The sequence below is a fragment of the Platalea leucorodia genome, assembly GCF_965183815.1.
Source record: "Platalea leucorodia genome assembly, chromosome: 2".
Lineage (NCBI taxonomy): Eukaryota > Metazoa > Chordata > Aves > Pelecaniformes > Threskiornithidae > Platalea > Platalea leucorodia.
In genome coordinates, this window is record NC_138824.1 from 74,528,018 (window position 1) to 74,600,106 (window position 72,089).

General features: G+C 44.7%; 1 protein-coding gene across 2 annotated transcripts; it reads left to right on the forward strand.

The window, feature by feature from the left end:
- Positions 1-25,832: 25,832 nt before the first annotated feature.
- On the forward strand, positions 25,833-35,729 carry SHOX (SHOX homeobox; the record flags this gene model as incomplete). 2 transcript variants are annotated; one of them, XM_082330967.1, is made up of 5 exons in its annotated part: positions 25,833-26,106; positions 29,419-29,627; positions 33,870-33,927; positions 34,016-34,107; positions 35,484-35,729. In XM_082330967.1, the coding sequence occupies 5 exons, from the start codon at positions 25,833-25,835 to the stop codon at positions 35,727-35,729; spliced, it is 879 nt and encodes a 292-aa protein (XP_082187093.1). The 2 variants fall into 2 exon arrangements, with proteins under 2 accessions (XP_082187093.1, XP_082187094.1); XM_082330968.1 differs by having other exon boundaries at positions 34,016-34,104.
- Positions 35,730-72,089: the final 36,360 nt, after the last annotated feature.

Sequence of the window (72,089 nt, forward strand, 5' to 3'; positions counted from 1 at the left end):
GGGTCATAGGTCAAATCCCAGACCTTATTACAAATCTAGGGAAAATTACTTTTTCACTGACCTATAGTACGACCTAATAGTCTAGGAGGAGTTAAAGGCCAATTGTTCATTCAGCATCGCCAAATAATATATATATAAGTGTATATATATATTTAATAACACTGATGCAATGAAAACTTACTGCTGTAGATATGGATTTACAGCACGTCCACAGGGATTTCTCATGCAGATCTCAAGATGTCAAAAAACAACATAACAGCAACACTCTGAAGTGCATGTTTGAAATGAATGATGACAGACCTTGGTGTGTGGGGTAGGGTTTTATTGTTTCTCCAGTGATTTGCCGTAGCCCCAGATAGTGCATCTTTAACAACTCTAGATGACAAGCCTTTCTCACACTTTTAAGGATGTGGGTTAATTGCAGCTACTTTTGCTGCCTGCAAGGAGACGAGGTGTTAGAGGGTGTCATTCCACACGGCAGCGCCGCTGGTGCCAAAGCCTTTCCAGGAGATGCCAGCCCTCCCTTGCTGCGGTTTCAGCTGGTGCCGCAGTGTGTGGGGATGGGCTGCGAAACTGAGCCAGGGAAATGATCCAGGTCCTTAGAAAAGCCCTTGGAAAGGGGCATCTGGGGTTGTGGGGATTTTTTCATTCTCGGCTCTACAGCACAGCCCCTCACACGACTGCACTGGGAGGGAAGGATGGGTGACCCACGTGGTGCGCAGGATCAGGACCAGAGAGCAGGGCTGTGGGAGCAACATAGCGACTGAGGACCTTGTAACATCTCAAAATTGCGCCCTAAAAGGTTACATCAGCCAAAGGTGCTGGCACTCCTAAGAGAGCAGTTTTAATCTGAGGAGGAGGCTGCTGCCTTTTCTGTGGCTGAAGATATTGTCCAGCACCAGTTATTATTCAGCCTTTCATAAGAGCCTCATGCAGTCAGAATGGGGGAGCCTTAAATAATCACACATGTTTTCCACATTCATATGCTCCCTTCTTTCAAGGCTCAGCCACACTCTCAGCACACAGGTCATTCACACGCGTCTTTCTCGGCAAACTTTTCTCCCGACTCCCTTCCAGCCTGCTGCACAATAACATCTCCCATGTTTCCTTCAATGGCTGTGTTGAACAGGATCCTGTGCATTTGAGCCTGCCTTGATTTGCAGGTCTGCTGCCCTATAATGACTGACAAACAGGCCACAGATTACTTCCATTTTATGACTTGAGTTTAGGGAAATTGAGCATCCTAATTAAGCACAGATGTAAGGTTAAAGTGTAGAACAATCTGGACTGGTTTTCATTTAAGTCCCTTTCTGATTCATTTGGTTCCATAAGAGAGTCACAATTAGAAAAAAATATTTTGTCAATGTTGAAAGACATGTGATGTAGAACTGATTGGATTAAATCTGAGTTCATGTGAATTTTGGCAAATTCAATTAGGAGAGGCCCTTGCAAGTACTCTGTGGAAAACCTCCAATGGCTTTGCAAACTGTATTTGGATTTTCCAGTCCGTAACACTGCATGTGTTGACAGCGCACCATCCCTACGTAATGGGCGAGCATTACAAACAAGTTTCTTCGCTTTGCGGGAACCGTAAGGTCAGGCGTAGAGTGAAACTGCAAACCTGGGCTCATCTGGAGATTCCCAGAGTGTACAAAAGACCAGGTGAGCATGGGTTAAGGGGCAACGTGAGGAAAGACCTCAGTGAACGGGTTCGAACTGCTTGTGGTGGTACAGGAGTTGTAGGCTAGGTGGGAGAGCCTTCTGAAGCAGGGGTGGATTTTTGTGCAATTATTTGTCTCATGGCTGGGACAAAAGGACCCTGATTTCTGGCTGCAATGTCTACGTGCCACCACCATGAAAAAGTTTTAATACCTGATATTAAAATACCTTATGAAATGCATTTCTGGGTCTGAAGATGGTGGGTCCGATCCTGCTATTTTTTGACACTTATCTGGTTGCTGCCAGCTTTGGTTCATAACCTTTTTGTGGGGAAAATATTTGCAGAATTACCTGTGTCAAGCCGGATCTGCTTTGTAGGGGGGGAAGACTGACTGAGTTTTGTCCAAACCAAACCTTGCTCCCCCCAACTTCTCTTTCCCAAGCAGACAGAAAGAAATACCTCCCTGTTAGAGGTGATAAGAGTGAAACAGTTTGCTTTTATCTTCTGACTTTGTTAAAGATAAAATCCAGCTCCTGGCTTCCCCTACGCTACACAGGAATGTGCATCAATTTTAATACTGGTAACATATGTCGTCAGTTTATATTATTTTTAATAATCCTTTGTTCTGTCTGCACTGGCAAAACACGATCACCAGGACTCCTTTGGCTTGATAACCGTTCTGTACGAACCAACAGACAAAAAGGCACAGCCTTGTTTTTAAAAAGCAGTTGTTTTCCTTCCCTTAGAAATGTGATGTTTTGTTATTGATGCAAAATGGATTTGCCTTTCTCGAGCCTCTCTCTCTCTTCTCCAGTCAGGCACTGGATAGCACTGCAAATAAAAAACAAAACAAAACAATAAAACCAGCACGTTAAAATGGACCCCTGCAATACAGTCAAAATAGAAAGCAAGGAGAAGGCTTGGTGAAAGAACCACGAAACTCGTTGGACGTTTCCCATCTCTCCCCGTGGTGGGGGACTGTCACATGTGCCTGATGGGGGTAAAGTCCCCTTTTGCTGTGGCTTTCTAAGAAGCCTCTAGCTGTGTTAGCTTTGTCTAAGTGCTTGAACTGATTTCAGAAGCTTTAGAAATACTCGTTGCTTTTTGATTCAATTTACAGAGCTCCTTCTTTTCTTTTTCATTTGTAAAATATGGGGGGGGGAAGTAACTTCATGCTTTTCCTGGAAACAAAGAAGGCAAAACTCCCCTCCATGAAAACCGCTGAAATGAGCAGCCAAAGATATCCCTGTTGTGACGGAGCAGCTATTTGGGCTGGAGCAGCTGCGGCTGCAGATCTGGCTCCTCTGTGTCAAACACAAGTTTCAGCCATGCCCAGATCAATGGCTGAGGCTACCGAGCAGGCTGGGTCCCTTCGCAATGTTACCTTGCAGCTCCTTCAGTGCTGTCAGCTGACAATAAGGACAAGCTTATGCCTTGCCTTCACCCAGAGTCCCCCAAATCAAAGCTGTTTCTGTTTTCACCTTTTATCAAAATTTTGTATTTGGTGATTCTGCCAGCAGCAAGAGTTGTTTACGTTGACCCTTTCCACTGCAGCTCCCTTCTTCTGTGCATCTACCAGTATTGGCTCATGGCACTCAAGTTTGTACTAAAACATGGCAATTCAGCTTGCTGATGTATCTCGGACTCCTGCTTTTTATTGACAGTTCTCCCTTGCAGCACAATTTTCCCTCCTGGAGTAAACTCTGGGCTCCACTTAGTCAGTGGGAATTTTGCCTGTTCCTTTCATCAGGCCAAGATTCCCTCTGTCATCTTCAGATACCATCGTGAATTTTCTCCCCCTTTTATCATATCTGCCTGCTCTGAAACTTGCTTCCTATGCTCCTTAAGCACTCTGTTTCTGTTTCTTCCAATATCCTTCCCCTTAAATGCTGTACTGTGGTCAAAAGTCCTTGTAGGGAAGCCCGGGGAAATTTTCTCTGGAGAACCTTAAAATAATACATGCAATCTTCTGCAATCTGGTATACCACAAGGCAGAAGAGGAAATTACACTCAGATCTTTTGTACCATTAGAATTGACATAGAGATTAATCCTTCAGACTTAGGTGGAATCTGAGCTGGCTCTTCCACCTCTCTAAGTTTTGAACGTGTAATTATGTCTCTGTGGGGAGAACATGGACAGATTTTGTATGACACAATTATTCTTCCCCTTGTCTGGCCATCACGAACAATGAGGCCAACTTTCTTGATACTTCTTTGGAAGGGTGCATGCAAATCCCATTAACAAATTAAATGCTATGAGGAAAATCTTCTTGAAGCCTTGCTGTAGTTGTTGGGAAGCCAAGATGGGTCATATTGCAAACTTCAAAAGAAAATGACTGAGCTAGTGATCTCTGTTTTGGAAACTTTTCCTTGGAGGTGCTCTGGAGGCATGTGGGAGTATTTATTTGGCTGGTATATGTGAATTATTTGGTTACATCTTACTGAACTGTGGATTATTAAGTTCTTTTTTATTGAGGTACTTTTTCAAATCCTCTATAGCCAAACCAGTTCATACTTACATGGTCTTAGTATATTATTGTTAAAATAGTGCACAAAATGCTGCACAATGTTATTTTTTTTCTTTTTCTATAGTGCTATTGTGGGATTTTGTAGAATTAGCAAATGTGAAGCCACCACTTGTCTCTTACGATTCAAGGAGATATAGATTTTTGAAGTTGCTTGCCTAAAATGGCAGCAATGCTACAGGTTCGACCAAAATCAGTTCCTTCATCAGTTGCCTGGGTTTTATGAACCTAATTTTTATTGAGTTGGTGGATTGTAAGACATCACTTCTGAAGCAGGGCTGAGTCATTCAGGGGTACTGACAACATCTACTTTTCAGCACCAAGTTAAATGTGTAACTTTAAAACTTAGCATCATATGGGGACCACTGGCAGGCAGGAGGAGCCCGTGAAGCACAGGTCTGTTAAGCAGTATGTGGGATCATACCTAACTTAAGAACATTTCCTCCCTCCCTATGAGCTATAACATGCTACTGTCTAAATATCTTTTATCTGGCTGTGTCTTCCTTCACTGTACAGAACGTGGTTTCTGAAGAATGTGCCGTTCAGAGACAGAGACAGATATTCATCCAGCTTGCATTGGTTTTGCATGGGTATGAAGTCCACAAGCAAAATTTGTCCAGGAGGATGTGATTTCAATTCTGTTTGGAAATGGCAAAGGAAACAAAATAACCACTTTTATTATCATAAACACACAAAACCTGTGCCACAGCTGACATGGCAACAGATTTCAACACATTCAGTGTTGAATCCTTGTTTATTGGGCTTATTCACTTACTCACGCACAGAATCCAGCTCCTAGTCACGCATTTCCCAGCCTGTAGTGCTACTTGGTGCAATTCAACTATACTAATTTCAAACTCATTAGGAAAAAACCCAAGTGTCATATTACGCTGTGCATTGCATATGTACATGGAGGCAGCTAATAAAGTCCATGCTCATGCCAGGCAGGAAGGGGAATTTTGCAGCCTTGTTAACACTTTTGAAATGAGAAGGAGAAAAATCTCAACTGGACATGCAGATGTGTCTTCATACCACAACAAGATGGATTCTACTTTGTGCCTTTGCAGCCATGCAAAGAAGCAGGACCAAAAGCCCTCCTAAAAATGGCTTGGATTAACTAGTTTGGAGATGCGCCAACCTTGTCATTACCAGGGAACTGGTTAGAAATTTTCCATCTAAATCAGAAATGACCTGAATGGAAAGAAGATGTTGCCAAACTGTTAGTAAATTATTCATGCCCACCCTCTGTTTTCCTATAGCTGTCCTTTGGCCTGACTCATCTCCTCCTGGAATCACTGGCCATACCCCCCCTGGATTTGTTGGAAGCTTATCTGGTCCTTTGCTTTTTATATAGAATTTCTGAGAAATTTGTGTACAATTTTGCGAGTTAATGTAAAAGGAAACATTTATTGTATGAAGAATAAATACTGAAAAGCAATACTGTTTTATGTAAAAGTCATTCTGCTGTGGACACTGCACACACGATCTAATGAAACTCCTAGGAACACATAAGAGAAAGGTGGGGTCCTTCACTTTGGGGTGAATTTCACATGTAAGACCTTAGCTACACTGAGATCACACTATGAAACAACCTATTGTATACATCTTCCATTGAAAACAAAAGGTAAAACTTCATTGAAATAATCATAAAACTATTTTTCCTATACTAACTACAGCTGTGGGGCATGTTTCTATGGAAACAGTTTTCCTTATGTGCTTCTCTATAGCTAAAGGTCTCAAATGGACCTTCTGTCTACTCATTGCCTGTATAAACTGCAGATTCTGTACAATAATATCTAACACAGATCAGCTGAATCTCCTGATATGTGTCAGAAAACATTATCAGGAGGCAAACACCAGTTATTGCAGGTTCCCATAAATTTATAGATAATCAGGTCCTTAGTGGCAAGTTGGCATCTTAAGTGTAAGGACTGTGTTGAGGAGTTTTGATTAGAGGTCATTGTCCTATCCAAAGCTGTAACACACAGCGATGAATTCTACAGCTTCACCTTTGCTGTACAAAGATTTATGTTGCTTTGATTTGAATAATTTATGCTGCGTACTGCATTCTAGATACCAGACGCTAAAAACAATTTGTTCTTTGTTGACATAAGTAAAACACTTGCAAAATCGCTGGTTAAATGAGCCACGCACCTTTAGTATTTTCCTTATTGTAAACCATCACTGTAGAAAAAGAAGGCATAAGTAAAGCTGATATTCAGTCAGTGATACCTGGCAGTACAAGCTAGTTGGTAGATAAAGCCACATAGACAGTGAAACAGCTGTTATTTAAAAACACAAGACAAATTACCTACCTTTTTAGATATCCTTAGATTATAAGCCACTAGTCCATACTGTGCAAGCTGCCTTTATATTATTCACATTCAGAGACACTTAAATGTAAAGTTATACAAATACAATCATTTTTTTTTATATGCTTATGTACACATAGTAATCTGCATATGAATAATGCAGAAGCATTTAGAGGTATAGAGACTGGTATGTACATGAGTGGGTCTTAGTTGGTTCAGTAGAAGGCAATAAGTACATTTACAATTATTATAATAACTGAAAGGGTTTGTTTTCAAATTGTGGGACGTTATCATTGGTAGAGCATGGGCCACAGCCATGCACATGGTTACCAGAATAAAATTGTGTTATAGCAACTCCTAATAAATTATGAAGATGGCAGGCAATAACTTTTGGGTCCATGGTATTGCATAGGAGGGTAAGACTCATCATACCCTGCTTTAGAGTTAAACATGACTCTGAGAGAGCTACTTGTGATTCTTCTGGAGTTGGCAAAGAAGGACCTTCAGAAAGTGAAAGTGAGCTGTCCCTCTGGGGCATGCAGCATGGGCTGAGACGGGTGAGATAAATGAAACAGGACAAATTCCCCCATAGGGGTGATAGACTCTTTATGCAGTATAGGAGAGGAAGCTCACACCACCAGCTTTAACTGGACACCTAACTTTTAGATAAGTAAATTTAAGTGACATGAATGCAGTTGTACTTCTCATTACCCAATGCCTTCAATGTTACATTTTAAAATGTGATTCATTTATGCATTTAATTTAAAATCAACTTCACTTTTCATCAGCTACATTCTCAGTTTACTATTTATACTTCACTCAGTTCAGGCAAAATAAACAGACAAGTCTGATATTTTATGTAATAATTTCCTCTTTCTGCTTCCGTTCAGTGGCACAGTGTTCCTTGGGCTTTTTTTAATGGGAGAATTTTACAGTTTATACTTTACATATTGTACATAGCTGATAAATGTACATCCTATGTGAGTAAGCGTACTTGGGTTAACCTGCCTGGGCAGGCACACTGAATTCAGGTAATGGGTGGCAGACAGCAGTGAGCAAGGAGAAGGGCACTGAGTGCTCAAACGCAGCTCTGCCATGTTCAGGGAACACCTGGGGATTGAGAACAACACCCTGGTTTAATATTGCAGGGAAATCGTGTGTGCGGTCCATGCACTCAGTCCCTATTGCCGCCACTGGATGTTATCAATCAGCTGTGTGTCAGGAGGAAAAGTCCACACTATAAAAAAAGCTACAGATTTCCTGCATTCCTGTATTTCACTATTATTATGACTGTTTATACCAGGGTGGCATGTGCCCAGAATAACCGGGGGTTACTCTAACCGTTTTGGGATCAGGTTGTGACCTCCTAAAGGAGTCTGTATGTGGGGTAATTCCATTTATTCCTATGGAATTTCATTACATCTTTTCCTGGGTACTCAAAAGAGGAATTTTGCTTGTTTATTTGTCACACCTCTCTTTCTTACATAAATTTAACTCCATGGCTTTTGCTATTGTTTGAATAGCTAGGGGTTTTATTTCCCCCAGATGAGCAGTTGGAACCCGGAAAGCCTTGTAAAAACACATTCAACATGGGTAAACGCTGCAGAGTGAATAAGGGGCAGTGGAGGACATTGAACCAAATAAGAGGAAACCTGTGGAAAAAGGGGACCCTGCCAAAGATGAGTTTTGTCAGAAGGACAGAAGGGACTTAAATGAATAGACAATTAAAAAAAAAAAAAAAATTCCTTTTGTCTTGTTTATGCTTTTGAATCACTACCAGACACTTTTCAACCGGTTTATTTATATCAGCCACCTGAGAATACCTCATACCTCAATGAAACATCTCAGAACCACGTTACAGGCAAGCTTTACTGAAATTTTAAATACTTTTTTAATTAAGAATTACTTTCTGATGAGATACAAGTGCAGAAAGATTACAGACAATCATTAAAAATATACATACTTATTCCATTGTTGGGTCTCACTTGTTTCACTCTCAGGCTCAGTACTCCAATACTTTTATCTGCAGACTGCTTTCAGTAACTTTTGTAAAAGATAATTATTAAGGACATATGGCCTAACACTAAAAAATTTGCTGTTGTGCATTTTTTGCAACTTCTTTCTTTTTTCCTTTTTGTTAACATATGCATGTATAGCCAAGCATATTGAAGCTGTAGTTAAGCCCCGTGCACCTGCTTGAGCTTACTTCCCTTCTCCCAATAGTCAAAACAAATCTCTGTTAAGGTTAAACGCAAAGAAAATGAATAAGCAAGGAAACCTGCATTAAAAAGAAGGCTCTCTGGAGTGGAGTAGAGCAGTGGGAGCTAGAAACAGCTCTGGGCCATAGCCGCCTTTGTCCCTGACAGAGGCCAATTGTGCAGAAAAAGCTTCCAAATCTAAATGCCAGCATCTGCAGGTCCCTGAGCACTGAGTGCTCACTCCTGGCCCTGGACACTCTGGTTGCCTGAACTCACACCGATGGTCTGAAGCCTCCTCAGCTATTGAGGTAAGTCTCTTCTGGTTCCCGTCACCTTTACCTCCAGTGTTTCACTAGCTAGTTATGGTTCTGCATTTTCCACTCCAGTGAAGAGCCTCTCTGTTGAAATGGTTTGTTTTCATCATTTATAAATGCTCCTTTCCACTAGTGCTTTAGCATGCTCTGTGTCAGTGTGCATTTAAGCTATCAACACCTGTATCTCAACTTACCCTTTGAATTATGTAAGAGTTGTAAGGGCTGCCTATCGTAATGTCATCTTCATTAATCAGCCTTTTAATTTTGAGGTATACTGCTGCTAGGGCTGAAGAAATGCCTGATTTGGGTTTGGCTTTCACCATAGCTATTTGCTGCCATACTTCAGTCAGTATTTTCTGTGTGATGCAGGAACCTGAATAAACTTCCCTTTAAAACCCCTATGTCAAATTATGGTCTACTTTTTCCTCTCTCCATTAATTAAGGTAGTATACTGTTACAGCCTTGCAGCAACAATGTAGCAGAGCTCAGGATGAGACCTTACAGGAAGGGAAGGTGATTTTATTTTACAGCAGAACTGGTCTGTCTGGCTCATGCCCTCACACCAACAAGCCCCCAAGTCTTGGGTCCACACAGCCCAGCTGGCATCCCTGGATTACCGATTCCCTGACAGGCAGAACAAGAGGCACAGCCTGGTAACTCCTCTTTACATCTCTTGGGGTTTTAGACTGGTGGTTGTGTTCTGGTTTTGGATGTACCCCCTTTGAGGAGTTGTCAGCGATTCTCTTCTTTCCTCTCTTTTTCCTTCCTATCCCACCTCTGGCATTATTAGGATTTATTCTCTCTCCTTTGCCTCTTTTTCTGGGTGCTTTGAGGCTCCAGTCCCATTCTGCTCCCCCCTTTTTCTGCTCTACCTTGTTTTCCAGAACTGAGAAGCTGCACGTAGATCTAGCGTGACTTTGATGACCTGCTAGTCTAGGTGCCAAAAACATATATCCCTTCTACGTTTTCTTTCATCTGGTGCTCCCACACTCAATCATCTCCATTCATTCTCCATTCAGACAGATTTTAATATTTCTGTTACAGATTTCTACACATTCAGGACAATAGATAACTGTAGGAGACCTTGGTGGTCCCCATGAGGGATTTCTAAAGTTCTCTAGAGACCTATTCCTTCTTTGATCCTTTTACTTGAGCTCTGAGCTTTGCATCACTCTCACAGAAATCTCTGCTCAGTTGTGCTGGGAGCAGTTATCTGACACTGGGTAAATCTACTCCAGTCCATCTGTTTTTTCCTTTGCACCCACTCCGACTGCTGAAGGCTTTTGGATGTGGGTTTGCAGCTCTATCAATAACAAGGCTGGTAAATCTATTGGCTTATTTTCACTTGGTTCCACTCAGGCTGCATGTCCTTGATGGTCTCTTCTTCTGTCTGTACAAAAGGAGATCTCAATATAACAAGTATTTGGCATCAGTGGAAGAGCTGTGTGTTTGGCCTAGAAGGTCTGCTTGCAATATCTTTTATTTACTCTTCTCCACGGTCCCACCACCTTGATCCTATCAAGGAAAGAGCAATTATTAGTGTAACTGCCACTTTAGTGTGGATGTTACATTGGCAACCGGTATGTATAATTAATTTATTTTCATTTAAATGCTTCTCAGTCAGCTGTTCCCATGTTTAGTATCTCTCCACAGGCTTTAGTTGCTCACTCTTAAGGAGTTCAAAGTTACACTGCACCTTGCTTTGGGGTAAGGAAACTTTGCTCCTGATTGGCATCATCTATGTACTTTATATAGCGGAGCACTAGTTAGTTTTTACACAATGTATGGCTACTGGGCGTCTTCAGTTGCCTTTAGTACGAGGCATCATTGGTCATTGGATTCACTGAAAGGCATGGCAAGTACAGTTACAGAGAGCACAATGTCTGAATAAACAAAGATATTCCTACAGTATTTCAGTATATATATCTCAGTATATATATATATATATATCTCAGTATATATATCTCAGTATATATTCCAGAGGTAGCAGATCCAGTATTCAGTACTTTATGCAGAAACTCTGAGGAGTCATCACATCTCTATCTGCTGCCAAGGACACAACAGAGGTAGCTGCACTAGCACAACAGGGGGGTGTATCCTGGCTACGTCTACATTAGCAAGTAGCCCATCCCAGGAGGAGCTGATCTCTAGAGCAAAATGGTGCTGGGGACGCAACACCCATGCCATCTGCATTTTAGGGGGGGTTACTTTGATCTATATCTAGTCAGGTCCTGAGGACTGAGCTCCCACTACTGATCGGTGTGCACAAAGTCAAATCCTGGTGCACAGCTTCCAGCGGTGGCCAATGGTCATCAGATTCACATGACGAGCACACTCCTGGTCTGAGCCGAAAGGCTGGTGTGGACACATGGTTGTGTATGGGCTGGCTGCAGCATCCTTTTCTTTGGGAGCAGAGAGGAGAAGGGGAGAGGAATTATGAGTGGGTAGAGAGGAGCTGTTTCTATGGGCTATAATAGATACTTAGTTTAAGTACTGATGTTAGGAAGCTGATAGCTATAGGCTTTCTGCATGAAGGTATTCTTTGTTAGGTGGAGATTCAGAAAAAAGACACTAAATTAGATGCTTTGAATAGACCCCTTGAGAGACTTGCCCCTACCCGTGGGTAAAGCATTGAGACTAGCCTCACAAATGAAAAATGTAAGCGTAGTTGTACACTCAGCAGCGTGGATGCCCATCTAGGCTCTGAGCTTGGACACCTAAATGTAAACGGAGAGACTGTCATGTGAACCCACGTGAAAATTAATTCCCAAGGTCAGGCCTTTGAAATCATTTACTAAAGCAGGCAGGCAATTATGAAGTATTTCAGGTGTGGCAATGCACTTCAATTCATTTCCTATTGACAAGTGTTGGGCAGTTCCACCATGAATATCTCACTCAGGGATGGAGTATAATCTGCAGCTCTGGTGTGGGGGAGGTGGTCATACTGGTGGCTTTCAAATTTTACATCAAGGGTTTATGGCCTGCATGTGCATCAGAAGCATGGTTAATTGTGAGCTGTGATTTTTAGGATCATAGGATAATTCAGGTAGAAAAGGACCTCAGCAGGTCACCTAGTCCAGCTATAAATGGGGTCAGCTCCACAGCTGACCTGTATGCATTTACAGCTGTGTATGTCATGTAAGCCTTTATTTTTGCTTCTTTTGAAGAACATGGTTATGGAGACTATATGTGTGTTTTCCTAGTGAGTGTTGATTTTTTTTTACCCCTGTACGCTACACTTTGTTAAATACTAAGTGTAGGTGTATATTAGGGAGTCTATATTACTTATTATTTTTTTACAAATAATAATCTGTAATTTTAACAAACTGAGAAAGCATTGCTAATATTCTATAAATAGTTTTGCTTGGCAAGCAAATTTCAGAATTTTTGAAAATCATTTTGGAAAGTCATTACTTTTTATCATTCTTTACATTGAAAATAGCTTCCAGTAGCAGACCTAACTCTGACGTCTTCTGTTCAACTTGGCAAGCAGGAGAACCACATGAAGTCACCTGGTTTGCATCACACATCTAGCTTGGAGACAGAAAAAAATGGTTACTGTTGAGCCTTGTTACTGATCAATTGCCTAATAAAAAAACAAAAACAAAGCAATGTTAAGAAACGCCTGTTCAACCACCCCTGCCAAAAATCTTTCTTAAACTACAATTTAGTATTAGCAAACATATTCATACAATTTTTCTCCCAATGGGCCTGTTTTATTTTAAAATCACTTTAGAAGTAATAGAAATTTGAAGCATGCACAATTTACATTTGACATTTCCTCCAATCTATCTATTATATAAGGATGATGTATCTGAATATGAAGGATCTTGAGGCATAGCAAGGTTGCCTGGTAATGCACAAATAGACCGCAAAGGGAGTTCTCTTTTCTCTCATTCACATTATGATTCTCTGAAGGACAGTATCATTTCTGTATCTCCTCCCTCAAGCAGCACGAAGTCTGTGTCCACAGAGCCTGAATATTTGCCATGGGAAAACAAAACAACAAAGAGAAAAAAATTAATATGAAAAATCTTAGAAAGTAAGGGATAAAAACACAACCATGTTTAGCAGTTGTTACTAGTAAGTTATTTTTAAAATTAGTTGCATCTGTGTGCTTCTGGAAAAACAATCATAAGAGCTATTACATGAAAATCTAAATAAGGAAAATTATTCGGAACACTCCAATGCATTTTACTTGCATATTCTTAAAAAGTAGGAACTAATCAGTCCCAAATATTTATGTATGCATTTGACTGTCCAAACTATGAATATAGTACTACTTACTCCCTGCGTGCCATGTTACATAGGCACACAAAGTGAAAGCAAGTCTGAGCTAAGGTGCTGGCCTGTGCATTTCAGCGGCCGAAGTCTATGCTCACTCCACTCTGTCTGCGGGTGGGAGAAGGAGGTAACCTCTGTCAGAGGAACAGCAATAAACAGCTGGTGATGGTAACTTCTTAAACTGTTCCAGCTAGGTCTGCCAAATTTAATCTGATCATACCCCTCTTTTGCTGTAACGGAAAAAAAAAAAAAACCCAATTCATAATTACTTAAACGTACCCTCTCGAATGCACTCTCTAATTTGAGGTGCCTCACCTTTTGATGGTTTAGGAGATATGCGGGACATGACTTTTTGAAGAGCGCAGTATTTAACAACTTATAAGGGTTGAAGACAACAGGAACTGACAACACATGCCACGGTTTTAAATCTGGACATCTTGTCTCAAATTACAGATGGAATAGAGACACATAAATGACCGGCCACTTTTAAAGCCTGGGCTCTGCTCTTCCCAGCCACCCCACTAAAGGATTTGGGCATCTTCATTGTGCAAGCGTGAGGTCTACACCCTGCTTAGGTCCTCTCTTTCCATGAATCATCCCTTTAAAAATCATGGAAACCACTTCGCTGTTTAGTGTTTCCATCTTAAGAAGAACAGTTATTTTGGGGTCACTGGTGGTTCGGACCAGTCTGTCAAACAGAACAGATGAGATGGGTCAGTTTGGCAGACAGCAGTGATTATTAATTATTATTTCCTTGTAATCTGGTAAGACCTTGTTCAGTGAAGGGCAGAGACCCCACAGAGATGCTGTGAAGATACTTTCCTGCATTTGGCTCATGAGAACAAGATGTGATGAGCTCTGTGGCCAAAGGCAGAAAAAGAAGAGAGAACCTGTTAAACTTATTATCTGTGTTATGGAAAATGCCTAAGGGTCCCAAGGAACATGAAACTGCCAAGCAGTAGACACAACAAAAATGGAAGAAATGCCCTAAACTTTATAGACTGCATAGATAAGGCAGACAAATGAAGAGAAGACAAAATGTTCTGTTTAATTCCCATCTTGCAGGTGGGAAACTGAGGCAGAGAAAGACTAAAAAGTGATTCACTCAACAGCACATGGGAAATCCCTGGCAAAGTCACAGATTGCCAACCCCAGAAATTCCATGCTTTCAGCAGCATCATCACCAAACCCTCTTTTGTAGCCAAACTCTTCTCCTTCTGGCTTTCACTGGTGGGTTTTATCTGCACCAAGGCTTTCACGTTACTGCAGAGCTGGCCTCCTGATTTCCTTTTTTCTGTACGAAAGCTTTTTTATATATAACTATATATTGCGCTTGATGCCACACCTTAGATCAAAGTGTGCCTCCTTTCAAAGGCAAGTAGTTAAACTTCAGGCAGGTTGAGCTGACCTTTCTCCTTCCTCAGCATGACCCTCGTGAATACTTGATCGAGTCATGGGAAGGACAGTGATGGCTCGGAGAAAAGCCGCAATGACCTCTGCTAATACTAACAAGTTTCACTCCCCATGAACGCAGCAAGGATTCATTAGCGCAGGGAGGATCCAAAAATATACAGGATGAAGAAAATTAGGCAAATTAAAGATGCACTCAATTTTGCCTCCTCTAAAATGGATTCCCAGAGGAGTGCAGTCAGTTTAACTGGTTTTAAAAGCTGCGGTGTCTAGAGGCGATGTACTTAACTGTTCCCTTCCTCCTTGCGTTTTTAGCACCCAGCTCCTTGTTTTTTTCTAGTTGTCAGAAGGGTTTATGCAGTTTTTGGTGGTTTTTTTCCCTTACAGCCCAACACAGGCTCTTTGCACATTTTCCCGAGACCTTTGGCCCTTGTCCCCAGGCTTGCCTCCACGAGCGGCCGGCCAGCCCTCACCAACCCGTGGCAACACAGCTGCGGCAAGCTGCTTTCTGGGTTACCCGAGCCTGCAAAGGCATTCAGGGTCTCCGAAGCCTTTCATATCCCTCCAGTTGCTCCTTAATGCGGAAAGCAGGAGTGTCCCGCCATAGTAATCAATTGACGTTCTCCTTAAGCGTGGTCCATATGAGGATTTCCTTGGAACCTCCCTGCAGCAGTCAGGCGAACCACCGAGAGCTGATAATCTTCTAATTAATAACACGGAGTTAGTGAATAACTCATGCTTTACAAATAAGTCAGCACATGGAGGTCTCAAGACCCCAGTGTATCCAAAGGAAGCCCGAGAGAAACTAATTGACATCTGTGGGGGCTACAAGGTCTGTTGGCTAGCCTTGCAGCTCTCCACAGCTGCTCACACATACCCAGAGGAACTAAGGGGAGGCTGCAGGCGGCCAATTTTTAAACAAATCCAGAAACCCCCACAGCCTCGTCAACGGGTGGATATTCACGCGTGTGGACACGCAGTGAGGGGTGTAAACAGGAGCGCGTGGTGAGATTTGGGTGCACGGCAGCCTAAGTCCTGCTTATTTAGCAACATCGAGGACAGAATTCCCCTCTTTAAGGAAAAATAAATGAATAAACACTCTTGTCTCTGACAGTGACTCCAGTCCCCTGCCCCAAAAGGAGCAGCATTACTATGCCATTAAACCGTTTTCTTCCCACAGCTTTTCCTCACTCAGCATTAAATGAGGACACAGTGCAGCAGAGGGACCTGCAGATGTCAGCCCTGGGCCTCCATTTCCTTGGGGCTGATATCAGGAGACCCAACTATTTCTGAAGGCCACGTCTTTACTGCCAAGCAGCTGAGCCTGCGTGAGCGAACCCTGGGCAAACCACTGGCGGGGGACTTCTTGCTGCAGAGGTGACAGAAAAGTGCAATGAAGGAAAAAAGAGCATCTGCTGGGAAAATAAGCCCCCAAACCCCCTCCAGTTCAGGGAAAGGCGGGAAAATATTTCACTTTGCTGCTTCTGGTGCCAGCAGCCCCAGCAGCATCACCCTTCCCACTGGTGCAGCAGCCCCACTGGTGCTGAAGGGTGGCCCTGCGACTTCCCAGGTGTCCCAGGACCATCGCCTCTGGGGGCTCTTTGGAGGCCAGCACAGCCCCAGGACCCTCTGCGTCCTGCAGGCTCTGGGGGTGATGGCTCCCCTAGGCCAAGCAAAGGCTGTGCGTAACCTGCAGCCCTGAGCCCGTACCTGCGCTGTTGCTCTCCTCGCAGCGCAAGCAGCAGCAGGGCAGCTTAAATCGGTCATTTCAAAAGTTGGAGATTTCACATGGCAAGGGCGGGGAACCTTTGAAATGGCAGTAAAACACATGGCAGAGTTTCAGTTTTCCCTGTGTTTCTAAGTCTAGTCAAGTCTAGTCTTCAAGCATTTCTAAATCCAATTCATCTACAGAAAGCCTGTGCGCTTGCGGGTAATTAGCTTGGAAGATCTCTTTGTTGCCTCAGCCTGGCTCTGTATAATACGCTCTGGTGAGTCGGAGAATTTAGTTCACTTAGAATGGGGTCATGTTAAGAAACAAGCTTGCAATCCTCAAATTGCCTCTGTCATTGGAAAAAATAAACCTCGCTCTTTCAAATCCTATTTACAGAGGCACAACGCAAGCCCCCGTCAGCAGAAGTGTCGTGACCCGCCATGCGTGGTGGGTGCTCCACAGGGCTGTGTCCTGTCCCGTCCACAGGCAGTTCCCGGCATTAAGTGAAGCCAAGGGTGAAGCACAGGCACAATATAATGGAAAACCACAAAGACGGGATGTTCCAGGAGTAATGAAACCCCAGGGAAATTAGGAGTGGGATGCATGTATCTGAGAGAGGTTTCAATGAGCAATTCAAGGGCTGAGTGTATGAACTGAAGTTTGTTGTATCACTTATCCCACTGGTTTTCCTCTGCCACAGCATGGCTTTCTGATTACTTCCACTCTTCTGTTTTTGTGCTAGACACGGGGCTGTGTTGCGGTGAAGGGCAGCCTGGCTCAGGCAAAGCTGAGGGTGTCTCATTTGGGTAAACATCCCTCCCGCCGGCGGCTTCGCTGATGTCGTTTCCCTTCGTAGAAAGTTGAGGATGTTTGGGGGGGGAAGGCAGCCTTGCTGTGGGGCTGGTAGCCCAGGGAACACTGCTGGCTGCGTCCCCCAGGCTGCCTCCCAGGGGGCTACCCCACGAGGGGGTATACCCAGCATACAGTAGGGAATTAGGAGCCGTTTCAGGCTGATGCTCAGAAGGTAGAAAGCCCTTAACCCCTTCTTCCCCAAAAAGGGGAAGGAAGAGAGGGCAGGGGAAGGAGGAGAAGGCAAGCTGCTTCTTGTACCACCTTGCAGACCCCCCCCTCATGTTATTCCCACCACGGACCCCTTAGAGCCTCATTTGGCAAGGGGCTTAAAAGCACACCGTGCTGCTGTCGTATAACTTCGTTGCACCACTCACTCGCTTCTACCTAGAGCTACTGTTCCCGGGCTTCCCACCTCCCCGAGTCTCACCTACAATAATCCCTATCATAAGCACCTCTGCAAACCCCCCTCTGTACAAGACGGGGGGAAGCCCTGCCTGCTGCCGGCGGTAGAATGTCTCCATTGTGGCCCCGTGCAGGCGCTGTATATAATCTTTCTCTGCCAATATATGTCTTCGTGAGCTGCCCCCCGCTCCCCCTCCCGAAAATAAAACGACTATTCTTTTCTGTTTTAAGTAGATTTCGTGCAATAAAAAACATTTTATTGCTTCCAGTAATTGGTATTTAATTTGCAGGCCTTTACAACTTGCAAAGAACAGACTGCTTTAGCTGGAGAGCTGGTATGTGTGTGCACTTTGTGGATTTTATTCCACTGGCACTTGCTTAGTTGACCGGTGTAAAATGATACAATTATGGTTTTGCAATCAGAAAGGCTGCAGATAAAGACCTGGAGAGACGTTATAAGGTCCTGGGTCCAATTTGAAGCAGCAGGCAAGACAATATAATTTTAGGGGGCGCTGCCAGCCTCAGACATCAAAACTTGACTCCTGTTAAGTGTTTTCCATTTTACTGTCAAAAAATCAAAGGCTGTTATTTAAACCCGGAGTCTCTTAAAGTTGATTTTCTTTCTCTCTCCTTCTCCCCCACCTCTTTTTTTCCCTTTAACTACCCTGATAAACGCGAGGCGAGGTAACCTGTGAAATGTTAGCCCCCTCGCTCCCCGCCTCGCCGTGCAGAGGCATTGAAACCCGCCGCAGCCCTGAATGCCTTTTTGGGGTGAAGTCTCGCTCCGGCCGGCCCCATCCCTTCCGACGGCGGCCGGGCGGGGGCGGCGGGGCCGGGGGGGGTCTGTGCCCGTCGAGGGCCGCGGCTGCAGGGGTGGCAGCCGGGGCCGGGGCCAGCTCAGCGGGGAGCGGGGGGGACGCGGCCCGACCCTTCCGCGGGGGAGAGGCCGCTGCGGCAGCCGCCTCCCGGACCTGCGGGTGGGGGGAGTCCGATTTGCCCCCCGGGGGGTCGGAGCAGAGCTCAGCAGCAGGGACGGGCCGGCGCACCTCGCCCACCCGCAGCCTACATGAGTGGGGACCGGGGACGGGTGGGGGGGAGTCCGCCCTGCGCCTCTCCGGGGCACGGCTGCAGATCTGCCGTTAAGACGCTGCCACGACGGGCGGCCCCGGGCAGGGCAGCATCCCGCCCCGTCGGACGCGGGGGCAGCGGGGCCGGCGGAGGCGGGGGCGGGGGGCGTCCCGCCGCTGCCGCTCAGCCCTGCCAGATCGCGGAGCGCGGGGTCGCAGGGCTTGTGTCTGTCTGTGTGTCTGTGTGTCCCCGTGCCTGTGCACGCATGCCTGTGTGCACGGATGTGTGTGTGTGTGTGTGTGTGTGTGTGTGAGCGCGTGAGCGTCCACGCGTGTGCGTCCTCCCCAGGTTTGCGGGGACTTAAGGACCTACCGCCGGACGAGGCCAGCACCACCTCGGAAAGACCTTCGAAAAACACGCGTGTCGTTTCCAACTCGCTTTACCGGCGCGGTCACGGCGGGGCTGACGCCGCGGCGGCGGAGCGGGGGTCAGCCGGGGTGCCCGCACGCCGCCCCGCACGCCGCCCCGCAGGCTGCCCCGCAGGCTGCCCCGCACGCCGCCCCGCACGCCGCCCCGCAGGATGCCCCGCACGCCGCACGCCCCCGCCGGCAGCCTCCGCGCCTCCCCTCTGCCCTGGGCAGCCACATAGGCAAGCCGTGCCTCTTTCTTATATAAAAATATAGGTAAATCCACGGGCTTCTGCTTGTAATAAACTCGCAAATGAACTATTCCTTCCCTTGAGTATTAAACCATTATCTGATTTAAGTTTACTCTAATGTTTCAACAATTTCGTTCCGGTAAGGGAAAAGGATGGGGGCGGGGGGAAGAGATCGTTGCGCCCTTGACAGAATAAATAAATAAATAAATGTAACCCTAAATAGTCTTCTGTAGGAAAGAAGTTAATATACTCAATTATTTTCTGAAAAAGATCATAACATCTGGAAATTGATATCAAATGGTGTACAATCCCTGAGAGACGATAAACTTCCACTGTATAATATTTCCACTAGAAATCTTAATAATCCCATAAATCTTCCCTGTGAATTGGGAAAATGTAACAGTTCATTGAAATACTCGTTGGGAAATAATTGAAAAAATGTAATAGTTCACTGAAATATTCTTGGGGTTTTTTCTTTCTTTGGTGCTGTTGCTAACTCTCTGCATGTGTGTAAATATTCCTACTTCGTTTTAAAGACATACGCGGAATATTCCCTTGAGCGCTGCATACCATAAAAGAAAAATATGCCCTTTTGACTTATTAATCATTATTACAGAGTTCAAAATTGCAGCGTCCCTCGCACATTACTGAAGGAGGCAAACAATTCTCTCTGTGTCTATTTTGTGTTGCTAAAATCACTACAAACTTCACAGCTCGGAACTTTTTTTTTTTTCCCCTCTTTTTCTGCGGTTTTTCTGATAGACTCTTCCATTGCTGCTCGAGTTACCCAGGGCGACTGAAACCAAGGGGGCTACTCGCCCGTTCTGCTCGCCCACTAAATTGTAATTAATTACACACAAAAGCAATCGCTTGTTGTAATTCACCACGTGAATGTTTAATTTTACAGAAGTAAAAGTAGATGAGGATTTGAACGCGCCTTGGCTCCCTGTAATGACTGTAAGGGTAATTAATGTCGCCGGCAAGACGCAGCTTTTTTTTAGAAAATAATTGCGATAGAGAAGAGACGCTGTGTGTGTGTGTGTCAGCGTGTGTGTTTGCATGTGCCCCCGTGCAGGAGAGAGGAGAGCATTTGTGTGGGTTTGTATTGAATTAATGTATCCCTTTGGTTACGTCGCTAGAAGTCGGAATAAAGACAATTAAGCCCTTAGCATTTCTGTCACACTCCATTAATTACTGCAGCGGCTCCTGTCCCGACCGCTCCGCAACGTGTTCCTCAGGTACGAAGCCCGTCCAGCAGCCTCAGCCGGGGAAGTAGGCTATTGTTACTTTAAACTACAGCCTTTCAAAGGTTCTTTATTTGACTTTTCATCCAAGATTGTTTTCCTCTCCTTTAAAAATGTTTTTCTAAAAATAAAACTCAACATAAATGTTTTAAGATTAGATTTGCGGGGAAACAGTTTAATTTTCACCATATGTTGCCCCGGCGGCTTGTAGATTTAAAAAAAAAAAAAAATCTTTCCACTGAAGCTACCCCCAAAAAAAAAAAAATCTAATATAAAAATGTATTCTTCCCAATGCGTTTCCCTCCTGTGGGCCATTTTACGGCCCCCAAATAAATCTTTAAGGTTGCAAGGAGGGGAAAAAAAAAGTGCCCCGATGACGGAAAAGCAAGTCCTGCCATGATAATGTCCTTTATTAATATTATAGATGTGTAGTGTGCTGGATGGATCAATCATATCCATTCACAATCAGGATTAAGAGAGCCTATTTTAATGAAAATCTATTAGTCTCTCATTTGAGACACGGATGTTGCTTAAATCAATAAACAGCATAAAAGAGAATACGACACAGGTTTCTAAATTAAAAAAAATCCCATCTATGAAATGTGTTAAGACGTCTGTAAAATCCTGAAACCCTCGATCGATACTTATAAATATTTAATGTTTTTTTTTTTAAAACACAAATTGAAAACCATTAACACTGCATCCATTCTTATTATTAAAACAAATTGTCCTTGGAATTATGTGCTGTGGAAATGGAGCCAGATTGAAAGGGCATCCTCTGAAATATGTTTACTCGCTTTCATGTAAACCAATAAAAATCTGCAGGAGTCTGTAGCGTGAGCAGAAAGGTTTGATGTACAATGTCCATGATTACAGTCTCTGAATTAATCACGAGAGAGAGAGAGGGAGGGAGGGAGGGAGATGGAGAGAGAGGACTCGGTTATCTACTCAACAAAATCTTGCTCTTCGGGTCAGAGCTTATTAAAGCGTGGATTAAAACGATGATTTTTCTGTTGCTTATTTGCCCCATTTCGACCAAAATAAGCTGGGGGGGGGGGGGGGGGGGAGGAAATCTGTTTGGCCCTACGTCATACCATGAGTCAATGTACAAATGTAAATTCCTCTTATAAATATGAAATCCAATACTTTGCCTTGGAAATGCTTAAAGCTGATGCAACGCTTAAACTCATTCATAATTATTCCTCTCGTTTAACTCTGAGAAAAACCCCGGTGGTCAAGAGCTCCCTTCGGAAGCCGAGTGGAAGGGACCACGCGTACCGACACCACGCTGAACAAACGCGCTCCTGCGGCACCGGTCGGGGGCCGTTCCCGGGCAGGGCGAGGCTCCCGGCTCCCAAACGTCCCCCCGCCCGCCTGCCCCGCTCGCTCCCGGCCGGGCTTGAGCACCCGGGGCCGGGCACCGGGAGGCGGCGGCCCCCGGGCGGGCTCGGGTCTGCGGAGGGGACTCAGCCCCGTAGGGCCGCGGTGGGGCAAGTGAGGAGAGGGGAAAGGCGGGGGGGGAGGGTGCAATGAGTGGACACCCCCCCTCCCTTTTTTTGCCCAGTTAGGACGCCCAGCAGGGCGGAGGGCTCCTGTCCGGTGCCCCGGGGCGGCGAGGAGGGAGGAGGAGGATTTGGGGGCACAGTGCCCCGGGGGTGACCCGGGAGGCCGTGCTGCCAGGGGAGCCCTCAGCACGCTGCTGATGCCCGGTCCTGCAAGGGACTGGGGGGAGCGGGGGGCGTCAGGGAGAGAGGGGTGCCGCGGCAAAGGGGTACCCGGCGTGCCGAGCTGAACCGGGGTCCGGGGGCAGCTCTGAGGGGCGCTGGTGACTTCTTAGTTTTGCGACAGGGTCCCAGGAGCTCCGTGCCTGCAAGGGAACGGGGTTTGGACGGCAGCTCCTTCCCTCCCTCCCTCTCTCCATCTCTCCCTCCCTCCCTCTCTCCATCCCTCCATCCCTCCTCCCCAGCCCGTTGTCAGGAGCAGCAATAAGCTTAATTCCCCTCTGAACCCGCTGCCAAAGTTTGCAGCGGGGTCAAAAGTGCCCCCCACCTTCGCCCACACCCGCACCACCTTGCCCTAGGTGCCCGCACGGCCGCAGGCTGCGGTGGGGGAGGGCGGGGGACGCTCCCCGCCTCCCCCCGCTCCCCGCCGCCCCGTTGGGCCGGGCCGGGCCGGGCCGGGCCCGCCACCCCTCCCAAAGCTCCGCGCTGCGCGGAGGGTGCCGTGAGGCCGTGCGCGCCCGCGGAGCTGCCCGCACCCCCGCGCCCTCCGCCGCCTGCCCCCGTGGGGGTCCGCGGCGTGGGGCGGCGGCCGGATCCCCGGGGAGGCTGCGACTTGCACCACTTTTTTTTTTTTTTTTTTTATTATTTCCCCCTTTTTTTCCCCTTTCCCTTTCCGGTGCTTTGTTTCGCTTTTCGCTTTCGGAGCGAGTCTGAGGCAAGTTCGCCCCCGTCTTGCAGGGCTCCCCCCCGGCGGCCTCCCCGCTGCCGTCGGGGGCGGCGAGCGGCGGTGGGACGCGGGTTGCCGCGGCATTTGCGCGCCCGGTGGCTGCCCCGGGCCGAGCTGCGCCCCGCGGGCTGCGGGAGCCGGGGGGCACCCGGCTTTCCCGGCGGGCACACCCGCGCTGCCGGGAAGCGGGGAGGGAGGGCAGGATGGGGATGAGGCGGGGGGGGGGGGGGGCGGGAGGCAACAGGGCTTTTTTTCCTCTCTGTTGTAGGGCGCTTGGGTTTGCCCCTGTCCTCGGGGCCCGGCGGTGGCAGCAGGGGCCCGGGGGGGTCTCCGGGAGAAGCGCGGCCCCGCTCCCGCGTGGGCGGCAGGCGTGGGGCTGGGCGCAGGGGGGGGGGCGGCGGGGAGGAGAGCGGGACGGGGGCGAGGGGGAGGAAAAGGGGGGGATGCGGAGGAGGGGGTGCGAGCTCCGGCCGCTCGGGGAAGCCGAAGCGCAGGGTGCCCGGCGGGGCTGGGGAAGGGGGCTCGGAAATATTTATCCTCCTTCGCCGTTGGCTGCGAGGGAGGCAGAGGGAGGCCGGGCGCGGCGCGGCGCGGCGCGGGGGGGGACCGGCGCCGGGCGAGCCGAGGGCTGGGGAAAGTTTTCCCTCTCCCCGCGGGCGCGGGTGCCCGCGTCCCGCGTGTGCGTGTGCCCGGGGCACCCTCGCCTCACGCGCCGCGAGCCCGTACACGCGCGGAGTGCGGGGGAGAGGCACCGGCAGCAGCGCGTCGTGCCGGGGTCTTTCCCTACCATACGTTCCTTCCACGTCTGTCCTTCGCCTTTATTATTTATGTGGTGCCGTGTGATATACATTAGAGCCTCGGATTTGATTGGCGTTTGCGATGACAAGACCTGTTTGTTAAGTCGCAAGGCTTCCTCGGCTCCCTCACTTGTGAAATGAACTCTGGAGGAAGGATGCCACCGAGACACCACAATATAATAAATGTCAGGGATAGCCGCAGTGCCGAGATCAAATGATCAATCCTTGTCCCCTAGATAATAATTTTAAATTCGCACAGGGAGGGATTGATTTTTCTTTAAAGCCCCTTATTAATTGCTTCCTCGATTATTATTTTTTCCCCTCCTCCTGTGGAGGTGTTAACTCTGGTGCTGGGGGCACCTTTGGATTAATTAAACGTATTTTTAGTGTTTTAATGTTCTGCTAATTTTCAGAGCAGTCCCGCGCTCCCCCGGTACAGAAACAATGGCCCCTTGCTCCGGCAAGGAGCCTCCTTCGGTTGCGATTCAGAGCGGAGGGTGGCGTGATGATGGGCTCTGATTATCTCAAACTCGAGGCGAGGGAATGAGAAGGACGTAAAAAGCCAAACGACCAGAAGACAAAATTCCTCCAAACACCAAATAACCCTTCGCCTTAAAGCCCGAGGAGAGGAGATAGATAGAAATAAATAGCTGGCAAGTCGGCTCCGCTTGCGGATCGAAGGGTGCGGAGAGGGGCTAGAAATGCCGGCGCTGTTATCTGGAGCTGAATCTCAGGCAGCTATTCAAGTGCACAGAATAATAATTATTCCGGGAGTACAACAAAAATAACAGCAGCCTACCAAGAACAAGGTGGGGAAATTATTGCTAGTCCTATCTTAAATCCGGCAGGATATGTTTCGTTAAAAAAAAAAAAAAAAAGACGATTTAATGCTCTATTTGTCGTGTGCAAACTCTCGTGTTAACAAATTACCCCATCCACTGCACGCAGCAGGGTAGCTCTACATCCAAAGAAACATTTTAGATTTTAATTTTCCGCAACAGTATCTTCAGACGGCATAATAACAGTAAACAAGAAAACAGCCCCTGCAATGTTTACACGCACCTGGAGAGCCCCCCACCTACAGATACCCCCCCCCAGCCGAGCAGCCCCCCCCAAATCCTCCGAACGCACCGACACGGGTCTCCGAGACACCTCGCAACTTGTTTAAGTGCAGCACACGTCCCCCTCCGCGCACCCACCCGCCCGCCACAACCGGCAACACTTTCAAAGCAGCATTTTTGGTTCGCTGACTATTTTGACCATTTAATTAAGCGAAATTAGCTAAATAGCAAATCAGGTAGAATTTCCAATGATTACAACAAATGCACATCTCCGGCTTTTTATTCATTACCTTTTTTATTGAACACTCAGTTTCTTTTCCTCTTGACAGCGATACATTTAATTGCAGGAGCACAGTTATTTGATTAGCTGTGGGTCCGTTTTTACTCACGGTGTTGCCACGCACAGGATGTCCTTACAATCAATTAAGTCTTCCTCGACTTTCATTTCTGCAACCCATTTACAGAATGCAGATACCTATTTTCATCTTTTCCTCTCCCCCCCCCCCGCTTTATTCCTCTCTCTCCCTCTCTCTCTCCCCCTCTTTTTCGCTTTTGCCTCTTTGCCTCCCTAAATCAAGGTGCAAAGATGCCAAAGAGTGATGAAATGAAAAGAAAGCCAATTGCTGGACTGAGGTGGGGGAGATAGCTGCTAGGAGTCCGCCTGCGACTATGGAGCAGTCAGTAATTGCTGGAGACAGGGAGAGCTGGGGGTTGGGCTGAGGTAGCCATGTATAAATAGTGTGATCTCAAATTGAAAGGCATAAATAACAGCAGGAGTGATCTAACCCTATACAGCCCATCTTCTACGTGCAAAAACAGCGTGCGGAGGACGGCCACATCTCCGACTGAAAACAAGTGGATCTCTGTGGATAAGATCACCGGGCAGCCATGGAAGAACTTACGGCTTTTGTATCCAAATCTTTTGACCAGAAAAGCAAAGAGAGCAGCAGCGGCAGTGGCAGCAGCAACAAGAAGGAGACGATCACGTACAGGGAAGTTTTGGAGAGTGGGTTGGCTCGCTCTAGGGAGCTTGGAAACTCTGACTCTAACCTGCAGGACATGACCGAGAGCAGCAATCATTGCCCGGTGCATCTTTTCAAAGACCACGTAGAGAGCGACAAGGACAAACTGAAGGAGTTCAGCACGGGCAGGACGGCGGAAGGTAAGAGCGGGGCTGGCCGCCCTCCGCCCCGCGCCCCTCGCCGGCGGCCCCGGCCCCCTCCCGGCCTGCCCCCGGCGCTCCGCAGCGGGGGCGAGCCGGCCGCCCCGGCCCCGGCCACCCCGGCCGCCCCGGCCCCGGCCGCCCCGGCCCCGGCCACCCCGGCCACCCCGGCCCCGGCCACCCCGGCCCCGGCGGGGCGAGCGGCTCGCCTCCCGCCGCCTGCCTCCCTCCTCCGGCCGCCTCCCTCCCGCAGCGGCGGGAACAGGCGCTGAGAAACAGCCATGCCTGCCTGCATAACCTGAGCGGAGCCCTGAAAAATAAGTGGCAACTTCGGTCCTTCCCCCCCCCCGCCCCTCACCCCCGCCAGCCCCCGTTCACATCCGAAATCGATCCGGTGCGTTAGGCGCTCGCTCGCCCGGGGGAAGGGGGCAGCGCAGGACGTCAGACATTTTTGTCTATCTGTGTATTTTTGTACGAGAAAACCTGGTCCGGGGAGTTTTAATGCCTCCGAAGACCTGTTCTTCCTGCTTCCGGGCCCTCAGGATGCTGCTGCTTCTCCTGGGAGAGAGCGGGATGTGGAGAGGGCTCTCCCTGGACATTTTGCCTTGTGTCGGTCAGCCTGTCCTATCCAGAGGCTGCGGCCGGCGAGGAGGAGGAGGAGGAGGAGGAGAGGGGCCTGGCTGGGGGGGAGCTGCCCGGGCCCGGGTGAGACGGAGCATCCCTGCGGAGAGAGGCACCGGCCGGCCCTGCCGCCTGGTCCCTCGGTCCCCTGCCCGCCCTTCTCACCGGGGCCCGGGCAGCACCGCGTCCCGCCGGGGTGCGGGGACCGCCGGCCGAGGGGTAAAACGCCTGTTCCTTCGCTTAGCGGAAAGAAATTCAAATTTAAAATCATTTTTAAACCGAGCCGGCTAAAAGTCAGGTACGGGCTGGCAGGGGAAGGAGAGAATAAAAAGGGCGGGGGGATTAGAAAGTTGAGAAAGTGTCTCTAGGCAAGTTGGACAGGTGGACCTGCCTGGGGAGCTACTGGCTAGCTTGGGGCAATAAAAAACGGTTAATAGGTTGGGGAACAACAACCAGTCTTTCAGCTGTTTCCTACTGTTTGATCTTGTTTAATATAACATTGGGCGAAAGGCAATTTAATTTACAGCCCAAACGCTTATTTAATATCCTCCTCTCTTCCACCCCCTCCCCAAACAGAAGGACGGGGTATAATCACGTATTCGGGTACCCGTATTTCTGCACAAGCCCGTACCACTCAGCACTGCTGATTTTTCTTCTCTGGTCGAGAGATTGCAAAGCGAAAGGATTCAGTTTAGAGGAAGCATTCGCGCAGGAGGTGGTTTTAAAAAATGAAAGCAGGGCATGCTTCAGGAAAAAAAAAAAAATTAAAAAAAATGATAATGCGAACGAACGAAAAAATAATCTCTCTGCTACTCCCCCTTTTCCCTGTGTATCGAAATTCTGGCTTGTATGTTTAGCTAATCTAATCTATGGAGAGGGGCTGGGGGTGGGGATGGAAGGGAGGAGTTGGAAAGAGCTGAGATGCTTGTGACAGTTTAAATTCATGCCAGGTTTCAGTCTAATTTCAACTGATTCCGGCGTGTGATTTCAGTCCCACCGATACGTTAGTTAATATTTTATACCGATCATGGACATGCTGTAGCCTCGGATCTCCGAAAGGAGACAGAGCTTTTGAACGCGCCTAATTTTCCCTAGGCATTTGCTGGGTTAGCACCCTCGTCTTTTCACAGGCGTTCCCCTTACAGGAGAAATGCGAACAAAATGCCATTAAAACCAACCAGCCAACACCCCTCTGCGGAGGCCAGACCCTTCCCAAAGTTTTATGGAGCCGATATCCAGCCCGGAGTCGGAGCCGGGGAGCCCGGAGGAGCGATTACGGCCAGGGACAGTTTTCATTTCGGAAGTGAAAACGAGCACTTCGGCTTGGGTCCCCGCCTCGCTTGAGCACAGAGGCAGTTCAGGACGTTTTATTACGTTCAATTAACTTACGATTTGCAGTTCGTCATTTGCATTTTGGGATGCCCCTAAGTATATAGGGCAATATATATGTGCACGCGCACATTTGTGTGTGTGCATACATATATATATATATATAAAATACGTGTGTATTTGATGAGGGAAAACGGATTTAATTCGGGATCATCTGCAGCTGTGGCTTCCTCCCCAGCCCCACACCGCCCCGGAGGTGAAGCAGGACAAAGGAGGCGGCCGGGGCCGGCTCGTCCTGGGGCTCCGCGCTGGAGGCGCACCCCGGCGGGCGCCCCGGGCCGGCAGGGCATCCCGGGGAACCGGTTCAGTCTCCAGAGGTGCCCCCTGCTCCCGCACCTCCTCTCTTTTCGTTAGCCGGATTTAAAAGCTTTAGGTGCTTTAGGCCGCCTGGCATTGGGGGGGGTGGGAAAGAGGAAAGACAGCTGTAAAGCCAAAACACGAAATTCCCCCCAAGACAAAAAAGGGCAACTGGTTTCTCCCGCTAGACAGCGGGAGACCCCCAGCCCTGCTCCCCTCTGCCCAGGACAAGGGTGCACAGCGGCTGCCTCCGGCCGCAGGCTCGCCCCCAGCCCTGTCCGGCTCCGTGAGGGCTGTGGGGGGCGTGTCAGCTGTTTTGGAGGTGCTGGGGGGCACCCACGGTCCTTGAGTCCGTGCAGGCCCGCCGCCCCGGCGGTTTCAACCCGCCGGCAGGTATTTTGGGGGAAGGAGAGGTGATAAGGAGGAAAGGGACGGACCGTCTCAGTCTCAGGCCCATGGAAAGTTTCTTTTACGAAGCAAATATTTTCACCATGACAGCGGTGGGGAGCTTCTTGCATAACCCGCTTTACTTCGGGAGAAAACGGCGACGGAGAAACCCCCTTCCCCCGCCTCTTCCCGCCGCCTGGAGGTACCGGGGGGCCGGCGGTTTCCCTACCAGCCCCTTCCCTGAACTGCCCGTGCCAACCGGCGGCACGGCTTCCTCCTCACCTTGGAAAGAAAATAAAATTATATTTATATGTATAATTTTTCTGATGGGGCATCAGCCAGGCAAGGCAGCGCGGCTCCCTCCCTCCCTTCCTCGGCCCGGAGCTGGCAGCGGGGCTCAGCCCGACCCGGTGCCCCCCGGCCCGGCCCCCAGCCCCGCTCGCCCCGCCGGGTCCGGCCCGGGGACCCCCCTCCCGCCCGCTGGTTGCCCCCGCAGGGTTGCGCTGAGTTTGGGGACGAAGAGAGGGGAGGGGGGTGACCCCCGTGTGCTGCGGAGAGAAACTTCGGAGAGGTACGAGGGGAGGCTCAGTGTCGTTTTCCCCTTCCCCCTCCCGGCAGGGATCTACGAGTGCAAAGAGAAGCGGGAAGATGTGAAGTCAGAAGATGAAGATGGACAGACCAAGCTCAAACAAAGGAGAAGCAGAACCAATTTCACACTAGAGCAGCTGAATGAGCTGGAAAGACTTTTTGATGAGACTCACTATCCGGATGCCTTCATGAGGGAGGAACTAAGCCAGAGGCTGGGACTGTCTGAAGCTAGGGTTCAGGTAAGAGAAAGGCTCTGTTCCTGGAAACGTCCTCACCTCACTTCCTAACTGCCAGCGGATCCTAGCACAGTGCCCCGCTTCATCCCAAGCGGGGAGGTGAAGGCAGAGACGACACGTGTGATGGGGAAGCTGTATGCAACTCCGCTCTACCTGTCCTGCCAAACAGTAATTCTGCTCTGGGAATATCTGCCCGTGCCTTGCGTTTCCTAGGAAGGCGGTTTAATATTTTATTATTATTATTTTGGGGGGTGGGGTGGTGATAGCGGTGACAAGTCTCTAATAACTGAGCAGTTCGCTGGTTTTTTAATTGTTGTATTTTTCCTTGCAAACGTGCCATTAACTCTCCCTTAATCCTCACTTTCTTCCCCCACCCTCCTTCTTTCATGGGGCCGTTATAAAAAAAAAAAAAAAAAAAAAAAAGCCCAGAAAACAATCGCCGTGAATAAGGCTAGACGGTTTGGGTGCTGAGGGACGGGATTAGGCAGAGCCGGGGGAAAGGTGCCCGCTCTGATTCGCGCAGCAAGCGTATGAATGCATGGCACCCCATCTGGCCGAGTCTCCCCCCGTCCCTCCCATCCCGCTTCAGATACAGCTAAATACCAATTAGCCTTCGAAAACCTTGAAAACAGGCCCGGGCTGCTGTAGTTCTGGGGCCATCAGAGCCGTCTGTCTGGGTGGCTCCACATCGATTATTTTAAAATTCGATTTTCGGTTTGATGCAGGGGAAAAATACATCCCCCACCCCTTAAGCCAACTAGGGAATGCATCCCCAAAACAAATGTCGCGTTAAAAAAGAAAACCCTAGAAATAATTAATAGATCAACCTGTGGCTCCCTGAGCAGGCCTAGAGCAGGAGAAACCTGGAGGAAATCCCTTCTTAGGTTATAACTCTGTGCTTGGCCTAACAGACCCAAACCAAACCAAAACCCAAGAAGAAAAAGTCACCAAGCCAACACCCCCCCGCCCCAGCAAAACGCCTTCACGCCCTGGAAGACGCGAGATGCGCGTGCATACGTATCCCCGTCTATACGTCTCTGCGCGGGGTAGGCGTAGGTGCGGGCGCGGCTGTGCGGGCAGAGGCGGAGGTCCCGGTGCCTGTCCCCATCCCAGGGCAGAGCGGGGGGACAAGGAACCCAGCCCCGAGCTGGAGCGGGCAGAGGGGTGGCCTCGTCCCCCTCCTTAGACTGGGCGGCAGGCTCAGCCAGCCCGCGCCCGGGTGAGCCGCTCTCCTGCTTTAAACAACGGCCTCCTGGAGGCATTTCCCGAAAGAAATAGGGTAGCCAGGTTGTTTTCTGTCTTGTTTTGTTTTTTTAAAGGCTCTCTTCTCCCCTCGGCTCCTGCCTCTCTCACTACAAACGGAGCTGGGCGAGGGATGGTGCCGGGCACATGCCTTAGGAAGGGCGGCTCGCAGGGGATATTGCAGGGGTTCAGAGTGCTGCTGGCCTACTTTCTCCTGGAAGATTGATCTAACCACACCATATAAATTAATGAAAAGATTAAACTTTTGCTGAAGGGGACATCAACTCTTATGTCATCTTCCCAGATCTTCTTACTTGGGCTCTGTAATATCTTTCCAAGGCCTTGATGTACTGTTTCTATAAAAATAAATTACTTGTAATTGAATTCTGCACTCTTTCTTTCAAGTACTTTATTACTGAGCAGCACCTTAACAGGATGTTCATAGTTACAGGAAAATTGCTGCTCCAAGTGCTTAGAGATCCTAAAACAGCACAAAAAAAAAAAAAAAAAAAAAAAAAGTGATTCAGGCAGAGATTATGAGAGGTAAAAAAAATCTAACAATCTCACAAAAGAGTTTTGAATGAAAATAAAGCTAGAAATAAAAGAAATATCAAGAGGGGAAAGAGGAGAAATAGCTAATTAATTAGGAAATAAGCAGAGCGCTTGATATCCATCAAGAAATGGAAGCAGAAAAAAAGGAGGAGAAAGGGGGAAAGGGTTTTTTTTTTAATACTTTCAGAATTGTTCTCTAATTCCTATCTGAACCGCTTGTCCCTTGCTGTTAAAGGATATAGTTTCAATTTAGTGTGGAAATTTGCTGTAAATAAATTGAAGCTCCTATGGTAGCTAGTCCTTATTAACCTTTTATTTTTAGTGTTGTACTGGAAACTCATATCACCCAGCTGTCAGGGTTATAATTGAAAGTTATGAGACCATAGTGAGGAGCAGGCAGTAATTCAATTACAACAAATATCTTTGGGTTTATGGTGCAGGGCTAAATTAAATGTCATTATTCACTGTCTCTAATGGAAATCAAAAGGAAATCAGATTAGAGCATTTGTGAAAGAAATCACTGAGTGATCCTTAATGAAGAAATAACTGTCTAAAACAGTGTACTGTGCTTTACTTAGCATATTCATGACTAATTGGAATTGATCGTGAATCACACCAAGCCTGATTTATTATCGCTTAACGCAGTGGCTAATTCATCACTTTTATTCCTCATAACCTTATTTTTTCATAGCTAAAGGGAAAGGGCACTTCGTTTTCCAGATTCAAATATAATTTCTGTTTGAAAGATGTTTTGATTTGCAAGAGAAGTTGTTTAAACGCTGCTTAAATTCCTCCTGACAATTTATACTCCTTTGGAGGGGTGGGGGGGGCGTGGGGAACGCACGCAAGGAGATTTCCTGCAAGGATTTACAACCGTAAAAAATGTATTATTGTCGCTACAGCACGATGATATTTCGCATGCCCATATTAAAAAAAAAAATATGTAAATCCCTAACGGCCCGGTTAACAGGAGAAGCGTTGCACGTTGTTAATATTTGCGTGTTGCTCGTACGGAAAAGCAGGCTTGTGCCGTGCTGTGCGTTTCGAGGCGGCAGCGACGCCCGGTTAGCGCTAGCGACCAGCCGGCGGGGGCCGGGGAGCGGCAGCGGTCGGTCGGTCGGTCGGTCCGTCCGTCCGTCCGTCGGTCTGTCCGTACCCGCAGCCGCCCGCCGAGCGCTCTCCCCCGGCCACCCTAGGCAGGAAAAATGGTGCTCCAAATCAGGGAAGGCCAATTCCTACTTAAGAAAATCACTGAGGTACCCGAGGTAATTAATGCCTTTGGAAGCCTTTCTTTGCACTAATTACTCCGTTGTAAATGACCATCATTAAGGCAATTGAAGAAAGCTTGAAGGGAAAATTTGATGTAGGAAGTGCAGTTAGTATTAATTAACCGTATGATCTCTTGGCAAGTGCAAGAACATCAAAGGTTGTAGGTGTTTACTTAGCTACAAGATTTTATCAGCGGTGAAAGTCAATGTTTGTCCATATTCGGGAGGTTTTGGTGTCGGCATAAGGGTCCACAAAACGTTTTGGTCCGTGCCCCTGACGATCCTTTGGGGAGAGCTGCTAAACCAAGCACCTCGGAAGGGGGGGAGTAGTGAGGGTCTGAAATGCCCCTGGAAGGGAGGCAGGGGAGGCGCGGCGGCAAGTTCTGCGCTCGTTTGAGTCGGAACGGCTGGAATTAGGGCAGGATTATTGGATTACGGGCATTTCTCGGGCAGGGGCATAAGCACTTCTTTACACCCCAGCCTGCAAAGATGTTGCTCTTGTCTGTCCAGAAGCGGGTTTTGTTTTCTTTTAACGTTTGGGGAACGGGGAATGATTCAGCCCCTCTCGTGCAAGTTCAGTATCTCGCATCTTCTTTGAGATCTTCATTCGCATCTTCATCGTTTCCAAGCCCAGCGCGGGAGAGAGCAGTCGGTCCGGTGGCTCAGGGGCCGGGCCCCGGGGGCTGAGCTGGCCCACGCTGGCTGTCCCCGGGGTGTTTGAGGCGTGCCTGGAAAGGGGTCGAGGGTCCCACCCGGCCTGCCCGTGGGCTTAGTTTAAGCGTTTGTGGGGGCGGCCCCTGTCCCCAGACGGGTGGCACAAGGACGGCCACTGCCCGCCCGGGGGACAGGGGGACCTCGGTGCCAAGCGGCCAACTCCCGGCCTCCCCGGCTGCGAGGGCGCTTCTGGTCGCCTAGGGTCAGCTCCCGCTGGGAAGCCACACCGAAGAGCAGGGCCCCCCCAAGCAGCCCCCCCGCAGCACACAGAGGGGCTCACTCCGCCCGGGGCTGAGGTCTCCCCCTCGGCTGCTCCCGAGGAGAGACCGCAGCAAAGTTGTGCGGAGCCCCTCGCCTCTCCCCGCCATCCCTATCCCCGGAGATAATCCTCTCTTAGCAGCTGCTGTCTACCTCTATTTTTGTTGTTGTTTTTGTTTGTTTGTTTTTTGTTTGCGTTTTCTTTTCACAGGTCTGGTTCCAGAACAGGAGAGCAAAGTGCCGAAAGCAGGAAAACCAGATGCACAAAGGTGGGTACGGGGTGCGGGCCGGCCGGGGGGGCGGCCGCGGAGCCCTGGGCCGCCTTCGCCGCTCACCCGGCCCTGTCTCTCCCCGCAGGTGTGATCCTGGGAACCGCCAGCCATTTAGACGCCTGCAGAGTGGCCCCCTATGTGAATATGGGAGCCCTGAGGATGCCTTTCCAACAGGTAGTTAGCTCCGGTTTTATTTTCCTTTCCCCCGGCAAGCTCTGACCCCCTTTCGTTTGCACGGGAGGAAGCCGGACACGTTTGCAAGTGCCATTTATATAGAAGTTGGCACGTATTAAAAACAGGCTGTAAAACTTCGCGAAGGAGCCCCCGCCCGGCTGCCGGCAGCTCAGCGCCCCTCGGGCCCGGGGAGGGGGCCGAGCGGGGGGTCCCGCCGCCCCGGGAGGCGCCGCCGGTGCTCCGGCCCCCCCGCCGCCCCGCCGCGGGCTGGCAGAGGGCCCCGGGGCCGCCCGCAGACGTGGCAAAGGCGGCCCGGCCTCCCCGGGGTGCCGCGCCTTCCCGGGGCGGGGAGGGCCGGGGGGTGCCCGGGCAAGGCCCCCCTGCGCCCCGCGGGGACGGAGCGGCCCGGCCCCGAGGGCTTCGGTCTCCGCCGGGCGCCGGAGAGCGCTGCGGGAGGGTCCCACGCCGCGGCCGAAACCACAAGGGGGGAAAAAGCCGTGCGGACCCTCGCCCTGGCGTCCTGCTCCCCCTGCTTCCCGGGCGGGCTGTCGAGGCCGGGCCTTTTCCGACGGAGGCGGCCGCCCTGGGGGCGGGAGGCTTCTCCCCGGTGCGCTGCCGCCGGGCCGGGAGCGGGGCCCGGGTCCTGGCCCCAGCGAGGCGCAGCCCCCCGGGGGAAGGCCGCGGGGGGAGACCGGGACGAGGGGGATGAAATTCCGTCCCGCTTCCAGCCACCCCTCGTAACTCCCCCCCCCCCCTTTTTTTTTTTTGGTCAATTAATCGGGGAATCGATTTTTCCCAGCCCAAAGGGATCCTCCACCAACTTCCACGTCTCAGAGACACGTGGAGCTGACAGATTAATTGTATTGATTTTTAAAAAGACATATTTGGACCAAAATAATTAAATGCATAAATAAACTCTCCCCCACCCCTCCCCGAACCTACCCGGAGCTGAAATCTCTCAGTCAACCCAACGTGTTTGTGTAGGTCGAGAAAGCTCCAAAGCAAACACCGACCCGGTATATAAGGGACCCGTGGCCAGAGAGTTTTTAGCAAGGTATAAATAAACATCCCTGAAGAAAAAAAAAAAAAAAAAAAGCTATGTAGCACTTGTTGGCGCCCGTGCGTTGGGCCGCATATATTTTTTTTTTTTTAATTTTATTTATTTTTTTTCTAAGTACGAGGAGGGTTAAGTGTGCCTCTGGCTGGGCGCGGAGCGGGGCGGCACGGGGCGCGGCGGGCGCCGGCGGCAGGCTGCCCTCTCGGCTGCCGGGAGGGCGGGGGCCGGTCCGGTCCGGTCCGGTCCGGGGGATGCGGGGGGCGCGGGGGGTCCGGTTCCGCGGCCGCGGGGCTGACGCCGTGTCTCTGCCGCCGCCGCCCAGGTCCAGGCGCAGCTGCAGCTGGAGGGCGTGGCCCACGCGCACCCGCACCTGCACCCGCACCTGGCGGCCCACGCGCCCTACCTGATGTTCCCGCCGCCGCCCTTCGGGCTGCCCATCGCCTCCCTGGCGGAGTCCGCCTCCGCCGCCGCCGTGGTGGCCGCCGCCGCCAAGAGCAACAGCAAGAACTCCAGCATCGCCGACCTGCGGCTGAAGGCCCGAAAGCACGCCGAGGCCCTGGGGCTCTGACACGCTTCGGCCGAGCCCCCCCCGCCCCCGCAACCCCGCCCCGGGTGCCCGCGGCCGGCGTGTGTGTGACCCGCAGGGACCGCCGCTCTGCCCCCCCGCTCCTCCTCCTCCTCCTCCCCGGCCGCAGGGCGAGCAGCGGGCGCTCCGGGCCGCCCTGCCGCCTTCTCTCGTTTTTGTGCTTTATTTTTTTGTTTTGTTTTGTTTTTTATTTCCTTCCCCTTTCCCAAGGTCTGCGAGCGCTCGGCGGCGGCCTCCTCTCCGCCGCTTTCCTCGCCCTCTCGCCCCCAGAGACTCGGCGGCCGGGCGAAGAGGGAGGCCCCGGCGGCCGTTGGAGGCCGTTGGTGGCCGTTGGTGCTGCGTGGCACGGTGGGGACGCTCCGCCCGCCGCGGGGCGAGGGCGCCCGGCTCCCGCATCGGGCACAGGCACGCACAGGCACACACGCACCAAACACGCACCCACGAGTCAGAGACTCCGCGGAGGATAAAGTAGGTGGGAGGAGAGAGACAGGAGAGTTAAAAAAAAAAAAAACAAAAAAACACAAAAAGAAAAAAAAAAAGAAAGGAAACGATCTCTAAATTATGTTAATCTGTGAACATTTGGGGACACTTTGGATTTTGACCCTGGCAAAAGTGATCGCTCCAGCATAACGTCATCTGCTGCTGTCAGTTTTGCTACCTTGTGCATGTGTCTAACTAAACAGGTTTTGAAGATCAGAAATATATTAGAATGAAACTAAACAAAACAAATAGTAATAATAATAAATAATAAATCCTTGGGGCTGGTCTCCATTAAAGATGACATTTCTTTGTTGCCAACAGTATTATTTCACTGCCATGAATCTCTTCCATCACTGAGGAGCTGCTGCTGCAGAACTGGTTTGAATTTAAATGTGGAATTTCAGATCTGAGGCAAGGCAGTTTTGGTTTTTTTTTTCTTTTCTTTCCTAAAAAAAAAAAGCAGCAATAACAAAAAATGTGTGTCTCAAATGGCTATGTCCTTTGAAAGGAGAAAAAGAGAGACTAGAATTTACTAATCGTTAGTGATAACTTGAAAGATGGGAACAATAAGAAATGCACCTGTTTTGCCAGAATCACCTGAACTCAATGAGATGCGTTGTGCCATAGAAACAGGTCAATTCTTCTAATTTTTCTTTTTTTTTTTTTTTTCCAAATGTCTGGATCTTTGAATCAAAATCTCGCTGTTTTACAGGATGCAGAAAGAATAACTTACACAACAAAGATGGACATACGGTTTTAAGGCATAATACTGATGCAGCATTAATTTTAGTGAAATGCAATTAAGTGCAGTAAAGTGCAATACTGTAAATATTATAGATTAAAAAAAATAGCCGTACTTATTCTGTTAATAACCAATTCTGCAAGAACCATAACTTAAGTCCTTTATGCTCAGACTGGTGCATTGCAGCTTCTTGCCAAAATGACAGTCCGAGTCTTCTATGAATGGATAAAATTATATGCACCACATATGGGAAAAGGTAGATGCCATGATTTCGAGTCGAGTTAATGTGCCATATTTCTGGGAAGTAAGCTGAAAAGTCTGTATGACACTTTCGCAATCATTTTAAGTAAAGAAAAAAACAAAAAACCAACTCACAGAAGTGTTTTGTAGAGGTGGACAAGTTCAATATTTGGCCATTTTAATTTTTGCCTGCGATTTAGACACCAAGTCTTAAGCTAATGCTTAAGCAAAATAACTAGTATAAATCCAGAAAGGATGGGGAGTAGGGAAATCCTTTAAATTATATTACCAAAGTGTCTGGCATTACTGACCCCCCCGTTTTTACTTTTTATGCTGTTCAATTCTAATTAGTTTATTATATCTCTTTTTTTTTTTTTTTTTTTTTTTTTTTTTGGTGGGGAGGAGAGAGGAAGGTACAAATATTGGTCTTGTCTACATCTAACAAGATAGCTATTTGTTACCTTTGTTAGCAAGGAAGGCCTGTGTTGATGGAAGGTTATCGTCTCAATAGTACCGTTATTAAGCCTGCTTTTTATGTCTTGTTTAGCAATCCATTACTAGTTTTGGCTTTTGCTGGTATTTATCAAATCCAAGTATTACTGTAGGACAAAAATTCATGCTGTAGATAAATTTTAGACACTTGTCATCTTTTTTGTTTCTCCTTCAAATTTTGATATTTTCTAGCAAGCAAAATTTCTGGAATGTCAAAGTTGTGCTGTTTCCCTTCTATTTATTACGTGAGAAGTAGTTATATTTTGGATTTGCTAGAGCTGATAAATGTTACCTGCCTTTTCTACCTCTTTGTGAAAGCCCAGTACCTTCTTACAGCAAGGCCAAAATGCTAAGATAGTGTTACTTGTTGCTGAGAAATACAGGCAAAAATCTCAGGCAATTAACAATTTCTTATTGAAACAAAACATTACCCAGAAAGTAAAACGTTATTCCTGATGATGTATGAAGTTCTGGCTAAAATAAGAAATATTTGGAGTGGTTCCAGCACTTCTAACGTGCAGATCCGAAAAATAATAAACATTGCTACAGAGATGCTTTAGGCTATAACAAGTAACCTGTTGTACTGGATACCCACAGCCATCGAAGGAGAACTTGATACGCAGTGTTGAAGACCGAAGGCTTAGAGCTTTTGATTGAGTGGGGACTGCTTGTTATCTGTACCTGCGATCTACTTATTACCCTTTCAAGTCCTCTTTTGAGAGTTTAAGGCAGGCTTATGTGATTTTTTCAGTCCCGTGCTGGACTTTCGCAAAGGAGTGGTTTTCACCCTCAAACAGTTCCATAGAACGAGCTCAGTTGAAGCTGTAGGTTTGGGATCTGAATTTTCTCAGACATCTTCTAAGCAAGGCTGTGAAGTGCTACCGATCTTACAGTGTTAGAGGGTGCATGTACAGAATGCATCCACCCCATATTGGAAGGAATAACTTTTACACCTTTGCTGTTTTACTAGGTACCAACACAGCAAACATGCTTGTAGATTTCTCTCAGAAATTTTGCTGCACCCGGCTTCTTTCTTGTATTCAAAAAGCAGCGGTAACATGAATACAGTTCCCTGCTAACACGAAACAAGGCTGGTAGTGTAGCATACGTCTTTCCAGAATGAAAAATCCTTACAGTTTCTTCTGATTGCTTTCAACAGATGTCTCAAGGACAGTCTTGCCCTGTACCGCAGAAGGGAAGAAGGTGGCAAGATTTATCAGCTTAGCCTGTTTTGAAGGAGGTAGCATAGATCAGCCTGGGGAAAGGGGCAGGGTGTTGCTGTGAATCTACCAAGGCACTTCATGCTGCTCTTGCATTTCATTTAGCACGAAAGGAAATGAAAAGGTGCACTGCGCAAGGGCTGTAGCCGAAACCGGTTCTGCTTTGCTTATTTCTCAAATGGGCCAATTGCATCAGTGGTGGTATAAAAGCTTTGCCTTGTTTTGGATGATGCATGCAGGTGGCCGCCTCTTCTTGTCGTCCTTACATCGTTGGGAAGAAATGAGGAGTCCTACCTGGGCTACCGTGTACGGGACTGTACTTTTCACTAAGTGTAAGTCACTGTGGCTCCATTCACCATGTGGAGCTCCAGCGATCCATACACGTTGAGAATCTGGACCAAAGCGTCTACTCCATCTCTGTTAACGTGTGGTCTTTTTTTTTTTTTTTTGTGTTTCTTTAATTATTTTTCTTGAGGATGTTAGAGGTTGAAGATAAGATAGTCAAGGTCCTGAGGTGCTTATTAAACTTTAAAAGTATTGTAATTGTTTCAGATTCTCAGGCATGCCAAGCCTCATTTATTGTCCACCATCATTCAGCTTGATCTTTGTGTAATCTTTCATTTGAGGAGCATGAGATTTCCAAGATCATCAGAACAGCGGCCACTGGGCAGAATTCCCTTGGAGGAGGCCTTCATTTAGTGTATGTGAATTGCTAAAGAATCTCCCTCAAAAGTTGGTCTGGTATTTGAAAACTAACTTGAATGAATGCCAAATGAATAATGCTGTTTATAAACAAGTCTATAAAAAAAGGCTTTATGCATTACATGGGCCCCTTTATAATGGAAAAAATTGTCTCTGATTTTTTTGGAACTGTCAAATAAGCTTAAATACTTCATCTATTTGTATCAAAATAGCAAGCTGACTCCATGGTTCATTTTTATTGACTTGGAAATGTGTGAAAAAAATTATACTGGAACTTTTTTTGCTTAGTAGGGTCATATAGATGTAGTGACATTTTGGTTAATATCATAATACTTAGCACTTATATAATGTTTATTTGCAAAGCACTGTATAAATGTTTATTATTTAATCCTCACCCATTATGAAGTAGGTAAGAATTATTATCCCCATATTTGTAGAAATTAAGGCATATAAATCAAGGGCCAGGTTCCATCACCCACTGTCAGCACTGAGTATTATTACTTTTGCTTTTGTAATGTAGCAGCATCCCCCAGATCATGATCTGACATGAACTTTGTGGTGCTAGACACCTTTCAAAACTGTAAGTAGCAGAGGCCCTGCTCCAAGAAATTTAAACTCCCTACCTGACTTCAGCAAAAGTCTTAAAGGGAACATTGAACGTGATTCAGAGTGACAGAACATGTCTGTGAGTTATTTCCACAGAACATGAAGTTACTGCCCAATCCTCTGACCCCGTATGTGAGTGGGAATTTGGTTTATGACTCAGTGGGGCTGAGTTGGGGCAGTGCTAAGACTAGAACCAAAAATCCGAGTTCCCAACAGCATGCACAAATTGCTAGAAAACCCCGATTTTCAACTTCCCCTACTATAAATTTTTCACACAGACCAAGTGTGCTGATGCCAATTCTTTGCATGCTTTATCTGCTATATCTTTTAGTCCTATGTTTGCCTATAAAATAATAATAAGACATGATTTTGAATTGACGTAACATTGACACATTGGGACTGTTGACTCAAATACGATAGACATGTAGTCCTACGTAAATCCAGATCCCTAAGGCAAACCCAGGTTATGAATTTTTTTTTTTTTGGTGATGAAAAATGCGCATGTTTTCTCCTCTTTTAAATGTGCTAGGCAAAATAAATAGTTTCTTTTTTTAAACAGATGATTTTAGTTTTTGGAGACATTATTACTTTGGAGGTGGCAGGCTTTTTCCCCCTTCAGTTTGAGGAAAATTGTGAAAGTATAGGAAAAATAGATTACACATCTTTCTTAGAAATGTGTTTATTTTTATAATATCTAATATCTAATGATCCAGGTGGTGTCACTGTAATTGCTAATTGTACTCACCTCTATAAAGTGCGTGCGACCAATATGGTTGGAAATTTGTTGTGTTCCTGGTTAAAAAGGACGGTCGAAGTGCCCCACTCCTCATCTGTAAGCAGCCTACTGACCCCATTATGTTGTTTTCTTTCCCTGATGTGACAGAGTTCCCATGGCTAACAAGTTTCCAAACAGCTGTGGCTAACATGGCAAGAGCTTCTCAGTCGGTCACTTGAAAATCTCTACTGGTTGCAGTAAGAGGTGGTAGGGCCGGAGAAGGCCCGGTATTGCTTGGAAACAAACAAAAAAGAAATGCAGTGTGCTACAGATTGTGTACTCCTCTCCTTAAGAGAAGAATAGAGCCTTCTGCTTCACGACTCATGCTTTTTGTAAAATTGCATCTCTACGTCACGTCTTTAAAAGGTGCAACATGGGTCCCATCAATGTAACCCAGTGGCTAATATTATATTGGTTATTTTTGTTAGTTGGCCTTTCTAGCCAGGTGAGTGGAAGGCCGTAGGCTTCGGTGTTTGAGGCATTCTTCAAAAGGGGTATGATACCAGATATCCCTCAAATTTTGTTTGTCTGTTAGACAGATTTGATGCTAAAAGTTGGTGCCTAATTTTAGTAAATCAGCTTAGAAACTTGCTGATTTCCCATAAATAATTGAAACTTGATGCAGTTCATACACCTTATATGGAAAATTGATATTTAACTAAAATCGGTTGAAGAATGTAGAAAATATCAGATTTTGAAGCTGAAGATATTTATTGAAAGGCAATACTTTCATGAATCTAGGCTTATGGTATGTATTAATTACATCAAAGACAGGCAAATATCTCTGTTTCTTTGTATTAATGTATGTGGATGTTTTATTTATTTTTTTGTTTGAAAATTTCTAAATGTGTATTATTTTAATTATGTTGAGTGTAAATTTGACAATGCTTTGCATTTATTTTTATATTTTTTAAACCTGTTGCTTTTGCAAAACTATGAGCAGCCAGTATGATTTGCAGTACCATTGCATTGTTTTGGTTATGTACACATAGTGTGTCTGAGTTTACAGACATTTCAGGGATTGCTAAAATGAAAAAAAAATAATCTCCCAAACCATCTCGTCTTAAAAGTTTGTACCCGTTTGTTATTGTGGAAGAGAAAAACAAACAAGCAAACAACTTTTTTTTAGGTTTCGGTTATGCCAGCATGCTCCTACATGAATTCACCAGACATGTTGAGTTCCAGTTTCAGAGTGTATTATGTTGAATCACATGATATGAATGTACATCTTGTAAAAGTGAGATATGAATAAACTTATAAATATTTGTAATAATGTGTTAACGGTTACCCAAAATAACTACTACCAAAGGGACTATTAATAACAAGGCATTTCCCCTTGTTAAAACAGAGCTTTTTCTTTTGTATTTAATGCTTTTTCTTTTTAAAACATCTTATTCACTTTCTGCTTGGAAGGAATGAATGCAGTGCATCTTACTCTCTAGCCATTCCACTTACAGATCTCTCACTGACTTCTGTGTAAGTTTTACAAAGCAAGTTATAGCTTAGTGATGCCTACTCAGAAGCTACTTTTGCATCCCATCTACCAGTATGAATTATTTTGTTTGGTTTTTTTTTTTTTTTTTTTTTTTTTTTAAGGATTGATAATTTTTCCTTAGTGTAAGAAGAAATAAAGGAGTCTTCACAGTGGACCATTCTAGGAACTGTATTTGATCTGTCTGATCTGGTCTGATCTGTTGTCTGTTCAAATCCATAGAAGAGGCATTAGATCAGGCCCTTATTTTTCAGACAATTAAGGAGTTTTTTCCACGTCCCTGCTTGTCAGTATGTTAGATGTAATTTTCTCCTACAGTTTTATTCTTTCTAGTTGTAATTCGTTGTTCTGATGTTGAAAAGGATATCCAAAGAATCCTCTTGTTCCCGTGCACCGTGTTGTTTCATCAACAGTGCCAAAGCAAACTGGGTAGTGGAAACCTTTTTGTTAGGTTACGGTCTGTGGATCAGGTTCTAAACTTCCGAACTAGTCACAAGAGTTAGGTTAGACTTGTCTTGTTTGAAAGCCAGCTTGTCTGACACATATGTTGTGTTTAAACTTCATCAGCCTTACAAGAGGGGCAGTTCTGTATCCCAGCCCTTTCCCAAATCCTCCTGGCATGTCTTTATTCTTTCTTGTCTGCGGCTGGCTGTATAAGCTGAAGTCAGAACCTGTACGTAGCTTCTCTGACCTTGCATTTTCTGCAAGTATTTGCGTCTATTGGACCTCTGACCTGAAACATAGCTGGAAAGCAGTTGGTACGATAGTCCCACACCATGATTACTGTTTCTCCCTAAGTCAACACCACAAACTGACATCCTGTTTTTCCTGTCATTAACTATGTAAGAGACAGGCTATTATAAGAAAATTAATCCCTCCTTTCTGTCTCTTAAAGACATGTGGGCAGTGAATGGTTGTCAGTAGCGTGTACTGTAAGAGCAATCAGAAAAAATATAAAGTGATAACAGTGTGTGCTGAAAGATTAACTTCACCAGAAGACCATCTAATAGCAATCTATAAATAAATATGTTTTAACACTCTTATTTTTTGTCTATTCATATTCAGGTCAGATGTTGAAAAGAGAGATAAGTTCCTTTGGCAATTAGGCTGTTAGGAAGAGATTTTTTTCCTTCTTAATTTTCATTAATAAGCATGTTTTTCCAATCGCTACTTGTTGTATTGCTTTCCGAAATCATTGACAGTTCTGAGGGAGGTTTCCTCTCTCTTGTCTTTGGGTATATTTTTCTTCTTCTTTGCATGAAAATTTATTTTTAATTAAAAAAATTATACTTTGACCCTATTGCCATCAGCATTTTTGGCTACTGTCTAGTTCTCTCTGCACGATCTGAACTGAATTGGATAAGAATAAACACAGTAACAAAATAAATTCCTTATGAATTGTCAGTAAAATTTTCCTTTCTTTCTTGAGTAGCTTCTCTCTTAGACTACTGGTTTTTGAGGTGCAAACATCTGAAAAGAAAATTATGAGGAGCTACGCAGGAAACAGGACTGAGTATCTGCTGGCATGAATACCCATGAACTGTGGAAATGTTACCAATATGTGTGGTTCAGTCCTATATTGCTTGCACATCCAAACCTCCAGTTAAAGTTAGAGAGAAATCTGTATACTCAAGTCTGCAGGAGCAACCACAGAAAGACAGATCTACATTCAAGGACCACATGTAAATGGCTAGAGGTTGGACAACAGAACAAAAGGAAATGTATGTAATTTCATTTCCCCGAATCACATACTCAGACTTCATTACCAATATGATTAAGGGTAATGATCCTACTCTTAATTGCTGGTTTGTAATTGCTACCAAGAGGCTATAAAAATACAGGGTCAGAAAGCTGGATCCAAGAAAGGGTCTTAATGCCTCACTCTAAAGTTCGACTTCAGAGGAATTTAAGCACTTAGTTCCAAAACCTTAACACAAGACTCTTGGCTGCTTCTCAAACTCTACTGAAGCCTGAGGGCTGCAGGTCCTCTAGTTCCACACATTAAATTTCTCCATGAGCCTCATGTTCTACTCTTGTGTGTGCCTGGCACCTGACAGATCTCTGTGACTGGGATGCTTGCTCCCTTTTTAGCCTGATTGAGTTACAGAAACTGGGCATCTGTTTCACCTTGCTTAACTTCAGATGTTTACAATTCAGACATCTGCATCAGAACTTGTGAGTGGAAGCAAGCAGACACTTTTAGCAAATAGACCTCTGGTGAGTATATTAAGGTGTGCCTTAGAAGCAGACTAGCTCAGATGTAGCCACCTTCTCTGTAGACATCTCTCTTTGGACAGACGTGTCCAATTCTGCAGCAAGTATCTTCCACATGCTTCCTTCGTGTGTCCTCCATTGCACAAATGGCAGAGGTTTCACCACTTTGTTTTCTTCAGAGGAGGGGATTTCCTTTTACACAACGACTCAGTGGCTAGCAGGTTCAAACAGGACTCTACAATCTGGGTTTTCCTGACTTCCTTTGTCTGAATAGATGGGGTAGCTGAAACGGTAGAGCTCTTGGTCCTGCAGAAATGCTTTACAGACCATGCTAGACACGGATCTTTTGGGAATGAGTTGACTGTAGCTGATGCCACTTTGATGGCATAGCAGGCAAATGACCTTTCTGCTATGATTTCCATTCTAACTGGTTTCCTTGCTGTCTTTTTTGATATTATAGTCAACTAAAGTGCAAATTGTTTTTCTACAGATTCTTGGGAAAAAGAATAATTTATTGTTTTCCCTAGGTGGGGCTCAATACAGTAATATTTGAATATTTCCTAAATATATCAGCTTTGCACAGCAAATTTCCTAGATTTCATGAAGTTTCCACTTTTCCTCTCTTCCTGGTTGCAAAAAGACCTCTTGAGAGGAGGGATATAGATGTACATATACCCGTAAACATTAACAAACAAATCCCTCAAAAATTGTCAGAATTTAAATTGCCACACACATAACCTTAGGGTCTTTAATGAAGCACTCTCATATGGTTCCATCTTATGTTATCATGTACATTCTTACCACAGGACCTCTGTCTCAGTCGCTGCATGAGGTAAACTGCGCTCAAGGGATCAATCGGGACTGTGAAGAGAATGAAGTTGCTTTCTAGGAGTATTCCTCACTTGCATGAAACACCGGTAGGTGTCTGTATGTAGGCAATGAGGGAAAACACTGCAAAAAGTGTAAGTTTGGCTTCGTCATTAGCAGAGTTAGTGATAACGTAGGAGAAGTAGATCTAGCCTGCTGCAGACCTTCAAGCTGATACGTTGAAGATAGTAAGACATTTCCGGGATATCACTGAATGTGTGCTTTCTGTTTTCTGGGGGGTAAAGCCACAAGACTGGGAGTCTGATGTACAGAAGTGCTCAGTGTTGACTGTCACAACTTTAATTAACACAAGCTGTGTAGGTTTGGGACTTTGAGGAAAGGGGCAGCATTACGTAACAGTGTAGATTCATGCAATATACCATTGCCTTATTGTCTTACATTAGGCAGGTCATTGTGTCTTTCTGCTTCAGTCTATAAAATGGGTTTAATGACATTCTCCTAATGTGTACATAGGAATGACACTCTTCTAGTGTGTACATAGGGGGATTGTGACCATAAATTCATTAATCTTTACAGTATGCTGATATACTACATTTGCGAGCATCAGCACAAAACCCATGAGGCAACAAGTAACTCTGTATTCAATGCAATGTTCAGAGGATGTGCAGTAAATAAAGCATGAGGATAAAGAGAAATATTGAGCAGCTGCTGTATTCACTGAACACTGTGCACTGAATAAAGCTGGGGTCCTGTGGAAAAAAAAAAAGACATCGTATAATTAAAGAATGTATCATATTGTGTATACACATGGGAGTAGAATTCGATTGCACACTAAGTGCCAGTAATGGCACTTCCTGACTTTTGGGCATTTAATGAATTAATGAAGGCTTATTTTTTTCAGCTTTAAAAATCTTTTCCTTCAACACTTACATATGCAATTATCTATAGTTATCCTTTTTTGAATGAAAAATAAAAGCCAGACTGCTTTTAATGTACAACCATTAGGACTGGGACACTGGACTCTCCGCTGAAGTCTAGAGATCACTTGATCCACAGAAGAGCCTATGCTAATAGGAAGAGAATGATGATTATGGTGTCTTAAGCTTACATGACTTGAACAAATGAGCCATCTGAAGGGGTGTAGAACTTACTGACACAAAACATACAGGAGACTGTATGCGCATTGACTGTATGACATACATGCGCATTGGAGCCCTCTGATATGAGGGATGGTTGAGGGAAAAGGGTTTAGGGACCTCTTCTGATTAGAGATCAGTAAGAGGTAGGTTCTCAGCTCACATAAGCTTTCAGTGCAGTGTGAGTCTCTGCTTAATAGTAAAGGATATGAAAGCTCACAGGTATTAACTGTGGCCACCAGACTGTGCATTCACCTTAGGCCAAATGATATTTTGACTGTGGAAAAACAGTCCCAGTCCACTTTTGTTTTCATCCCATACAGATGCATCCCAGTACACCCCATACATTGTGAAGTGTGCTCCATCATCACTTGTGATCTGGTGCTAGTGCTGCTGGATATATACTTGTTCAGAACATAGAAATCTCTAGGCTGCAAGCAGAAGCTAAGCTAGCTTGAAGCAAGGGGAACAGCTGGGAAATGCAGAAGCTGGCCAAATTTGAAGCAATTTCATTAGGAGATGCACAAGCTCTAACCTGGCATTAGGGGGTGAGATGAATGAATGTTTTATCACTGGTTGACAAATGAGGTCTTTCTTCAAGGGCTAATTTAATTTAGTTTATACCATGTTTGCCAAGGACTATGAACATGTATATGGATATTTGTGGATGGATTTCTGTGTATCTGAGTCCTAGGACTATTGATCATGACAAAAAGTTTGCAGGAGGTGCCAGCCATTATTAATATAGAGGGATTACTACTGCTTCTCCTGTAGTTACTAACTTTGCTATAAAGGGAAAGCTGTAGTGTTGATAAAATATTGAGCCGCTTCTCAGTGTGGTAGAATTAGAACAGAGTCTGATTTGCTGGGAATGTTTATTTCTGGGCCTCGTGTAATTTTTTTTGAGACTTGCACTGTTACAGGTGCACATAGCTTTTGTTGGCCAGTGATGGGCAGCGAGATATGTTTGCGGGTATAAATAGATTCCTGTGGCTTTGGAAAGTCCAGCTCGGGGTTGCGATGAACTGGGCGCCAGGGCTTGAACTAGGGTGTTGTGCTTATGGGACCCTTTCTGCTTATCAGAGAGGCACACAATTCATATATCAGGGCTTTGGAATTGTTTGTCCCTTCATCCTTGTTGCTAAAGAATTGGGTATGGAGCATTTGGAAATGGTCCATTTGGAAATACAGCATGTCTAGGCCTTGAATAGTGTCTAATACCTTTTCTTTGGGGAGGGTTCGGCATTCTATTCACGAAGAAGCAGAAGAAAGAGATTTTTTTTTTTTTACCATGAATACTCTTCCTGAATAAATAATACACTAGATGATAACTGTGAGGTTTGGAGTCATTTTGATGAAGAAGAATAAGGGAGAAGAAGGGAGAAGAAGCTGGTGAGTTCAAATCACTTATCTCCTTTAAATGTTCAAATTCTAGCTCTTTATCAAAACTATATGTATCTCAAGAACTGAGAAAATCAGTCTCTCAGACCCATTACAAGAGAGTAAATGTCTCTTCCTGGACCTCATTCACTTTACCTTGGACCCTACAACTTTTGCTGTTACAGAAAGGCATAGCTTTTCTTGGCGAGTGATAGTTTCTCTCAAATTGTTTTAATTGGTTTAATTTTTCTGGTTTCTTAATTACTCAGTGTTCCTTCATTCCTTTTATCTGGATGCTTGCTCCATCCAGTTTTGCTTGGTAATTGTAACCTATAGTGGTATTTCTATAAATAGGCTAAAACCAGATCATGTAAGTTTTCACAGTTTTTTGAAAAATGGTGATAGAAGTCCCTCACTGCCAGACCGATGCTGAATTTTGAAAGAGTAACAGCCATACTGTTATCAGGCACCACAGCACAGCCAGGTCACAAGCTAGTCTAGTCTCAGCCTTTCGCTTGGGTTGTAATCTGTGGAGTTTATAGGGCCTAGCAAGTTATATCTGCTTGATCCAAGTGTCTTTTATAAGGCAAGAGTAATGCTAGCTAGGCTCTGTAAATGATCATAGAATATCATAATGTATTGCAAATAGAGCTACATTTTATGTTGACTCAAATTTTGGAGTATCTTGCTGGTAGCCACCATTCTGTGCTAAAGAGTGACTGGTTGGTTGTTTTCTGGTGGTATTGAATGGGCTTGTTTCAATATTTAAAGCCTTGAGTGGCTCAGGACTTACCTATATAAAAGACCACGTCTCTCTTGGTGTTTCTATTGGTCAGTAAAGAATGATTACTCTGAAGACCTTTCAGTATATAAAGGAGGCTGCTGTCAAGGTATTCCCTTTGGGATCTACTTCCTGAAGTGGTCCAAAATAGTTCCGATCCTTTGTCCCTTAAGGTCCGCTGCAAGGCACATCTGTCTACTTAGACTCTTGGGGACTGATATGGCCTGCTTTTGCTAAGTGTTGATTATGCTTTGAGGAAGGGTTGTTAAAAAAAAAGCAAATGTTTAGAGTATCCACATGTCTTTTACAACACCATGAGGATTGAGTACTGCTTGTGTACTTCAGTGTGGTTCTGCTGAAGGTGCAGGGCAACTGCTGATTTATATCCTCTATGCTCCTGGCCCTTGTTTCGGGTCTGAGTTATAAGCATCTGTTGATATCTTTGTCTCCCTGGCCATAGCTGGAAGTGGCCCTGGATGAAACTGGTATGATGCTTTGTCTGCTCGCTTGTGTGTGCATTTGTGGTTTCTTTTCTGGGGTGTCATTTTATTTTGGCCTTTACTCACCTGCTTTGCACGTGTAATAGTTGACAGAGAAGCAATCTCTGGAAATTTAGTTTCCTCCCTGTTGCCAGAAGTGTGATATGTTTTCTTTGCAACAGTGTGTTTCCTTCAGGACTGCTGCATGAGGCTACCTTAGCATGGACATGACAAGATTGACCCCCAAGGACAGTCTCCTAAGTTCCTTGAACTGAGTGTTATTTTTGGAAATTGTATGTGAGACATCTGAAAATTACACAAACTCTCTGTTCTACAGGAGGGCAAGGTTAAAAAGGACTGCCTGATTCATCAAATAAAATTATCCCAAATTCTACCCAGTCGTGGGATAGAAGGTTGTTTTTCAAGCCTCCAGAGACCACAGGGCTAGAACCCAAGAGGTACAACAAACACACTTTGGGGAACTTGATTTTTATTTAAACTTTTCCTCATCTCCCACATCTTGTTGGTTAAACTCCTCCTCCTCATGTTTTGTATGTTGACAGGAGTCCCAGAAAGTTCACTCCTTTAAAGGTTGTATATGTACATGCCATGTTGTGTTTATAAACTTTGAGAATTACCATCTTTCATGTCACTTAAGTGTCTGCATTTTAAGGTAAGATAGGTTTTTATCTTTAATAAGATTACTATTTAAATGGACTGTTGTACCTATAATACATACGATTGGAAAATACAGCATAGTTTAGCTTTTTGTATGTGGACATAGGAATGAGAAAGAAGTAATGTTTATTTCAGAAACTAACTGTAGCTATGGCAACAGATGCATGCTGTATTTCATCTGGGAAACATAAGCAGCCATGTTAGAAAAGAAGAGGTTATTTCAATAATGGCTTTTCAATAATTCATTGTACGAATTTTACAAGTCAAGTTAAGAAGTACTGCCATAGTCGAACTAACGAGTATTAAGTTAATTTTGATACTCAATAGTGATTATTCCTACAGTTAAATACTCTTCTCAGGTTATGGTTAAAAAACTGCCTGAGAAATATTTCCCAGAGAACCACTAGCAAAAACAATGATGTTTGAGATTTCTCAAGTGGAAATAAGATGCAAACTTTTTATAGCCGTCCTCGTTATTGTTTTATATCCATGGTGTCTCTAGCAGGATAACAAAGATTTTTAAGTACATGTCCACAGGCAGAATGGGTTATAGCTGAATATTTATTTAGCTAGTACTTAAATGCTTACCTAATTCATAATTTGTGTTAGGGATACGTGGTTCCTACAGGCACATTAGTGGAGTTGCTAATTTAGATTGTTTCTTAATAATTCAAAATAGTGCCATCTTTCCAAAGCCTTCAATGTTGTCCCTGGCTGCTGCTTTGCTTGTATGGTACCTATCTATCTGAAGCCGTAAGTCTCTTTACCCTCTTGTAATATCAACTGCTTCTGAAACTGCAGTAAGAAACATGAGAAAACACTTTATGTCTTTGTTTATAGTAGTTACAGAGAGCCCAGGCTGTGTGTTAATGATCTCAATAGTGACTAATGAGTATAGAAGTTTTCAAGCAAGAAGATGTTGAAAGAGACTAAATAGCAGAAGCAAGAGAGAAAGAAAGTCTTTGAACATTAAATCAGACCACCAGCATTAAAACCTGACAGCAGCAGCCTGGAATTTTCAGGTGAAATGCACACCCATCCAGAGGATCAGTATAGGATATACACACCAATTTACTCTTTTAAAAATTATTTTAATAGCTGCTAATTTTCAAATTAGCAATTAGGGAGAATTAGGAATCAAATGGAGGTATAGGTTATGTACCATTTCACTGTGAAGGGGTTAATTTTATCATTAAAGAAGCATGCAGAGAAAAGCATGTGTAAAGAGCACAGATCTGGCTCAGATACACACTTTGGCAGCAATTCCAAAGCTAAATCCATGACTGGCTACTTTCTTTGTACATTTACATTTTAGGACATTTAACCCAAAATTTACATACAGAATTGGCCTGTGCAGATCTGGGAAGGTGGCACTAGAGCAGTGGCTACTCTAGATTAGTCATCCTTCCTCTTCATCATCTCCTCTGGAGAATGGAATTCCATTTTATATGCTGGACATGCTTCATGGTGAGTGTGGTGGAATGAGGCTTTTCTTCTTTACATATGTGCCCAAACATTCTGTAAAGGCCTGAAGGCACTAGGAATGTGATTTCTCACCTTATGAAGGATTACACAAAACTGTTTCTTCAAGCACCTTATCCCCATTGAGTCAGTTATAATAAAGAGCGTTTTCATTCTGAAGAGATTCACCATTGTAGAGGAAGAATTTCATATATTCAGTTTTTCTGAAGACATAATTTTACCTCCTCTTTCACTCCAAAACCCCTGAGCTAAATATTTGTTTATGTTTGTGAACATGGTATGTTTTTGTGTGATGCTGGTAGGGCAGATTTAGATTTTATTCAAATGTTTTGTTGTGACAGAAAATTACATTTATATTTTAAATTTACTATTTCAAAAATAAACACTATAGACAAAATTTTCCATCCTGACCTACACAGCAGCTCTCACCTCCAATAGTCTGTTCTTCCTGCATGAGGGCAACTCCCATTGATGTGTGGATCTGAGAGGAGAATTTTGCCCTAAGGGCTCAATTTTGCTCTGAGATTGACATATGCATATAATCAAAAATAGAATAATCTATGCATTTGAGGAGCGATCAGCAGCTCCCGTGCAATGCTGTTGCTCTTGGAGATTTCTGACATCCTACTAGAAAGTGTGATAGGCTGAGACGTAGCCTCGGTCTAATGTAGTGCTAACAGCTCCTCCTCCCCCAATAGATGAGGTTGAAAGAAAAGGGTGATCTTTCTTTGTTATTGTAATTATTCATATTATGACATCTCAGGCAAATTTAACAAATGCTTTTTACCTTATATCACTTCCTTGAGTAGCTCTCATTCTAGGGCCTCCTCAGACATGTACTCAGTCAGGGGCTGTTTGGCTGCATGTGATTTTTCACATCTTTTGACATTCTTTCAGAGCCATCTGCAAAATATGGCATTTGTGAATCTTAGAGGAAAGAGTGGGTTATGTTGGTCATAAGAATTATAGCTTCATTGGGGGTGGAATAGTACTTCAGTGCCTTCTTGCTCCTCATTTTTTGTGAATCTAGAAAAAGATATCTGAGGAACAAAAGTCATCACCTCTTCTCCTTCTTGCACAGAAAACCTCTGTGATCTTTCTTTCTACCTGTTTTCCTCCAGGTTTTCCTGCTGGACTGAATAATATGACCACTTACCTACAGTGAGCACAAGTTTGGGTAGAAATCATCAGTAATTCCCATCGATTTCCCCCATCACTTCTGATCCTACCCTTCCTTTCCCATTTGTGCTGGTGGTGAAGTTCTGCTCATCTCAGCTACAATTTGTTTCAGCTAACATTAGCCATCTTAACAAGAAAATTCTTAGTCCAAAGTAAGGTCTCGTGACACAGTATAGCAGGAGATGGGTGCCATGATCCACCGCTGGATGGGACTGGACTAGATGAGTAGCTGGGGCTCAAGGAGTGGTCTTTCTGTGCTTGCTTTCCATCAATTTTTCCAGCTGTCCCTGTGTCAGCGATACAGTGCTAGCACAGCAACACCTCTTGAGCCACTTGTTAGGTGTATAATGCTCAAAACTCTAAAGCTGACTGCCCCTTAACTAAACCAGATCTTTATTACTAGAGAAATTTTTAAAGACTGTCCAAAAGGGTACAAAATTAACTCTCTCTGCATTGTACTAACAAATATCTGTGTCAGCAGTTAGGAGACAGTGTCATATCACAATAAGCTTTCACTCTGTTTTTTAACTGCCTATGCTATGATCTGCCCCCCTGTTGGAGGCAGCAGAGGAAAGCGGTTCCTTTTCTTGCTATGCAGCAGGAAGAATGGTGGGAAGCCTTTTCTTCCCTTTGCTGTGGTACAGAAAGAACCCTTTCTCACTGAAATTGGCAGCAATAGCAGAACCTCCTTTTCCTCTCGAGGAGAGCAATTTCTTCTAGAGGAAGACACTGGAAAGCAGTTCCCAGCTCTGCCTGCTGGGCCCCCTGCACTCTCCCAACCTCACACAGTTCCTCTAAGGACGTCAAAATGGTTCTTCAGAGCAATTGGTTAAAACACTTTTAAAATAAACGGGATGGATTGTCGCTCCCAGGAACTGTGCTAGTATGCATATTCCATTAGTTCTTTAACAAAGGTCAAATGACCAGTTTGGGAAAGCTGGTTTATGTAAACAGTAACATACTTCAGCCTCAGGGATTGGTTACAGCTTGGAGCGGGATACAGCTTGGCCTCCATATAGGTGTTGACAATGTACATTTCTATGTTATCTCAGTGCCCAAAACTCCCACTAAAGGGGATGGAGGTCTAGTTAATTCAGTCAATGGAGTCTAGAGCACATACTTAAGGACTGACTAATTTACAAAGGGGAGATGTTCTAGGGTACCTGAGACCTCCAACTGAGGCTGTCAGTTTTGATGTAATAAATATGAGGGAACTTCTGGAGAGGCAGCTGGCACCTCACAGGATACACTAGAGCATCTGAAATGTCAGCTGACTGAGCCACAGATCTCCCCATTGAGTCAGTTGTCACCTCATTCTTTTGTAGCCTTCTACGTTGTTGAAACCTAAGTTGAGATATCTGAATCTTGAACAAAATCCCCACTCCAGAGTCACTGTGCCATGACTAATTCCTGGAATTTGGTCGTGTTGACTATGACGTATGATGTGGGATTAGTCAAACAAATTCAGTGGTATTCCTTCTGGTTTTGTAATTGATGTTTATCAAAGGCATAGAGACTTTAATAAATACTACAAAAAGCTTGTGAATATGGATAACAATTTGTTCTTGTTTGGATGTTTATATTTGTGTTTTTGGAAAAATTATCTTTTTAAAAGTATGAATATTTGCATTTAATGCACTAAAGTGATTCCAAATGTCACAAAAATATAGTTCCAGCTGTTATTTGAATCTATGTTCAGGGACCTGTTTTCTCACTGTATCACCTGCCTCTCCTTACAACTGTTGTAGTGATTCTCAGTTGCCGCTTGGAGCTACAACATGCCTTCTCCACACTCTTGCTTTTGCTTAAGGTAAAGTTGAGCCAGAAACTATGACTCCAAACCTTTCAACTTCAAAATGCTTCACAAACATTTAAAACTAATCACAACAATATCCTTCAGCAGGAAACATAACACATTTTACGGGTGGGGAAACCGAGAGAGAGAGAGATAAAACAGCATCCTGAGAGAGCACATGAAATCCTCGATCTGCTTCAGGCCACTAAGCATGCTGCCAGGCAATATGGAAATGTAGAAGAGCTATAAAGCAATTTGTAGGGTTCTCAAAATCTGTGACTATCAGAGGTAACTCTTATGGTATTCCCACTGTGGGTATGGTTGGTGACGCAGCTACAGAAACCTTCCATGTGGTACCGGTGGACAGGTGTGATGGTAGGGTGCTGATAAAACACTGGCTCATTGTCACACTCTTCACATCAGCCTCCTACAATGGAAAGCATATGTCTGAAGGTCATACACAAAACATTGATTTTTGGAAATATTACCTCAAGATCAACAGATCAGTATATGTGTGGCTGAAATATGATTTGATTCCTGGAAATAGCATAAATGCCAGACTGCATTTGTTTCTGTGGCAGAGATGCCTTAAATCTTTCACATTAGTAGATGTAACCCTCCGATGGTGGAAATCCCACCTCCTCAAGCCAAAGAGGCCAGTCATGAAGCATCTGTTGGACTCCTGATAGACACAACAAAATATTGGTACTAGAAAGAAAAGTCCATTACAAAAATATTTTTTGCGTTTATAGGAATTCACTTCACACAAGAAATAAACCAACATTAAAGCATAAATTAGAATCTCTGAAGCAGCAGAAGCCTGCACTGAGAAAATCCAGCAGGCTGAGAAAAAACCCTAAAGCAAAATAAAGCACAAAAATCCAGAGTCTTTCTGTACAATTTATGCGATGCGGCTGAGTGCATCTGTAGTGGGCACTCCAGAAATCACTTTTCATTAAATCATACTTTTCCTGCCTTTAGTTTTTTCCATATGTCATAAAACAATATTGCTTTGCTCTCTTGGTCAGATGAGCCAAGTAGCTTCTCCTAGTGGCAGATGAGACCGCAGGCTGCATCCTGTCTCCCATCATTGGTAATATTGGCTTTACTACACAAGGGTAATAGGCTGATGCTTCCCAGAATTGTTGGGCTAGCTAAGGCTGTGTTAAACCCCATATATGCCTCAGGGAAAACCTTACATGCTTCAGAGGGGTCCAGGAAAGAAAGTGAGTGAAGGCAGACTACCACGATCAGAAAAATGCCTACTGCTTATAAGCATCTTGTCGCTTGAGGACCATTGCCTGTGCACTTATAAAGGATCAGGAGTGAACAAAGCTGAATGAATTGTCTAGCAAGGCTATTGAGCTAGGCATCCCTTTCATAAACCTGGGGCCCAGCTGGAGCTTTCTGAAACACTTGTGGATTGGAGTAGAGTCTTAGACTGTCAGCTACTGAAGTCTCTTTTTCCAGGTCAGATTGCCAGCTGCAGACCATCAACATGTTTACTAACAAAACCTGTTACCTTGCATCCTGCTTTAGGGCTGGATTTTGGCTCTCTACTGACTGGGGTATGAATGTGATGTGACTCAAGAAGAGACAATTTAGTCAATGGAAGCAAAAATCCACCTGTGGTCCTCAGGTCTGCTTCTCTCTCATTCTGGCACATGGCATGGCCTATGGCCTCAGCCTCATTAGGACTGACTTTACTTCTCTTCCTGGAGCTAACACTTCGATCATGATGTTCAGAAAAAATACCTTGAGGGCAGAACAGAGACCTAAGACTAATTTTCCAGGCATTGTTTCAGTACTGGCGACAGTACGATTATCTTTCCTTATTATGTCATATATTTTGAATTTTAACATACCCTGGTCTGAGAGCAAGAGAGACAGCTTTTCCCTCCTGACAGAAATTCTGCTTTCCAAACCTTAAAGATAATAAAACTCGCAATGCTGATGTCCATTTATCTTATTTGACAACATTAGAAAGCGTAATTCTATCTCTTCTTTCAGATCTCTTTTCAGTAAGCTTTTTTCCCACCATCCCTTTTCTTTCTCTACCTCCTTTATCCTCTCTCTTGGGGCTCAACCTTGTCAGTGTTCTAGTTCATTCACATTTCACATTGCTGGTCAAGGTAATGTGCTTAGGTTTATGAAATGTTGATGGACGGCCAAATGAAGCTGTAATGCCATAGACCTCCTAATCTATTGTATTTAATTAGAAATTTCTTAGGAACCCTCAATCCTTTAAATCCTTTCTTGAGTGAAAGCTATATAGAGACACAGTATTCTGTTTTCTGTAAGAACACCAGCAAGGATAGGGAAAGCGCTTGGTGTTGATGATAACCAGCCCCATGAATTCAGGCTCATCTGAGGGAGGGTTGTTCAATGAGCTAAGGCCTGTGCTGCACAGGCAGTTGTCTCTGTATGTGAGTTTGATCACAGGACTTTTGGCTAGTCAGTGTTGTCTACATATTACAATTACCAACAGGAATAATTTGTAACTTTTAGGTATTTTTAGAAGAATGGACTCCAAAACTGTGTTGTTGAGAATATTGCATTATGGAAGCAGAAGGATCAGATGGTACAGCATTGTTATTTCTAAAATTGCTAAACTGTCTTTCTCCTGTAAAGCTAGTAATAAGAATGGTAATAGTATGATTGGTAGGACCCCCCCTTCCTTTCTCCCACTGGAGTATATACAGGGCTTTCCATACCATGTAGCTCGATGTCTACTCTTTCAAAAATTCTTTTAAAGCCAAACTCTGAGAAATCTTTCAGAGTAAAAGCAATTGACAAAACTCTAAACTTCCTTTTTGGTGTCTCTAGCCTTTAGCTCCAAAGTTGTTTTCAGCAGCTTTCCTGATAATCAACAAAGGAACACAAATTTTCCTTGTATTTGAACTGCTTATAGTAGATTAGAAAATCTCTGTAGTAATCCTGTTTTCACTCAGTCACATTTTCTTTAAAATGGTCCATTGGCAGTAAAAATGATCATGTGTCATCTCAGTTTAATGACAAATATGTTTTGAAAAGAAAACTGACATTTGGAAGATTTGTTTAGTAATTTTGCAATTGTGCACGTGTGACCAGTCAGTAAACTTTTCAAGTTGAAAAAAAAAATTGGGAGCAAGCTTTTATGACTTGAAATGGTGCTAAATATATGGCTATATCTTCAGCCAGTGTAACCGCAATGTACCTTGAGTGATGTCAGTAAAACCACTCTCTTTTGGTTTTGTTAAGGACACAATGACCTATGCAGGTCCAACTTGAAACAATTAGCTTTCTCACTGACTCAGGAGAATCTTGCCAAATTCAAAAGGGAAAAAACATTAATATTTTTATGCTGTTAGGATTTAAAGTGATGGATTTGCTCAGGGTTGGGAGGAAAAATTTAATCTGACTTCTTGTTTTGGATTAAGAAAAGTGCTTCCAGAGCCCAGAATCTGAGTGAAGGTTGGCCTTGCATTGGTCCGTAATAGGAGCACTTCTCTTGGAATCTGTAGCTCTGTAGGGATTATGAGAACATGGAATTTGGAGAAGGAAAGTTTAGCTATGTCAGATAGTTTATTCCCCTGCAAGAGTTGAATATTCCATAAACAGATGATAGACCAGCCCTTATGTGTAAATCCTACCGAATTTACGCAGCGGGGAGGCCAAAACTGTAGTAGCAGTTATTTAAAAAAGCATACAAAGTGTGAACACAGAAGATGAAAACTTTTCTATAAATTCTTACACTGTCCTATAGCATATTGCTGCTGGATTTTAAGGATTTTAGTCAACACCAGGTGTCACGAGAACCTGGAAAAAATAATTATGATGCTATTAATTTGTTGGGTCTTTCCATAAAGGTGTTATTATCATGGTCTAACTTTGGATTCAGCTTTAGCTTGTTAAGTGCCTTAACAAAATCTGAGAGTACATCCTACCTCTTGGCAGGAGTTCATGGGCTGATGATGCATATTTCTCAGTTATTATATAGAGACAGCTTTGTTTATGTGGTCAGGAGACAAAGAGACAACAATTTGCAACATTACTCATTGGGTCAGTTCTTCCAGCAGCCTGAGACCTTTTACGAATTTGCAGATATGCCTATGTATGATGTTCATATAGAAGATCTTTCATTATCACTTGGCATATCACTGAGGTGTACAACATATTCAAACTCTGCCTTTCAGCAAAAAAAGCAAGATAAGAGGTAACTTTGAGTAATTTTCCTTTTTTTTCTTTCTCTTGGGTCTGCTTAAAACTATGTTTTGTTGGGTTTTCCATATGATGCCCTTCTGCCTTTTGGCAATTCTAACCACATGGAATTTGAAGACTGCCTTTATTTATAATGGATTTTCAGACATTTGACAACCTGCTTGGGCCTAGAGTATAGTTTAAACCTTGCTCATCATGTGCAGAGATCTGTCATACTGAGCATGGGTGAGAGAGAGAGTCTTATAAGCAGCAAGCCTGGGATTTCCATGGAGCGTATGATAAAGATGTAGTCAAGGACAAGCAGAAGGAAATTATATTTTCCCACTTCGATGTATCTGTTGTGGTATTTGCCTGCTTCTCTTTTATACCAAAGGTGTGAGTTTATTTGCCTTTTTTATTTATTACTGTACCACTGATCTTGAACCAGATGTGCTAAGTCCTGCACATCTTGAGAGCAGCAGACCATCTGCACCCTGCATGTGTAATGGGTCCAGTCCTTCCAAGAACTGTTAGATTTACTGAACTTGTGCTATGTGGCTTGCACACCTAGGAAATGATGAGAGGAATTGCCCTAGTCCTAGTTCTTCTGAGGGATTAGAAAGAAGAAAAGAAATGTCTTCCACTGTAGGAAAACTGACCTTCAAGAAAAAGGAGTGCTTCCCCATTCAGGAACCTTATTCTGTGAGCTTTGGACAGAAAACAAATTCAGTGACTATGAGAAACCTTAATATCTGAGAGAGAAATCTGTTCAACAGTTAATATGGCTTCAGGCTCTATAATCCCCTGTGGCAGCAAGGCAACCTGTGCCTTAGAAACTCCTTCAAGGTGTCAGCCTTGTCAGTGTGGCACTTGTGAACCACTGTGCCAGCAAGCCACACGGCGTGGGATTGGATCTCCAGCCTGTAAAGGCTAAGGGCCCCAGATGGTGGGTCTGGCTGAGGATGGTGGAGATGGTGTAGCTATCCACAGCGGTGGGAAACGGGCAGGATACCAAGTCAATGTCTTGTACACAGGTTAAGCACCAGGACGTAACTGATGAGAATAAAAAGGAAGGAGGAAAGTACCCCGAGTGGAAGAATGAAGCAATGAAAAAATTCACTGCAGAGAAAACTCTGGATGTGTGGAAGATAACAGTAGAAGGTGTGAATGACTCCATACTCTTTATCTGCTTACAAAAGGGAAGACAGTTAGAAGATAATAGCTCTGTCTGACAATAGGTGGTACTGAAGTCCTGACAGGTTTCTTTGGTTTCCAGTTACTTAGGCAGTCAGAATTAACTGTGAAAGTGTTCAGGAGTATTTCACTCTGAAATAACGAAATACAAGGATTTTTTAAAAAAGGAGAACATATTAAAAAAAGAAAGTGAAATCCGTAACAGTCAAAGTCTCTGTGTCTTAAGAGAAAATTTTGCAATTTAATGGAGCAAGACCCTGATTACAGAGGAGATTGTGACTGGGATCTGGAACAAATCATCAGAACATCAAGAATTAACTCTTGACAAAGGAGTTAGTTAGGGTTTGTCAAACTATCCAGTTCCTCAGTTCACAATGAAGGGGAGGACATAATGGAGAATCCCAAACAGTGCAAAGAAAGATGCTTGAGGAAGTTATACTTGGAGTCCTACAAGAGCAGCATCTGGGCCTGCAGATGGTGTGGAAAATAGTGCAAGCCATAAACTGGAAAGAGGTATGCACTAGATTACATGACTGTGAAACAGTTTGTAAGAAGCAGCGTACAGGAGATCAATGACAGCACCATTTGCTCTGGGGGATTCTTCATAAGAGCAATTCATCAGAAGATGAATGGACTATCACCCTGAAAGCAAGTAAGACATTTATTCATTTTAAATTGGATACTGGTGCCCATGATGGTGTGTTGATTGAAATAATGTTATCCTCCTGACTAGAAGCACATAATGGAGAGTCAGGGGAGGCTTACAAGGGTAAGCTAATAGCAACTAAAGTTAACATGAAGGTAAATAAAATGGACAGATACAGTCTGTATTAACTTTATGGAGAAGAGCATCCATTATGGAATAAATAATGTGTCGAGCCTTTGTTCTTATCAGAACGATGTGCTCATGGGAGAGAACAGGAGGACAATATACCTGAGGAAGCATTAGAGGACACCAGCTAGGGAACAAGCTGTGTCTGAGCAGAACACGTATCAGAGGAAAGAGTCAGCCTCCCTCCAGTCCCTCTTCCTATTCAAATTCCATTCCTCTTAAGGAAGAGGCTAAAAGAGGAGCTGGGTGAATTTATTACCCCAAGAATCACAAAATGCGTAGCAGAATGAACTGTGGGTGCATTCTTTGTTCATCTCGAGAGAAGAAAAGAGGGACAGAATGTTTTGCATTTGGATAGACCAGAAGAATTGAATAAATACAAAAAAAGAAAAAAGTCACAGTAGTTGTTAGGGGATCATTTTCAGGGAAGTTGTCTAATACCAGATATTTTTATACACTGGATGTATCAGCAGGGTTCTGGGGAATGTCTTTGGAAAAACACAGCACATGTTTTGTGCATTTTCCATGTCTTATTAAGAAAACCCAGTTTCTTCAGACTTCCATTTAGGTTGTGCTCAACACTCCATTGGTATCATCAGGAAATACAGAAAAGTTTTCATAGTACAGAGGGAATTGAGGCACCATAGATGATATTTTAATCTGGGAAAAATGGTAAAAGAAACTGAAATGTCTGAAGAGAATGACTGGAATCTCTGAGCGTCCTGGAACAGAACCAGAGCTGCTGGGTTAGTGTGACGCCAGCAAAATGTAAATTTTCTGTAACATAAATAACACACCTGAGAGAGAAGGTTATTCAGCAAGACATATAGGTAACAACGAGACCACTGCAGTTGACAAAGAAATAGTAGATTTCTTGGAATGATGGATTACATTAGGACAATTGTACCTTATACTGCTGCCTGAATAAATAAATAGAGAATGCTCTTATACAATGACATTGCCTGACCTTAATAAAAAGTCTAAGAAGTAAAAGGAATTAATTTGAGAGGATGGTATGCACAAAACTATATTGTCCACGAGTGCCCCTAAGAAGGATTTTGGTGCAGTCTTCTTGCAGGAGAGCGGTCACAGCTAGAGACCAGTGGTTTATGCATAGTAGATGCTAACAGGAAATGAGAGTTAATAAGCTCAGATAGAGAAGGAGGCTTTGGCATGGTTGTAAAAGACTTCATGTCTTAGTTGTGGGAGGCCTTAGCTATTACTATTTTATTAGCTGAAATCGACTGCAAACCACTTATTGCTGTTACTGAAAATGGCCTTGCAAACACTCCAGAGAATTCACAGCTTACTTTTTTTCAACTACAAATGGATGATTTGTAAATTGAATCTGAACCTGGAAGAGATTTGGAGATGCAGACACACTCTTTAAAGCATTTGACAGAAGTGGCAAAATCTAACATTAGCATGTTACACCAATAAAAGTAAACTTTGTGTTCTGAGGTGAGCTAAGGACCATGAGTTTCAGACTGACTACCTTGGATGAGACTCTACACAAAGTAATTAAGATTAAAATGACAGTGGCAAGAACACCATATTCCTCATCACTCTTATCAATGTAAGGGGAACTACTACCACTGCGTGAAATCCTGTTTCAGGAGTCATGACTCCTAAGTTGTTATTAAAAAGTATGTGAAAAGTAGTCATGGAGGTCAATAGGGGTTCTTTGAGGAAAAAAATCTAAAGGAAAAAGGAGAGTTATTTTGACCTTAAACAAACAGTAGTATCGAAGAGGCTCTTAAGTTTTGTTGCATATGCCAGAAATAAAGATCAAGGTGTAGGAAAGTGTTGTATTGATGGTACAGAGAAAAAACTGGCTGGAGCAAAGTACACATAGATTATTTACATTGATTAGGGGGAAAAAAAGTCCAAAACAGAACTCTATGAACTATGTACTTACTATTGTTCTGATTCCTCTGAGGGAATTCTGTTGGGAGATACAAGTAAAGAACTGGTGATAGACATCAAAGATCTTTTCTTGCCTAATATGCCTTACTTAACAGCAACGGGCCAGAATTAGGTGTGCGTGAATGTAAGAAGTTTGCAGTGCAATACTGTGCTAGTGCTAGTCCCAGTGAGCTTCTGTCCAGTAGACGGGTGAAAATCGGTGTGTGAGACAGGGACAAATCCAGCGTGTTTAGACAATAGGTCTCCAGGTTATGAACTAGTCAGGAGAAGCAGCTGCCCTGTCTTCTGACAGGAGCAGGTCTGATCTTCCAGAGGAAGCGAGACACCACCTCAGACACTGTTGGACAGTTTAGTTATTATTGTGACTTCATGTGTTTACATTAATAACGGTTTTAATTATAGCTGTCGTTACATTCTGCCTTGGAATGGAACGTGTGGTATTTGGGGCTGTGCCTTCAAAGGCTGAGCAGCTTGGCAGGGCACTGTGAGGCTCTTGTTGCAGTGCACAGACAGCTGGATGCAGACAGGGGATTATTCCCAGCACCTCTGCTGCCGAGTAGCACTGAAGACCACAGAGGGAAGAGCTACTGAGGGCCAGAAGACAGCCTAGAGGCAACTTGCCCTCCACCTATGATTGATCGGCTAAGACCCTGTGGGAGATAGGCCATTTGCTCCTGCTGGCAGAGGAGATGCCAACCCACCCAGAGAGAGGGATTCTGAGAAGTCTCTGAAAGGAGAACCTCAAGGAATGTCCCTCCTCCCACCGGCAGTCATTCCTGCGGGAAACACTGCCTGCCTCCTAAGGAGGTGGTGAGTCCCAGTGACTGCGATACGAGGCAGAAAAGCTCCTTCTGGCCATTTTCAGGGCTGTGAAAGGCCTTCAGGATTTAGTCCATGGACAGTAGAAATTGTAAGGCTTACGTTAATATGAAACAGGCTGACAGGTACTGCAGGTGAGACATTTTTCTGGTATGTACAACTTAACTCTGGCAGGTTGAGATGGTGTGACTTGGTTCCAAGCCTAATAAACCAATAGAACTTGTGTTTCCTATGAATGGGCTTATTCATTTCAATGGCAATGTGTGTACACATGTGTTTGTGTATGTGCGTGCGTGTGGAGAGAAGAGAATCACTCTTCTCCCTTCTCCTCATGGCCTATATCATACAGCATACCGATGTATCCAGTCTATCAACTCCTTCATAAGGAATCTGAAATAAAGAGTCCAAGGAAAGTTTAACAGCTTCATAGCTTGTAATTCTCTTTTGGCCACATTTTGTTTGTCAGGGAGAGCACAAGAATGAGGCCACACATAATTTAACACCTTTCCCTATTTAGAGTTTGTTAGTTTAACTTTTTCTGAGATTGTTTTTTTTAAAAATGTTTGTCTGAATTTAGTGGTTGTGAAGCAAAGCGACGGCCCTAAAGACTGTAGTTTTCCTTGCAGAATGGGCACGGGACGAGCTCCAGCAGAGTGAGCTTCCCCATATTACCACCCTGATTTGACCTTGAATGACCTTTTGCAGGGCTCCATAGAGTTGGTCTTCGTATCTTTCCAGTTCTTGGCCTTTTTGCTAAGACTGACAGCCAGGCTGTGCCAAATGTGGTGAGGCTTCTGGGAGGCTGATATATGTCCAAATCAGAGCCTGACTTCTTTCACATAGGCACAGTGTTGTAATAGCCTTTCCAATAATAAGGAGGCTGGCGAGCAGAGCTAATGAGACAGAGATCTCAGGGTGAGTATTTCAACACCTGCAGTCATGGAAGTGCCACCTTTCCCAAGGGCTCTATTATTACAGCCGTGCTTAGGCTCTAATACTTGCTGGGCCTTGTACAAACCCAGAGCAAGGCAGAAAAAAATGTGGGAGGAGAAGTGCTTAAAGCCACAATCCCTCCTAACAGATCTCTTCAATAAAGGAGCAGAGGCATAGGGAAATAAAATAGCTTTCCCTACCACAGTTAAGTGGACAAAAGGACTCGGCTATTCCAGTGTCCTGGCAAGCACAGTGCATTGATCCCGTTGTGTTTTGAAGGTGGACAATGAGAGTCCAAGCTTACCTCCAGCAAGTAGGTAATGGCTCAGGCAGCAAATTTTTACTTTGCTGCACTCCCAAATTTTGACATGTTTTGGGGGTTTTTGAAAACACGGGTTCACTCCTGAATTTGCTTTAGTGAAAACTTACTAAAGCCCACCCCATGACTTTTCTTAACAAGGATTCTCCAGTTTAGGCACAATGTCTTCAAACCTCGGCTGGCATCATCGTGGGGGCTGGTGTTCTGGCCACTGTAAACAGCTTTGCACTCACTCCACCTGCACCTCAAGGTGGATGTGCTCTAACTCAGAAGCTGGGTGGTCTCATGGGACTGGTGGCGTCCTCCAGCTTATATAGTAAGCCCTGCTAAATATGTAGTGCCATGACAAGAAAGCCACTAGAACCCCAGCTGAAGCCAGCTCATGTTGGGTTGGCGTGCTGGTTGGCTTGTTTGGAAGGGCACGCTCTATTTCTTCCTGCACAAGGAAGGGAGGGGGGAGGTGTAAGGGAAGATTAGACAGGTCACCGGTTGGTCCAAGGTAGGGCCTTCATTCTTGATGCGTGGGGGGCAAAATTCTGCAGGAAAGCACGGCTGTTACTTCTGCACAACTCTGAATTATGAGTGTTACCAGTGTTTAGAGGAACCCTTGGTTTAACACAACATTCAGTTTTTCCCATTAAGATGTGACCAAAATCTGAATCTGGATTTTGATTTCAGTGCCTGGGAGCATGACTCTGAGCATGTTTTCAGCTGGGGGTTTGTTTGGGGCTGTGATAGAGACATTTAGACTCTGTTTATCAACTTCCTGCAAAATTCTGGCTGTTTAGATCCAGAAGGTTTGTTGGGCCCGTCTCTGTAGAAAACTGCTTTTTCACATCTAATCTTTTTCACATGGTATCAAAGTTAACAATGGCTAGTGAAGAAATTACTATTACTATTCATTAACTCTGGTCTCTCAGAGGAAACATATGTGCAGAGCAGAGGGAAAAGAATACTGTTGGTTTTTAATACTGAGTCACTGCTACTGATTAAGTGTTTCTTTTTTTTTCTTCTTAAGAAAAAGAAATGGAAAAAAAGTTTTTTTTCCTGAAGCCTAAATGTCAGGAGAATTGATTTCCTCTAGGTGCCACAGTGTCTTCAGAAAGTTTTAGTCCAGCAGGCCACAGTGATATCAGCCAGCACTTGTTTTAAGGGATATCTGTAAAAAATTCATGGTTAGATTCCTGCATCTCAGGTCACAGGAGAGTGTGACTATTAACAAGTTCCAGCTGCTTTATGGAGTTTCACCAGCCATTTGTGGATCTTTATTTTTTTTTTTAGGAAATCTTTTAACTGCTTTTTTTTTTTTTTCCTGGAGGTATATTAAACCTTTAAATCTTTTTATTTTTTTAAAGTTCACATTAAATACTCCCTTTGTGTCCATGCTGAGGAAGTCTTTAATTACATTAGTTAAGAGAAGAAAAAGAAGGAATAGTTCTGATTTTGCTCTCAGTTGCTCTATGACTGTGCTGTCTCCTCTAGTAATGTTTTTTGTATTTATTTTCTCAGCAAGGTGCCTGTTTTAATACTGCAGCTGATGATCTAAAAATGCGTGAGATATATGTTTTATTATACACAAGCCGCATGGAAGGCTGGCTCTCCTGCACTGGCTGAGCTGTGCCACACTCAGGGCTGAGGAGAGCAGCTCCAGTCAAACCTCTCACTCTTCCGTCCCAGGTCCCCGCTGGAGTTTACAACAGACTCAGTGATGGTGGCAAGGCAGCACCGTTGGGGCAGTACCTGAGTTCAAGGAGGTCCAGCTGTGGCTCCTTGCAGTCTCAGCCCGCTCCTCTTGCTGGAGCCAGTCCCAGTGGCTTGATGCCACCTATGAACAGCCTTACTCCCTCCTCCGAGCCGCTTTGCTCAGTGCCGCACAGCTGCCAGAGCCGGGGCTTAGCACTGGCTAGTCTGTTATGCCTCCATTACTGTTATTTCAGAACAGGAAAATGCTGAATAAGAAAAACAAATACAACGATGCTGTTTTTCTCTCCAAATTTAGGGGTCTAAAATTTTGGCATGAAAATCTTTGTTTGGAAATTTGGGCCCAGATCATGAAGAGAGCAAACACAGTGACTTACTGTAATATCTGTGTTTGAATTTAAATGAGAGTAGGCAAAGGGATTTCTTCATTTAAAGTTGCAGTATTCAGAAAATGAGAGTCCACTTGAAGATGCATACCATGAAGAAGCCGCAAGAACAACCCTTTGCCAAGGATTATTAACAGCAACAAGAATATGCAAATTCTTTCCTGCAGATTTGGTGTTTTCCACACTTTCATTTATCCTACATGCATATATAGCCTTCTGAATGTATGTATGTATATCTAGATTACACACATATGGATGTGTACTTACAGAATGGATATGAATCTGTATACCCCTATATATTCTGTAGATGGGGGTCATCATTCTAGGTAAGGAAGGCAAACACAGAAGAAAATAATATTTTAGTCAGTATCTATTCAGGATTTTACAGGAAATCTGGGGCATTGCAATGACAATTCCAAAAATGGTTAGTTAATACCTTTTGTATTCTTGTAAACACCTACTCATTTACTGCAGCAGCACTGCAAACTTATTAAGAGTGCTCATTCAGGCCAAATATACATGGAAAACTTAGAACAATCCTCCTTCTTCTGTATAATTATTGTTTTTCTTAACATGAATGTAAATTGATACGAATAAATAAGTTCTAATTACCATGAAACTCTGCATGTCTACAAAGTTTGGCATGAATTAGGAAATGCACCTGGAACTTTGTAGCTCTTATGTAAAATTAATAATAAATGTTTTCTTGCCAACATCAATATGTTTATATTATGGTCATGGGACTCTCTCTGATGCCTAAATTATTTAACACATTAATTTTTTATCTCCACTCAAGCTTACTACATAAAGTTGCTGAGCTTGGTATCAAAGGTGGTGGTTCAAATCAAATTCATATTGCATTTTAATTAAAACAGCGTTAGGACACATCTCACAGTCTTTACTCAGGCAAAATGTACTGGAGCAGTCAAAACTTGCTTTTCCTCTGCTTTCTGCTTTGCCAGGTGCTGGCAAGGCTGGAGGTAGGCAGGCGGCACATGCAAATATTGCCTCGCTCCCTGTTCCGTATTTTTATTTGCCACTTTTAGGTTGCACTGCTTAAGGCTGTGCTACAGAAGAAAAGGTCAGGGCTGAGTCACAGGCCAGATCCTCAGCGCCACTCTCATCATACTGTGAAATACCTGTGAATGTGACTGTGAAGATTCCCAGCCCAAGGACAGGCGTATCCTTCTGTCCCCTGAAGGATGCCCTTCCACCACACGTGGTGTGTGAGCGGAAGGACAGCCATGCTTGGGTAAATGCCTGGTAGGTGAGATTTTGGGGTGGACCAAGGATACAAAGGAAGCTTAGCATGGATGTGCTGATAAAGTCCTCTTGCTCTTAACTGAAGCAGAGCACTTAAGGATCTGCTTCAGGTTTTGGTTTCCTATGCTCCTCTTTGCCAGGGTCACTTTCAGCCCCTGCCTTCTCCAGCTATGTGCTCCTGGGTCCTCTCGGGTTGGGTGAATTTCATGTCTGGAAGAACCTGACAGGCAAACAGATGACTGTAATTTACTGAAGGGTCTTCTGCTTCTCCTTGCTCTAGCAAACAGGCAGACCTTCCCTCCCTTTTGGGGGGAGAGGATTTGCTCAAAAAGTGAAAACAATGATTTGTCACTATAGGAAGAAAAGATTCAAAAACCCAGCCTTCCTCATGGGAAGACCAGATGGCATCTGGCAAGTTCCCAATGAAACAGTCATTTTGGAAAATACTGAGACCAAAACACTACCGTTTTGCCAGGATAGCCTCAGTCATGACAAGTGAGTGGCCTGGGAGCTGTAAAAAAATGCTCTTATGATACTTTCGTGCCACATTGACTTAAGACACTTACTTGAGATATCTGAGTTTGGGTGATGCTGGCTCTTACACAGTATCACAGATGAGCTTTTCTCACTCTGCTGGTGACTGTGGTGCAGGGGGAGAGCTGAGTAGCTGCAGAAGGGCCAGTTGTTACGGTCAGCACCTCACCATCATGGCTCCGAGGAAAGAAGGGTCTTGGCCATGTGATTGCCTGAGCTACCACTATTTAAGAACCACGGTTAATCATCAGTAATTGGCCACTGATAAATTAATAGCTCAAGGGTCTCCAGTATCATCCCTTCTGTTATCATCTTATGCCTGCATTCTTCTACACTGCATCATTGTCCTAGGTTCATAGATATTTCATTCTACCAAGAATAACTACTTGTTACTATATATGTGTAAAAAATATGGTTACGTCAAACAACTATGAAAATCTAAACAGAGGTTTAGCAAACAGAAGAACAAATTGGGCAATAGCCACCTGGTCATCAGATAATTGCTGATACAGCTAAGCAAGCTAAAACAAAGCTTCAGTCACGTGAAGACAAGTCCAGATGAAGCCTGAAGAGCCTTGAGACCTTACAGAGTTAGTGTGAATCCTGTGTCCTGTTACTAATGATTTACTGGGCTATCAGACAACACGCTGCCTGGCTTCAAAGCTCAATCCACTTCCAGCTCTTACCTGTAATCACTCTGTAGACAGCAGGCTCCTTCCTTGGGAGGCTGAACTGGTGTGTAGACAATGAGTTTCGTTGCCCTCTCTTGTCAGAAGCAGCTCCTTCCCTGATGAACATTTCTATGTTCCCCTTGCTCTCAAAGAGGGAAAAGGGTCTTCCGTATGGAGAACCAGCTGCTCTCTCCTCTTCAGGGATGTGCACCATCCTGCCATGGAGCATCCCTTTGTTTATGAGTTCCTGCACTAAGCAGGATGCTCCCAAATTAATTCACTTCTCAACCTCCTGTGAACCTCTTCTGGAGGACACAACTGTGGTCTGAGCTTATGTTTGCCATGAAATAACTCTGCTCTTGATACCTGTCTCTGTACTCTATTCTTTCTGATGGATCAGTTCTCCTTGTGACAAGAGGATTCAGATACTGCCTTTTATTCAGCATAATATGAGATGAGCAGGTAATACTAAGGCCAAAAGCCTCCCTCTGTATGCCATCAACATATTTCCCCTATTTGCTTTTTCCAAAATGCTGAGACCAGACCTGGTTATCCTGCTTTATGTCTGCTTTATGTCTGCAGCAGCCCCCTGAGAAGATTTTGGGGCTCCATGAAACTGTGCTCTGTGTTGGGGAAGGACACAACTGTCATGACTGGTGACAGATCTAGAAAAGTGTGTCGGATGCATTACTCCCAGCTGAGCTTTCAGAAATGACCTTTGTACATCCCTACCTATCACTAGAGTCTTCCTTTCTGTTTTTTTCTCTGCTTATTCCTTTTTGGTGTCACCAGTTTTTTCCATTGCCCCAGGACATGGCCCCCCAAATGACCTTTGTTGTTGCTCCTGTTGTATTATCATGCTTGTTGTATTATCATGCTACCTTGTGCATTTACCTGCAAGTTATCTTGCTAGGAGATATGTGTCTCTGGTCTGACATTCTCTGATTTCTTCAATAGCCTGCTTTCCTGCACCTGCAAGATCTTTCTTTCAGGAACACTCTTTTGTAGCCATGTTTCCAGACAGATGCAATGCCTTGCTGAAGATTCTTGGTTTGAATTGGGACTCTTCTTGTAAATTCTCTGGATTTAATACACATTAGGCTCTGCCTGCCATACATCTGAGGGTGAGTAGCCAATGTGTTTGTCAGCATTTGGTCAGATGAATGTTACTCCATGAAAAACAGAAGGAACTTCAGATATAGTCCAGGCTCTGCCTTCCTGAGCCATTCCCCACAGATGTATGTCTAACTCATTTTACAGACCTCCACTTATGAAGTCTTCACAACATTTCTGCATCTTTGGCATTAGAACAGATTTTAAAGTCTATCTTAAACTTCTCTTGCTGTAATTAAAGCCTGCTGGGTACAGCCTATTCATCATGGATGTGGGGAACAGCGTAGCCCCTTCCTCCTTGCTGTACTCCTTTCCAAGTAAGAACGTTCCAGCATGGCTAACCTTATAGACAGAGCATGCAGGAACTTAGGGACTGAACTGAAAACTGTAATAACTGGGGTAGTTGCTACTCATGGGAACACCCTGCCCATCCTCTGCAGGTGAATGGTCTCTGTGATTCTGTATATCCAAGTGCAGGTCTTCACCCTGATGGCAAGAGCCAAAGTGCACAGAAATCAGGAGCAGGCTTAAGCCTTTACTGACTTAAGGGGCCTAAAAAAATAGAGGACCCGTTTTAGTGTTGACCTCTAACAGATGGCAGCAAAATGGCTGCTACAGAAAACACCGTGACATTAGAATCACATCCGGCTTGGCAGTGCTGGAAGGGACTATACAAGATCTTATATAAACCCCCAAATGTCTGTGAATGTTTATGACTTAAAAGTTATTGCAGGCTCTGAGACTGCTCACTGAAAGACAACTGTCTGCCTACAGGGGAGGAAGAGTGGTTCTCTCCTCGTCTCATCCTCTTTCTGGTTACCAGCCCAGACACCTCCCTTCCTCAGATCTGTTAATCCTGATCTCTGCTGCTGTGTGAAAAGCGTATTAGAAAAGGGCTTTCTTTAGTTACAGACAGTCCCCCCACCCCCTTCTATGGCCGAAGCAACATGCATCTTTTTATACATAATACCCGACCCATGATTTCTGACTTGTGTCACGTTCCTTCTCAGATGAATAGCAAAGCATGTGCTTATACTTCTTTTTCTTAAAATAGCATAGCTGCAAAATATTTTGTAATCTTTGCAATTAGGGCATAGAGCAGGGCTTGAGTCGCTTCTCAGTGAAATCATAATCACAAATATTTCTTGTATCACATTGTTCAGTGTGAGGGCTCTTGCTAATTCCTTCTCTCTGTGGAATGGGCATGTGTTTTGGCTCTATAACCTAAAAGTTCAAGACTAACATTTTTCTGATTCTTGTTGTCCTGCATCTTGTAAGCTGAGTATTTAAGTTTTAAGAGTAGCATGTTTATTTATATATGTTGCTGCTAATCCAAACTGTCTGCTAAACTAATCCCTTGTTAAAATGAAATCAAGTCAGCTATTTTAGATTACAAAGTTAAAACAATAGCTCAGTCAGACACTTCACACATCTGTTTTACTTTTCCTGAATAGGTATGCAGTTTTTCTTACATTCTTTTTCTGCAAAAGTGCCACCAATTAGCTATACTTTCCTTTCCTTTCATTTTTCTCTTGTGACCTAAGTCTTTTGTTTTCTTGGTCCTATTGCTGATTACTTTTGAAATGCTGGCTTTTTTCTGTGTTTGTTTTCTTTCTCAGTAATACATTTTAAAATGGATAAAAATTTCATGCTTATTACTTGTTAATATGTTATCATACTCTATTACCCAAATTTGGACCAGAAGTAATTCCAATGTGGGAAATGCCAAAATAATACATTCTTGGAGATGAGATCTTAGACAGATATGGAA